The sequence below is a fragment of the Meleagris gallopavo genome, chromosome 1 (genome assembly GCF_905368555.1).
Source record: "Meleagris gallopavo chromosome 1, MGAL_WU_HG_1.1, whole genome shotgun sequence".
In the NCBI taxonomy this organism is placed as follows: Eukaryota; Metazoa; Chordata; class Aves; order Galliformes; family Phasianidae; genus Meleagris; species Meleagris gallopavo.
The window spans coordinates 18,751,548-18,823,636 of NC_139404.1; the positions used below are offsets into that span (position 1 = coordinate 18,751,548).

General features: G+C 38.3%; 1 protein-coding gene and 1 long non-coding RNA gene across 2 annotated transcripts; one reads left to right on the forward strand and one right to left on the reverse strand.

Annotated features, from left to right (window-relative positions):
* Positions 1-15,533: 15,533 nt before the first annotated feature.
* On the reverse strand, positions 15,534-19,935 carry PIM3 (Pim-3 proto-oncogene, serine/threonine kinase). The gene is made up of 6 exons (XM_085217991.1): positions 19,631-19,935; positions 19,335-19,444; positions 19,192-19,242; positions 18,622-18,985; positions 17,361-17,537; positions 15,534-17,128 (listed from the first exon to the last, which is right to left on the reverse strand). The coding sequence occupies exons 1-6, from the start codon at positions 19,713-19,715 to the stop codon at positions 16,944-16,946; spliced, it is 972 nt and encodes a 323-aa protein (XP_085074117.1). The 5' UTR covers positions 19,716-19,935; the 3' UTR covers positions 15,534-16,943.
* Positions 19,936-22,791: 2,856 nt separating this feature from the next.
* Positions 22,792-37,187, forward strand: LOC104917596 (uncharacterized). The gene is made up of 2 exons (XR_014881605.1): positions 22,792-30,655; positions 34,996-37,187. It is a non-coding gene; the product is annotated as an uncharacterized LOC104917596 (long non-coding RNA).
* The last annotated feature ends 34,902 nt before the right edge of the window (positions 37,188-72,089 follow it).

Genomic DNA, 72,089 nt, shown 5'->3' on the forward strand with positions numbered 1-72,089 from the left:
AAACTCTTTTCCTCTTATAATAGCCATTGCTGTATGTTCATTCAGCAAAATATGTGCTCACAGAAGTCATAAATTCTTGCCCTAATGTGGGCATGTGGCAAAGAAAACAAAACACTATCTTTATTGTTGCCTGTGAAATGCCACTGTAATGTTCCTACTTATTCTCAAAGAAGAAGTTTGCCTTCTTGAATGATCTTTCTTTTCCATTCGTGGGCTACTTGTGTGTTTCATGGAACATCAGTATTTTGTCCTTCCAAAGACTTTGACTGTGACCTTCAGCAAAGACAATAAAATGAGGAAGTGGTATTTCTCACATGCTAAAAAGTAAATTAAGCTTTCTTAAGCTTTTTTAATGTGCCTCATGAAGGAACAATTCGTAGTACAAATAAATGTTCCATTTATGTTTTCCAGTTCAGTTTTACATAGAATCTTGCTAGGATGAAAGGCAATTAAGCTGGGCTCAAGCAAATAGTTCACTAAAGGTCAGACTATCCAGACTAACACCACTGGACAACAGTTTGCACCACAGTATTGTGGGGTTAAGTGAAGAAATACGAAGGGATGAGAAAACATATTTTAATTTGCATGCTCTTTTAATATGTACACATTAAAAATGTATTTTAAAAAAAGCCATCTGTACTCATCTGAAACGTTTCCTTTACACATATAAAAGGTGGTATAGAATTAGGTTTTCCAAGTCTTATTGTTTGGTATGTAAGTACTAAGTAGGTTAACCTACTTAAATGTCCTTTATAATTGTCTTTTTATTATTCTAAAAGTGTTCCATTTGGTTCTTACTTCAGTCTCTCTAATATTTCTATAGTTACATAAATAAAAATAAAGTCTTTGGATTTAATTATGTCTCGTACTCACTGTTGAAATGATCAGGGTGTATTTTAAATGAGGAGTTTTACCCAAGAAATATGATGTGGTTTAATTTACCTTTTAAAATATTGCTTGCTACTTCTGGTATAAATCTCAGTTTGCTCTAGGGCAGAATTATGGATTATTCAAAGCATATCTTGTCTTGGAGAAAAAAAAAAAAAAAGAACTAAATTAATGCCAGGAAAAGCAATTCTATGTAAAGATACTAACAGCGAAATACATAATTAATTATTTCTTTATTGTGACACTTCTCCTCAGGGAAAAACAACAACAACAAACCAAAAACAAAAACCCTGTCACACCTAAGATTCTGGGAATTCATATATTTTTAATTGTCTTGCAGATCAAAAGCATGACTAGATTTCGCTATTGAAGTCTCATTTAGTGCGTGCTTACGCACCTTCGCTGTCTAGACAAAGCTCCTTGGGTGAGATGGAAGCCACCTTCCCGAAGTGAGCTGCCTGCGGTGATGCTGTGCCCTTCGGGAGCCGCGACCTTGCTTCCTTTCTGAATGCTCTGTGGTCTTTCAACCTAATTGTACTTGAAGCAGAGAAACTGATGTGTTCCCTGTGACACGTGCAGGGATGTAATTGATTTTTTTTTAAATGAATTTTCTATAAGTACTAGACGAATATGCAGGGATTTGTTTACTTCCTTTTTTTTTCTTTCTTTCTTTTTTTTTTTCCCATTTAATTGTATATAATTTTATATATATATATATATATATATTTTCTGCTTTAAGTATCTAATGATCAAATTCCACTGCAGCCATCTGGCTAACAGCTAAAATGTCTAAAATAAATGCATGACCCTGACATTCAGAGATCTACTGTAAATGCATGCAGGTGAAAGGGCTGAAAGAATATATCCCCGACCTTTTTTTTTTTTTTTTTTTTTTTTAAACAATAAAGAGATTTCTATTGACCAGGAAACATCTTTCCAGATTCCCACAAGAACTTTAAGTACATAAAGACAGCAATGGTACTAAGTGTTACAGTAATAAGAAGAGGCCAAAGGACATCATTTTCCAATCCATTTTAGTTAAAAATTGAGCATGTGGTTTTTGAAATGATGAGAAAAGTAGGCCAACTCTTGTTCATCATACAATTGCACAAGACAATCAAGCTTTGAATGAGAGGACTTATCATAGAGATGGGAAAAATAATCTGTATAAAACTATTGATATAATTTTGGGCCTTATGTTAATGGAAATTAGTATCATTTATAAACATTAGTATCAGGATTTCCGAAGTAAATGTGGAATCAGTGGTAGGCACTGATATTATTGCTGTTATTGTGGCAGCACGATAGTCCCAAGATATAGATAACATTCCAGTAAATGAGTTTTCAGGCTCTTTCAGAAATCATACAGTTTCTTAGTGCTTACTTTTTGCAAACAGTAGGTGTACATCCTACGCACAGTTAGCTAAAAGCATACATCAGATTAAAACAGTGGACATTTAAACATCATCACTTCTGACAGTTTTAGCTGCGGCCCAATCAACTTCGCAGACAAGTTAGGAGACACCAGTGATATTTCAACCACACTCTCTAACTTCAGATGTCCACGGTGGTCAGCAGTTGGATCAGCAGTGAAACTCAGCAGTGCTAGTTGCTAACGATGGTCCAGATGGTATCTCAGAGCTTACGACATTTGTTTCCGGGTAAGGAAGATGAGGTTCCACCAAGATGAATAGAGCCGTTGACACCTCTCAGGCTGCATTGTCTCTCTTTGTACTTATCTCTAAGGATCGTTTTCACTCTTGTGAAACTTCTGTTGAAAGGATTAGGAACATTTTAAGATCTCTGGAGAAATTCTCTTAAAGTATTGGTTTCTTCCAGGCGGGCTAGATACTCTGGAATGGTAGGGAATACTATGATGACCTTAAAATTGGTGTAACTCCTCGTGGTGTTGGAGAGAAGAGGGAGTTACTGAAACCTCCTCTTTTTCTCATGTTTGAGTCTAGTTGATCTTAACAATCTCCTAAGGCTTAAGATCCGATAATGTAAATAAAATTATGTTAACAAAATAATTTGTCACTTAGCACTCAATACAAAGAGACCTCCTTTACTAATCTTTGGCTTTAACAGTTTAAGAAGCAGAGAATTCTTCTGAGGAATAATTACAGCTTTTAGTTGTTGTTTCTATCTGTCTTTACATTTGTACTAGAACAGGAGCTGAATTAATGACATGCTAATGAACCCTTTCATTAGCATCACAAAGAAAAGAAATTACAAGAACTAGGGCTTTTATCTGGTTGTCCTGAAATCTGCCTAATCTGGGACAAACTGGCCTCAGTCTCCAAGTCTAGACAGAAATTTAGATATTTATATTTGTTGCCAGTAGCAATAAAAGTCTTTGTGAGATTGATCCCTAAATTTGTGATAAAGGGACATTTCCACAACATCGACTTTGTACGTTGTTACTTCTTCAGTATTTCTCACTTGATTATCTGTAGCTTAAAATAATGTGATTCTTATTTGCCCTCTGAACTCTTCTGCAATTGGTCCATCATTTTTCTTGGGGGAGTAGAGAGAGCCAGATACAAAATCTTTTTAAACGCCACAAGACAAGAAGGTTATGATCAAATCTCAGGTCACTCTCAAGCTTCAACAGCAGTTCATGAAGCTAAAGCAATTAAGGCAGACCTACATATATGCCCTGACATTTTTCTAATATTTCATTTCATAGGCTTTCCCCAGTCCTCTGTAGATATCTGAGGCATGTTTGGAAAGACTTTCTCATAGATGCTTTTGCTGTATACGACAAATAGTCATTACCACATTCTCTGGGCTTCAATGATTCCAAGCAAAAATAATGTAACTACCTGACTCCAAATCACTGATTTTTCTGAAGGTCAGCCTTACTCTCATTATGTTAACACTTCCCCGATATTATTATAAATTTCTAAAATCAGGAGAGGTGAGATCTGAGATGAGATCTTCTTTCTTGCTGCAACATGACAGTCTAACTGCTGGCAAAATAAAGACACTGATAACAGAAACAGGAGCAAAGAGTAGGGAGAACCTGACAGTATGGTATGGTTTGATTTTCTTTTTAAGAAAATGCAGATCATAGATCATTTAATTGGAAGAGACCTTTAGAGTTCATCCAGTCCAATTCCCCTGCAATGAACAGAGACACCTACAGCTAGATTAGGTGCTCAGAGCCCCATTCAGCCTCACCTTGAATGTATCCAGGGATGGGGCATTCATCACCTCTCTGGGCAACATGTTCCAGTACCTCACCACCCTTACTGTAAAAAAAACCTTCTTTCTTATATCCAATCTAAATCTTCTCTGTTTCAGTTTAAAAATATTTGCTCTTGTTCTATGTGAGAAAAGAATGCAGAATTTATCTGCCTAAAAAGTAGCAGTTTTATTAGCAGTTTTACCAAAATCATTATCTAACGTACCAGCTATAAGGTGCCTAAGAAAAAGTGGGGCCTCAACCAGCACATCAGCTATGGAGGAGGCACATTTCCTGTAAACTTGCTAAATGAGTTATGAGTTATTTTAGTTTCAACAGAAACATGTAGGTATTATAGGCACTTACACATGTGGTAGGCAAGAGATTTTGCTACATATGATACTAAAGTAATGAAGCCACAGGATTCAGAAACATACCAGGAATTGAAAAATCTCTTCCAGCAACTCTCTTTTTCCAGAACTGAATATTTAGATAGCTAGAAACAAAACTCTACTCTATAAGCCTACACATACCACTGCTCTCTCTCGGTGTCTTCTGTTCTAGTAGACCAACAGTGGCTTGTGCAATTTCCTGTTAGAAGTGACATTGTAGTCTAGACTAGATTTATTTTGTTGTTGAAGGGGAGATGAAATCATCTTCTAAGTGTGACCAAGTCTGGTAGCTGTCAAGGGATAAAAATAAAATGATCAAACCTAAAATGTAAAAATAATGTTCTTGTGTATGTGGAAAATGCAGTTCCATTCCAAAGGCTGCTCTTGTCCAAGTTAATCGTATGTTATAAGCTGATATAGATGGTTATTGAACAGACTGGGACATCTAACAACATCAATCCCTCTGTTCACCTAGCAATGTCAGAACAAGGGGGCAGTTTCATCTAAAAGCCACTTATATATTAATCCACTCAAGTGTTTTCTGCTTGTACATCTGGGGTTGAAGCAGGATCAGACTCTAGTCATGACCTCACATAATCCTCCTTCTGCAGTGATACCCTTGCATAATACAGAAGAATATTTATGGCATAAGGGTCATATGTCACAGCAGCACGAGGAGTCATAAGTGCCATGACTGTGTCAAGAAGTTTTTAAACTAGTGTGATTGACATGGGCTGCCTTATGACCTTCTAAGAGGCAGATTTGAATAGCTCTAGACAAAGCTGTTTGCAGACATAAAGTCTGCATCACCATCACATAGCAATGATGCTCTTGTGAAGTGCTCCAATGGGAAATCATCAAATTTCATAGAGTCACAGAATGGCTGAGGATGGAAGGGATCTCTGAGGTTTTCTGGTTCCAATTCTCTACTCAAGAAGGTCCACCTTGAAGACTGTGTCCAAATAGCTTGGGAATATGTCCAAGGAGAGAAATTATCAGCCTCTCTGGATAGTCTGTGCCAATCAATGTTCAGATACCCGCACAATGATGGTAGACGCTCCTGAATTTTGGTCTGTCCCATTGCCTCTTGTTCTGCCCCTGGGCAACTTTATCTGGCTCCATCATCTTTGCACCTCCCTTCAGGTATTTACAGACATTAATGTGATCCCCTGAGTCTTTCTTCTGTAGGCTGAATAGTCCCAGCTCTTTCAGCCTTGACCATTTGATGATTACACTATCAGCATGGATGTTGTAGCAACATCATGTTGAATTTAAAAGGAAATTATTTTCATATCTGAGCCAAGAAAAAATTTCCAGTAACAGCAGGAAGATTCAACTTGGATGCCTACAAACAATTACAAGCTAATAATGGCCAGGCAGAGGGCCAGTGGAAATAGATTATGTTTGCTTTTAAAAAAATATATTAATCCTTCTCCCCTTGCACCTTGCCTGCTGTTTGCCTTTCTAGACTGCAAGTGCAGAAGAGGAAAGCTGTGCTTCTTGCTTGGTATCAGCAATTTTACTTACATAATCAACGGTTACTAATGTAAATAGAAATAATATAAAACACCAATGTCTTTTCACCCGCATCTGATTCTGTCTCTTAGTGAAACACTGCACTTGTTACTGTTGTGTCTGACCATATGTTCATGGTACAATCCCTTTAATGTTATCACAGCAACAATACACCTGGGGTGTTATTGCTGTTAGCAAATCCCTGGTGTTAGGGATTGAAAGACAGAGTAACCAAGAAAGCCAATAGATACACCAAGCTAAAAGTTATGGTGTAAAAATGGCAAAGAAAGTGGTGAAGAGAGCCAAGGGTGAAGACTGGGCCAAGGAACAGGCAGGAAAGGGCCCAAACCTGGCAAGCTAGAGAGTGAGATCCTACAATGCGCAGTGGTAGGATTCTCTTGTCTTACTAATTGGTCTAACAAGCTTTATCGATCTCTGCTTTGGAAAAATGGCTGGCTGCAACTCAGTTATCTTCATGGATACAGTAGTGTCTGTTGCATTCTGGCTAATTCTTGGGGCTGGTAGGACATTACGCCAAGAAAAAAGCAACGAGATACACACCTCCTACATGTTTCTACATAATGATGGTGCAGCAGGACGCCGATATATGTAAACAGTCACTGAAAACAAGCAGCATTTTGCAAGTCTTTGCACCTTGCTCTAATAATAAACAGTAATCAGTCACTGTCATTGTCATTTTTCTGCATTTTTCTTTTGACTCTTTAGAGAAATATTACACCAGAGAAATCTGGTTTCATTAACTTTGAACAAACTACTGTAGATACTTCCTGAGACATGTCAAATATACACAAAATCAGGTATTTTTAATAAGTACTGTAATAAAGCAGGAATAACTGTACAAAATTCTAGTGCTTATGTCACCCACACAACCAGATTATCATAACGAAATTTAAAATCTGTGAAGCAATTTCTCCTCACTCTTCTTCACTTTCTACTTTTCAGCACATTCTATTTCATTAGTATTCCTTCACTGTGTTGTCAGTCTGCATTATGGTGGGGTTTTGGAAGGCCTTCAATAAAAGAATACTTCACTGTGCTACAAGCATCGCCCTTTGCACCTCTGTACAGATCCCAACAGAATGAATTTCAAAATGACTGCATGTTGCAGGAAACATGAATTCTTAATGAATCTTAGGATACAAGTCTAAACAGATGACATTACTTTCCAATCTGCTACGGAAACAATGTTTTAATTAAGTATAAGGTTTGATAAAATTTTCACTCCTTGTACAAAAATGAATGGTGATTAACAGACGACTGACAAGCCAACTCTAATAATTTCTGATTAAATGCTTTTGTTTAGTGTTTTCAGTCACTCTCTACAGGGAATTAATTACTGGAAATGAAAAAAAAAGAAGGTTCATGCCAGTTAATATCCTTGAGAAAGTGGAAGGTAATCAACTGTATAAATTACAGTGGCATATGCAGGCCAGCTTGTGGTCAGAGTTTGTACAACGTACCCCTGCCAGTTCTTATGTTGATCAGATTGAAAAGTGTGTATGTTCAGGAGAGGGAGATCTGTCTCAAGTAGTTACTCTATAGTTTTAAGCAAGTTGAAGAATAAGAAGCTGGTGTGATTTTTCTTCAGTTTATGAAATTTCTTCATGACATTTACTTATTTACTGTGGACACTTCTATTGCAGGTTCTAAGTATATGTTTATGTGATTGGTATAACAGGTATTCCAATAAACATCCCCAAACTGTGTATAAAACTAATAAAGAAAAGAAGAAAAAAAAAGAGAAAACAGGAGTCGCTTTTTATTATCCATTGGTCTCAAAGAGGTGTTAGTTTGAAAATTTACCTAGTCTAACTGGCAATAAGCTTAATAAGGCAATAATAAGTGCTAGACTGTGGAACTGGATTTTTTGCTCCTCTTTTACAGTAAATTGATCGCCAATTAACTGAAGTTAGCTAACACCTCTGTAAATGTTAATCTAGATATTTCATGACCAATTGAACAGAAATGTTTTTGTTTTTCACCAGGTCTCAGCCAATTGGCAGTTAATTAACTTGAATTTTAGTAGCAGCAAATACAGTACTGTAGAAAAAGACTAGACCTCTGTGCAAGAAGGCTGATCTTTCCCTGCAGAATGCCAGTACCAAGCCATCTGATGTTTTCTCAGTGTGTTAGATGAAGAGTCTTCTATTACAGCTTGTCTTCAGTGTCATACAGCTTTGTCTTGGCCATCTGCAAGGGCTGAGAGAATTTCACACACACATCTGATTATCTTTTGTTTGTCCAGGGATTCTTTAAGACATTCTAATATTACCTTGACAATCATAATTTCTGGTGTTCAGTTGTCACAGAGTTTCATCTGAGCAAACCTGTTCATTGGAGAAAGCTTACAAAAGCAGTCTGAAATACTAGCACATTATATAATCATGCATATAGACACTGTCACTCAAAATTGTCAGTAATTAGACTCAAATTTTTTCAATGAAGAACAAAGAATTTCAAATACCTACAGCCAGGGGTAAGAAAATGTGATTAAATAATTAATTTATCCACATGGAGATTCAGTTTATATATTTATTCAACTTTTTATAGTTTATAATTAAGTTTATAATTATATTCAACTTTTAGCTCTTCACCAATAGATTCTATTGGAAGCTGGAACAGCAAAGGCCTAAGAAAGTATGGATTAGAATAAAATGCAGAATAAAATGCAGAGGCCTAAAGTTCTAGAAAATGAAAGTAAGGTTTTTTTTTAAATCTCAGATAAATGTTCAGTGCCATCAGTCATATTATTTGGCTCTGGAATTGGGAAAGGTTTTATGAGGCAGCAGTAAGAGGCAGGCAAAAGGATGCAGGAATACCAGTGAAGTTTCTAAATGCTCTGAAAGTTCCATGGATGAAAAAAATCATTGGTATCTGTGCAGTTTTTACTCTTGTGTAAGCTAGTTGATAAAATAATATAAATTAATAAGAATGCAACTTAGTAAAAAGTATGAAAGAACTCTTTTGGTGTATAAGCAAGACTGACACACATTTGCCTTCCCATCCATATCACTAGGATTTTGTCACTGATCATAATAGAACTTGAATAATGCTCTTGGCACGTGAATTGAAAACTGAAACAGGACAAGTGAGGTGTCAATTATTATCATAGCACTGTTATGAGCACTTTCCCTCAGCAGAGTTCAGCTACGTGGGAAGTAAGACTTCTCATGAGTAAGCATTCTTTATAGTACTAACAAATCTACCATCCAGGGGTTAGTTTTTGAGACACTTTGTATGCTCAACAGTTTTTTTCAAGTTATTTTGCCCTTGTTTTCCAAATATTTCATTTGATATACAACAATAAATAAATAAATACATACATACATACATACATAAAAACGACTTAAAAAAAAAAAAAAAGAGAAAGGTTCCTGTGTCTTCTTTCTATGAATATTAAGCATCGCTCTGGATGGTTTTATTTACAATTTCAGCATTTCTTAGCAGTTTTCTTTTTAGGACAACCTTTCTTTTGTCACAGGCTAAAAGATAATCCTGTGGTCATTATACAGCCAAAATTTCCCTGAAAATTACTAGATTTTTTTTTCACCAAGAACTACAGAGTTGAGTCCTATGATGCCATCAGCATTTAGACAGGAATTGTCAGGGAAATGATGATACTCAGCTGTTAGATCTGCTTGAGTGGATCACCATAATGGACACTAGACTGGTAAAGAGTCTGTCTTTAAAACACACTCTACATTCCCAGTTTACTTAGGGGTTGATTGAGATTTCCAAGATCAGTTTATCTAGTTTTCCTTCAAGTATACTGGAGTATATATTCAAGTATACATACATTATGAGTCTCCATAGAAGTACCCTAGAGATGATAATTGAGCTCATATTTGCTGAAGAAGCTCAAAATGACAGAGAAATAGAGAAATCATGGGTGTCATGACAGAATCATAAATGCAATTTTGATCTCTCAGCTCATCTGCGTTACTCTTATCATTGCAACCTTTTTGTGTTTCCTGTATTTTCTCATTTACAAAAGTATCTATGAAACTGGTTAAAAAGCAGTGCATAGTACTGAGATGTGTAAAAATGGGTTTCATGAATTGCTATTTTTACAAGATTTTGAGTGATCCATGCTCTTCCACTTTATCAGGAGGTGAGGTACACCATACCTCACCTTAGTGAGGTATGCAAGCAAAAAACAGCTTGCAAGTGAAGTTAAAAATAGTAGGATTTGTCAGCACTTCTTGGAAATTATTTGTTGTAGAATTTATAAACTGGAAACCATGTGATCTTTCTGATACTACAGACTGGAGAAGGTTAAGCTCTTTAATACATATATCCTTTCACCTACAATAATGCCTGTCTTTCCCCATGTGCAGTTCCCAAACTGTTGTGCATATTCCCTCGCTTAGTCTGCATCGTTATCACAAAGATCAGTGTATTGATTTGAATGTCAGGGTACCAGCAAAAGGAAGGGGTGGTGTGAGGGAAGACCAGCTCAGCTGATGCTGGCTTTGAGAAAGGGTCACTAGTCCCACAGTCTCACCGTAATGACAAAGTCTCTGCCACTACTTCTATTGATTAGGTCAAATGTATATTCTGATATATTTTGCCAGAAGCAAAAGGGGCACTGTCAATAAATTTTATATTGGTTCAACAAGCAGAATGGGTGTTATGGGCTGAAAACTTTTTTGTTAAGTCCTGAGCATTAGGCTGATGAAATCCCTAATATTTCTAAGTAGGCTGTAATTGAAGCAAGGCAGAAATAGGAATTCTTACATGGTTTATATAAAAAAAATGCTTCTAAAAATGGTGATTTAATACACTTGTCACATGGTCAGTTTACTCCATGTTCTGCTATCCTTACAGACATAAAACTCTTTCTTACATCCTAACCTGCATTTCTGTTGGTTACGTTTGTTAGCTATTGATCTCTGAGGTTACCTTTGGAAAACTGATATTTGTTATGCTTTTCTATGTTAAATCTATATGTTGTAGGGCTTTTGCTATGACAAGTGTATTTAATAAGCAGATAAACATTTATGGAGTCTGTAAACTTGGGAGCATTTGCTCACTATAAAGAAATACCTTTCCATAGAGTGATGTGAAAGAAATGGTTCCTTTCCATGATTCTAGAGGGTCTTGACATTTGTCACAAAAATAAAACCATCTGAAACAAATGAACAAATAAACAAATGAACTAACTTCTTACAGTATGTATATTTTTAACTAGAATAAACTTATTACTGTTGTAAAAGTTTTCCTGATCTAAAAAAAGGGAAAAAGAAAACTAGAGGGATACCAACTGCAATCTTGAAACTAGACCATCTATAACAATCAGAGGAGGTGTTTCAATCAATTTTTTTTTTTTTATTCCAGCAAAGCAACTTCTCCTTTTTTTTTTTTTTTTTCCCCAGTAAAATTTATATGTAAAAATAATCCAACTAGGTATATGATACAGTGTTTCACAGAATGATAAAACATTTTTTAGAATTCTGGAGCAAACTGCCTTTCAATTTTCAGTAAAATTTTCTGTAATCTCTCATTATTCCTGAATGTAGAGCTGAAGTGACTGATGAGTCATTAATAGCAAACAAAGAAGCATACTGATCTTCCTCTGTTGTCTGTGACTTAGCTTCAAGGTTTAAAACAGACATACCTGAGAAAAAAGTGCAAGTTAAAGTATGGGTCTGACTAATTCTCTTACCAGGCTAGTATAAGCAGCTTTTACATAATGGTTTGTATAGTCAATTAGCAGAGTATTAGTAATAATCGATAGTATTCTTACTAAGACCATATTAATTAGAGCTTAAACACAGCTAATCTGAGACCTATATTGAATTTATATTATTATGTAAGCATAATGCTTCCATATGCAAATATTTTCCTTCACTTTGTTTTCAAAGGCATCTGAGGTACAAATATGAAAATTTTAACAGATACTTGGAAACAACATAAAATTTCTTAAAACTCGTGTGGCAGTTCACATTACAAATAATAATAGGATTTTGAACAACAAAGGACAAAAAAGATTGAATACATTCTAAATTTATTGGAACGGAAGGATTGGAATTGCTAGCTGAGGAAATCTCTGCAGGAATGTTATGAATTTGTGTTTCTGCTCCCCCCTTTGCCTTGTGTTACACTTCAGTTCTGAGGTTCTCCAGTGCAACTGATAACAAATAATGACAACTTGTGTGTTTCTGTGCCCATATTTTTTATTGATCCACATGAATTCATCAGTTTTGAGACATTCTCTGAAATTACTTAGGAATTCTGTCTAAACACAGATTTTAATTTATTTCAAGTTGCACGGTTTTCTGACTTCCTATCACTTTATTCATCACTTCTGCAGTACAGCCGAAGCTCAATATGTCTGGTATGGCAGGTGCCTGAAGGAACCCCTTAGGCAAATACATATAATATTTTTAAAGCACAGTTAACCATGAAACTAAACAGTCACAAATTTACAAATTTAAGTTTCAGAAAAGCCATGTGTTGAGATGAAACTAAAATGTCACCATTTTACCCTCTGCCACCAGCAGCGGCATCACTGTTGTTAGCAGGAAGATTACACTGCTAATCAGCTGATAGGGCCACAGTGGCCTGTTGTGTTATCTGGTTACACTGCTGAGAATCACTGCCCATCCGTATGCCAGAGGACAAGTGCTTCTCATCGGGACTGGAATGAAGTTGCGGAACCAGGGCCAATGCACTGGGAAATGCTGCTGCCAGGGGCCATGTGAGCGACCGGGGCTCCTCAGGTTGTGGCCCGATGCAGAGCTGACAGCCTTTATCATTCATGCTCCTTTTGTCCAATAGCTGATTTTTCACCAACCGCTTCTACCTTAGCGTTGCTCTAAGAAGTTAATAAAATGAAAAACTATTTCCATATTCATGGTTGGGTTTTTTTTTTCCTCTTTGGAAATGGTATGCTTTCAAACACGATGGGGCATTTAAGAGCTAGCCATACCTCTCAATATGTAAAAATAATGCTCAGCAATATTTTAAAGTTGCTCTTCTCAATGCATGCGTTATTTTCAGAACGTATACTTTAATTTCACCAACAGAGGTCAGTAAACCACTGAAAGAGAGATATAAGTATGGCGAGAACACACTCTTGTCAATCTTCCTAACATCCTTCTGACAGATTTATTTATTCTTTTTCAAAGAGGTCTTTTTTTGTTTCTTCAATAAATGCAGGCTTAGTTAACTGAAAAGAAAAAAAAAAAACAAAGGAAGTCAGCGGATGCTTATGTGTTCATGCAAGAGAACGGGTTTTACTAAGGAGATGAATTATACAAAACGCTGTATTGTTAAAGACCTTTCAGCACTGGAGTATCTGAAGCACATTATGAAGCAGCGGCATGCTTACAGGCACAGGTGTGATGGCAGCTACATCAGTTTGTCAGGGCTGAAGCCGGCTGCAATTTTTAAGCTGTGTTTTGAATGAGCTGCAGAATTCTGTTTTTCAAGTTTTGTGCTGTGGAAAACCAACCGGTATGCAGAGAGTATAAAGAGGAGGATCCCAGGGAAGCAGCATTTAATGATATTAAAATAACAACAGATAGCAGCACGGGAGGAACCAGGAGCTGTCACAGACCTGCTCATTTTGACAGCAACACTCAGCTAATGGAACTATATTAGCACATCATTTTCCAACCTTCAGCTGTAATGAAAAGCTATTTTTACAAATCATTACTTTCGGTGTAAGGTGTTTCATCCACGTGTCTTCCATTAGCATTCAGGGGAGTTTCACAACTAACGCTGCCTGTGCAATACTGAAAGCACACCTTTTATGTGAGCTAATCCCAGAGGGGAGTCAGCACCAGCGCCTGTGTCCTTTTGACCTTCCTCCTTTTAACACATTTTGCCTCAGTAGCAAAAGGTGAAAACTTGCTTTTTAGATTGCAAAACAGAACTCTTCAGCAGCATTTCTCTACGAGGGCAAGGAAAGTAAAGCAGACTCCTGTGGAAACTTTAAAGTGCCCAGTTCAGCGATCAGCAACAGCTTGACAGATGTATTTTTAGAGCTGCTTTCCTGGTAGCCCTTTGAAGCTCACCCACACTACTACTGCTCTCAACAGCTGTGCGCATGTGAAGCCACTGGAGTGGAAGATGTTAATTACCATCAGCTCCTGGAATTTCTCCAGGGACTACTTGTGGTTGGAAACACGCCTCTCTGAAGAGCTGCGCCAGGCGCTGGGATCATCCCTCCTCTGGTTTATCTGAGTCCCTCCTCTTAGGGAAAAGGTTATCAATTACCCTCTCAATCTTCACTTTTAAGCTTTGCGCTCTTAGGACCCGATGGTGTGGCTGCCCTCAGCAAGAATAACTGCAAAACCTTTTCATTCGCATCTGATATTCAACAAAGGTGTATGCGAGCTCCTCAGGGACTGAGTTTAATATACATAGAGATTTCAATTAAAAACTTAAGAGGAAGTAAAAAAAAAAAAAAGAGAAAAAAATGGCAAATGGATGGATACAACTGCTTCTAAAGCCAAGAGAAAGCTACCTCCTCTCCCCTGTCATCAGAAAACTGCGCACACAGAAATGGCCTGTTCCCCTTTTGCTGTACCCCCTGCTATTCAGTGGCATTTTTAGTCTGAGCTGGTTAGCATCAGGAGCTTGGTATGATGTAATCAAGTGAGATATTTCCCGCAGAGAACCAAAATAATAGTAGATGAGGTGGCAGAAAGATCCCCAGAAAGGGAAATAACACAAACCTAACACAAACCAACAGATTTTAAGCCTTGCCCATTACTATTAATACTACAAAGCACCCTTAATGACAGAACATACCCTTAAGCATACCTCACAGATCCCTCAGTGGTAGTTAAAGCCCATAATCATCTCCACCCCCATAGAAAGACCAAGTCAGGTCAGTCCTCTCTGGCTGCACAGAAACCAGGAGGATGAACACCAAGCTGCAGGACTTGACTCCCAGTGCAGGAAGATGAATGCTGAGGGCACTTTTTTCCTCCTTGCTGTGAATGGTGATTTTCACCTTCATCAACACTTCACAGTGATACAGCAGGCACTTCTGATAACAAGAAGCTGAAGGAAAGCAGGCGCCCCATTCTGAGCACACTGGTTGGCCTTTTCCTGTAAGTGCACAGGAAATTCCCTTCCACCCCCAGGAGGAAGGAAATAGAATGTAATGGAAAGTAAACATGTCAACTATGAAAACAGTCACCATGAGCAAGTACAGAAACACTTCTTTGTTGTGTTTAAGGACAATGAGTACAGTGGTATTTCAGTTATTCAGTGTTTACAGAGTTGAAAAAAATACATAATCACAGCTCCTCCCCCTTCATGTAGGTCATTAGTGCTGCTGCATTGTACACCTATTGCAGTTCAACATCAAATCAGGCAATCAAGTAGATACAGCCAAGATGAGCGATTGCTTAATCCTTCCAGAAGGGACATTGGTGGATAGCATAGGCCTAATAACTATGGGTTGGATGTTGTTGGCATTTACAAGAGAAGTTCTCAACAGCACTTTAGCTCCCCAGCTGGATTCAAGAGCAATGGTGAAGATAAAAGGGACTACACACACACACAAACAGAACTGTTATATACAAAAAAAGTTTAATTGAAATACCTGTATAAAAAATATGATCTCCATACATTTCACACTGTTGAACAGAAGAAAAAAAATCCAAATCCAAGCTGCATAAATGCAACCAGATCACAGAAACACAGCTATTAAAATAAATTAAGGTTTATGACTCTGCCACTCTACCTTCCAGAGCCAATGCACGGAGACTGTACAATGTCAATAATTTAAAACCCTTCCAAACAGCATTACTTTACATTTCTGGTTCAATACCAGACAAAAGGCATACTGACTAACTTTAAAAAGTCATTCTATTTCCCTTAAATTAGACTTTGTACAACAATTTTCCATCTTTCAACAAAAGTTGATAAGGTCAGAAATATTTTTTGTCTTTTTTTTTTTTTTTTTTTTAAACAAAAGTTGACAGGAATGCAGAAAAAAAGTGCCATGGGCAAATCACTAGACTTCCCATGGGGAGGAGGAAGGGAAAGCACAGTGTTGAATAACTCTAACCAAATAAATTAACCAAATAAATAGCCACAGCTGAAACCTGTGGGAGGTCTTTTAAACTTCAAACAATAAATAACTGTATAGTACATGGGAAAACCAAGTTTACATAAACACATTATACAGGTATGGAAAAAAAGTAAAGTCCTTGAATATTGCATTGATTGTGCATTCAACATGCCCATACATACTCTTAAGACTCGCAGGGTGACAAAAGGCCGGGGGGAGTTGAGAAAGGGGCTTCTCATGCCCAGTGGTAGAGATGATAAAAGGAAACATGAATAAATGTTTCCGATAAAAAAAGCTGATATACCTGTTTGTATTTCTGTGCAGGCTATAGGAAATATTTTGAGCAGCAGAGGTGGGTTGGATTTGGAAAGGGGCAGGGGGCAGGAGTGAAATGTCTGTGTTCAAGTATTCCATCACCAGTGGATGGGACTACTTCATTCAATCACCGAACATGTTCTCCAATGCATCATAGGAGCTGCTTCCCCCAGCACTGAGTCTGAAGGGAGCAAATGCCTATGATGAACTGGATCTTCTTTGGACATACACAGCTCAAAAAAGAAAGTCCCACTGAAGCAGCTTTCAAAAAGGCACTCAAAAGCAAATAAAATCTAGTCCAGGCTCTATGAGAGCAAAAAAGTTTACCATGTATTCAAGAGGTCACTGCTTTCTTAATAAGGTCAGTCTTTGACTAAGTACTGGCCTGCAACTCCTAAACATCAGCGTTTCCAAAGGAAATCTCTCATTCCAAAGCAGAAACCAGCAAAAGGGGAAAATAAAATCAAGTCCCTCAGACAAAGATTCAACTACAGAATAATGAATGCATTTTTCTAGCCCCTCCTACGTATTGGCAGCAGCACTGTGGTCTTTCTGCTTGTAGCTCCCCTCCCAGTGCGAGGTCCTTAGCCATTCACAGACTCTCATTACTTGAACTTGTGCTCGATACATCAGTATCAAGGGTCCGTAGCCTTATATCACAGTCCTCAGACTTCACTACTTCTGATTTGTGCATCCATTGATGGTCAAAAATCTGCTCAAGTGTTGGTCTGTCTGAAGGCCTCAGTGAAAGGCACCATTTGATGAGCTGTTGACATTCTGGAAAAAAAAAAAAAAAAGAAACAAAAAAGCAATATTAGACTAGAAAAGAAATAATCTTAAAAGCAAAACAAGAAAAAAAAAAAACCTAAGGTATACAAAATTTAAATTATATAAAAACTAAGAAAATAAAGAAACCTACATCCCCTTGCTTGGGCCCCTCCCCCCCAAAGAACAACAACAAACCACATAATCAAGGCAACCCTCCCAACTCACTCCCTACACAACTCACCAGGTGAAATTCTTCTCCTGAAATACAATCGTCCACGCAAGATCTCCTCATCCTGCTCAAATGGGATGTCCCCACAAACCATGTCATAAAGGAGGACTCCCAGAGACCATACTGTCGCTGACCTCCCATGGTATCTGTGGTATCTGATCCATTCTGGAGGACTGTATACTCTCGTTCCTAAAAGAAGAGCAACAACAACAACAAAATAAATAAAAATCGAGGATTAGAGTACTTTCCCCTTATTCAAGGGCATTTCGCAAGGCTAAATCAGGTTCATGAACGCAGCACTATGGGAGTCAAAAAAAAAAAAAGTCGAAAGCAGTGATTTTGTCTGGCCCCAGCCCAGCAGTGGTGTAACTCCAGGTCAGTGCCGGGTGACACCGGGGCCTGGCAGCGCTGCCGGTTGCAGGGAAGGAGCCGCCGTCAGCTGGCTGTTGACGAAGGCAGCTCCCTTTCACTGACCACGTGGCGTCTGCAGCATCACACCAAAAATAGACACAAAAGGACAAAGGGGGCTGGCGGGGAGGAGGCGGGCGGGCAGCGAGGAGGTGAAGCTCAGGTCCGCCTTATTACATGGGGCTAAGCCGCTTTATCCAATTCCAGCGGGCAGTAAACAAAATAAGGCCGCTCACCCTTTTTTTTTTTTTTTTTTTAAAAAAAAAAAAAAAAGGCCCCGTGCAGCGCTGCGGCAGCCGCCGCCCCCGGAGCGCTCCGTGGATACCAAACAGCGCTGCGGTGATGCGGGGTCACGTGGCGCGGGGTCGGGTTTCACAACAAACAGATGTGGAGTGCGGCGGCTGAGGATGGACTGGGGGGTGGGGGGAGCGGGAGCGCAGCCCCCGCCGGCATTGCTCAGGGGAACAAGCTCCGCTTTGGGGCGCTGAGCCCGGAGCTGCGCGTTTAAGGGGAGCGCAGCGATCCACCGCTTCGCGATCTGCAATGCGGGATTTCCAGGACACCACGAAGGGGAAAAAGAGGGGGGGAGCGGGGGGGGAGGAAGCTAAAAATTGCTCCGCATAGAAAAACAGCGCATCCACCCCGGGAACATACGACACTGCGAAGGCTCCTTGTAAACAGATCGCCCTCTAGGAAAAAAAACGCGCTTTTTCCAAGGCAGGGAAATAGAAACTGCTGCGTCACCGCCCGGAATCGCTCCTTTCCTACGCAACCAAACACCCCGAGCCGCGTCTGGTCCAAAGGTTTCCGTTACCGATGGCCCCGACAGGAGGGAGCGCAGCGGGCGGGAGGGGCACGCACGTACCATCGAAATCGGTGTAGACCGTGTCCTTGAGGAGGGCCCCCGAGCCGAAGTCGATGAGCTTCAGCTCGCCCGTGCGCAGGTCCACCAGCAGGTTCTCGTCCTTGATGTCGCGGTGCACCACGCCGCAGCCGTAGCAGTGCCGCACGGCCTCCAGCACCTGCCGGAAGAACCCGCGCGCCGTGTCCTCGTCCAGCGCGCCCTTCTCCGTGATGAAGTCGAAGAGATCCTTCACCAGCTCGGGCCGTTCCATGACGATGAGGAAGCCGTCGGGCCGCTCGTACCAGTCCAGCAGCTTGATGACGCCACGGAAGCCGGAGCCCACCTTCTTCAACAGGACGATCTCCAGGGGCACCATGACGCCGCCCTGCGCGCGGGGCCGCGGTCAGCGCCGTGCCGCAGTCCGAGGGGCGGGCGCGGCGCTGCGGCGACACCCGACAGCCCCCCAACCCCCCCAGCCCGCGTCCACTCCATCCCCGAGACCTACCACCCTCCCTCCCTCCCCCCCCCCCCCCCATTCCCCCGCCCCACCAACGCGCACACACATACACACAAAGGCCCCCGCGGACTTACGATCGTGCCCCACTCGGTCACCCGCTCCTTCACCACATGCTTCACGGCGACCTGCGCGGTGCGGGAAAAGAGAGGCGCCGTCAGCGGGCACGGCCACAGCCCCGCAGCCCCGCGCCGCCCCGCAGCCCGCACCCCGCGCTCACCGGCAGCCCGTCGGCCGTCCTGCTGCCCGCGTAAACCGTGCCGAAGCCGCCGCTGCCCAGCACCGAGCCCACTTGGTACACTTTGTCGAAGGGCTCTTTCTCCACTTTCACTGGGGGAGAAACACAGCGTTAGTGGCGGCTCCAACAGAAATAACGATAAAAAAAATCATGGAAAAAAAAAAAATCCCAGAAGGGCGCTACGTCCGTGCGGCACAGGGCGTTTGGCTTTTTTTTTCCCCTAAAAGCCGTCTTCTCCGGTTATATAAAAGTGCAGCGCAGGTCCCAGCGCTCCGTACCTGGCGGCAGGATCTTGACGGGCAGGTGGTCCATGCTGGCGGGGCTGCAGATGTGCGCCAGCGAGCCGAACTTGGAGAGCAGCATCTTGCGGCGGGGGTCCTCCCGACCCCTCCTCGTATCTCCGGGATCCCGGCGGCTCCGAGCCCTCCTCCTCGCTCTGCCGAGCCGTTCAGAGCCGGGCGGCGCCGGGGCCGCGCGTTCTGCCCGCCCCTGGGCAACGCCGCAGTGGAGCCGTGGCGGGCGCAGGAGCCGCGCCGCCGCCGTGCCTGCCCGCACGCTTCTGAGCCGGCGGCGCCGCGGAGCCGCCTCTTAACTCCCAATATTTTGGTGCGAGCGCCGAGGATATCCCTCCGCGGGGGAGGGGGAAACACCTCTCACCGCCACCGCCCAGCCGGCCCCCTCCCCTCCGCACCGGGGCGCCCGCGGTGCGGCGGCCGCGGCTGCAGCGCTTCGTCCCGCCCCGCGGAGCGGGCGGACGGGAGGAGGGCGGGGGCCGGGGACTACTTGTTTGTAGTAACCGGCGCACAGCGTTACGGCCGTCTGAGACACTCCGCGCATTAGCTGCCAAAAAAAAAAAAAAAAAAAAAAGCGGGCGGGGGGGGGAGGGAAATTCTCCCTATTTGCGTTAACATTTCCGGGCGGCCAATCAGGGAGCGCCTTTTCAAAGGGCTCCCGGCGCGGCCAATGAGGAGGGGCCTCATCTGCATGTGGCGGGCGGGGCGGGAATGCCGCGGCGCGCCGGGAGCGGCTCCGCCCCGGGCTGCGGGAAGGGCTCTCGCGGCCTCGGCGCCGCGGTGGGGCCGCGCGGGGGCGAGGTGCCGCCATCATCGCCGCCTGAACGGGGGCATATGGGGCCATGCAGCCGTCTTCCCCCATCCCCCTCCTGCGGCGTGGCGTGGCTCGTCGCGGATCCGGGTGGGCGAGAGTGGAGCGTTCGCGCTTAGCCTGCCTTTCGCGGCGCTTTCCCGCTCCCCGCTTTCAGCCACGCTCCCCGATGCGGGGCCTCTGAGGGCTTCCCGGCCTCCCCGCCCAGGCGCCGGCTGGGCGCTGGCAGGGAGCGGCTCCGGGCGCAACGCCCGGCCGGCAGGGGGCGCTGCTTCAGCAGGAATGGTGGTTGCGGCGGGCCGGCGGCCTCCAGGCGGCTGCGCGGTGTCCTCCGGTGCCTCCGGGCTCCTCCGAGGGCCCTTCGCGATGTGCCTGAGGGGTTTGGCCCTCGTGCCCAAAGCGGTACCCTTAACGGCTGCTTCCGGCGCGGCCTTCAGCATCGGTGTGGGGAGACTGCGCAGCTCAGGGGGATCGCTGGCATGGGTCAGCATGTTGCCCAGTTTGGACCCAGCAGCAGCAGTTAGTGGGAACAACTGGCGTGCCCCCGTTGGAAATAGTGAGGCCAGAGGCACTGTGTTGCACGGGGATCCCTAAAGTGAGGATATTTTTGGACAATCACTTCAGGACCTGACGGTTCTTCCATTCCGGGCACGGGGACAGCCTGGCAGTTGGCGTTCCCTGATAACAGTGCCCCATCTCTATAAACAAAGTGAAGGTTTCTAGGGAGAGGTAATGTCTGTTATTAGATCAGACCAGCTGATGGAAAGGTCATGTTTTGTGGCATATTTTCAGCCCTTTGTGTCCCAGACTGTTTGTTGGAGCTAGATCAGCGGGACTGTAACAGTACCTTTCACACAGAATGTAGTGGTTGCAGAGGAAACCCATTCAATTTACTGGGCAGATTAAGGAATTAGGAAGATTGTGTTTTTTTCTTTTAATTGTTAATTAAAAAAAAATAGCAGTTACAGCAAAAAATACCTTTTTTCTTTTTTTTGTTAGAAAACTTGCCTTTTGGCTATCTCTAGTCACGTGAAAGAAATTTTTAGGTTTCTTCAGATAGTGTTATATGCACCAAAAAATATGCAAAACTAGTCTCCAAATGTAAAATGCAAGGCCTTTTTCACTCTAATTGCTTTTGCAATTTTGTTCATCCATCTTTGCATTATCAGGCTATTGTAGGTCAGTGATTTCTTTGCCTTGCGACGTTCAAGAAAATAATTTGGAGTTTCCTCAAAATCCTCTTGTGTTTAAGCTTCATCTTCTTCAGCTCTATATAACATACCTTTACACATCTGTTTGAATAAAATTGTTAAATAAGACCATGATTGATATCTGGTATTGGTATAACTCCTAATCTGATCTGTGCTTTCACAACGATATAACTGTGTTATGTTAACATTAAAGAAAACAAGGTAGTTACTGTAAAAATAAAATAAATAAATAAAAAAGATAAGGGGGTATTTGTTCTTTGTTCACGTAATTTTTGGCAGACAGACATTTAATTTGTATACAGTTACAAGGACTCTTGGTTTGACAGAATTACAGATGGATCCCAGACTTGGAATTTACCCTGTCTTTTCACATAAGCTTTTTATGGGTTTGTGGTGCTCCTTTTGATCTGGCTTGGAACATGCAGTTCAGTGGTCCTAAACAATTATGGCTGCAGAAATATTTTACAAACTCTTTTTGGCCTCTTGAGCAGTGGCTTTGCAACTATATATGGAAAATGTTCATGGGTAGGATGCCAGTTAGCTCTTTGATGTGCAAATCATTTTTTTTCTGTGCAAGGGTCCCTGAACTCATATGAGTTCCTCAAACATAGAAGTATGGAAATTCCACCAGAGTTTCTGCTTGCAGCACAGAGACAGTACCATCTGTAGCTATCTTCTAATATCTGTGGAACCCAGATCAAAGTTTGCTGCGGCACATTGTGGCACATCTGATATTTCACTGGTGATGTTAACATGCTCTTATGTATGCCTGTAACTATTGTAGATTCTCAAGATGGGCCTACCAAAATGTGTCTGTTTGCATAATGTAACCACAAGGAATGCTGTAGTAGTAAAAGTCCACTAAAGTTAATAATATTGACATCTTCAGGTCCCTCAGCCTCTGAGTATCTGAATACACGAGATACTCAAAGCTTTTAGTCATCTTCGTGACCCTTCCTTGACTCTTTTCAATCTCTCTTTTATTTCAGGCGAAAGTAAGCTGAACACAGTGCTCCAGATGTGGCTTTATACGTGCTGAACAGAGTGCAGTAATCATGTCCCTCGACCTGCTGGCTATGGTCTTGCTAATGCAGTCCAAGATGTGGTTAGTATTCATTGCTGCAAGGACACACTGCTGACTTTGTTCATTTTGTTGTCCACTGGGTTCTGTCCTGTAGAACCGTTAGTCTCAGCCTGCACTAATATTCATATTTTTACAATTTCAGGACAGATTTATCTCCTTCAGTCTGTGGAAGTCTTCTAGAATAGGAGCTCTTCTCTACAATATTCTCACAGCCTCCCCTTGATTTGATTTTACCCTGTACTTCCTAAAGATCTTATCATTCAGGTCATACTATCCCCAGTCTTCCTCCCAGGGATTGCCACTGGGAATCACCTGCTAATTGGACTTCAAACAGTTGTTAACTACTCTTTGAGTCAGTGAACTGCTCAGTTTTTAACTAACCTTGTAGTCCACCTATCGAGCCTATATCTCCCAGTCTGGTTGCAAGAACACTTTCAAAAGTCTTTCTGAAGACAAGAAAGACAACACTAACTTCTCCATCTCTCTCAGACAGCATGTAATTTAATTGTAGAAGGCAATCAGTGTGATAAAACACAGTTTGCTCTTGGTAAATTCAAGATGACCATTCTCAGTCACATTGTCATTGTATGAATGAGAATGGTTTCTCTGAGTACTTGCTCCATAATTTTCCCACAGATTGCGGTAAGGTTGTTCAGACTGTAGTCACCTAGATCATCCTTGCCATTTTCTATGACAGACACTACATTTTTATAATTATCAGGAACCTCCGCTGACCGCTGTGGCCTGAAAAATGGATATAGAGCAGCCTTGCATGACATTTGCTGGCAGTCTATTTATTTAGCCACTAGCTTGAACTTTGCTACTTGTTATGGAGGTCTGGAAGGCCTGGGAGCAGATCTTGCCAGTAGAAATAGCCTTTCAATATTCAGTACTGTGGTGAAGTGTGATAAGGATGGACAACTCTATTGGAATCCTTTCAGAAATAAACACTTGCGTGCAAGTATTTGATGAAGACTCTATGGGGATGAATATTGACCTTTTATCAGCAGAGCACTAATTTAAGAGTACACAAATATAACCCATTTGTTACAGCATTATTTAGAACTGGGGAACAGTCAAAAGAATGTTGAAAAACTGGTAGGACTTTCAAGCAGAACACAAGATCTAGAAACCAGGTGTTAAAATGTGAGGCTTTATTTATTTTGGTTTTTGTTTATTCGGGAAAATGTTAAGAGATAACCTTGTACCATCACAGTCTAGAAACTTAATTAATTAATTAATTTCTCTCTCATATGTGATAGCTGTTTCACACAGGAAGAGCTTCCTAGATTAGGAACTGGAATAAACCAACTATAGAAGCAAAGTGAAGGGGGATAACAGAAGGTAAACTTAGTCCTCTATAAATTAAGTCAAGAAGATATGTTCATATGTGAAAACAATTTATAGATTTGATGCAGAATTTGTGTCATTTACCATGGAAATTTGTCAAGGGAAGTCTGGCTGGAAAGTCTCTCCAGCATTTGTACTTATGGCTGAAGGAGCTAGGGTCTCCATAGAACTGAGTTTTCAGGATCTCATCTTTCACGATTACACACGTGGCACGTTGTGTTCCGTACAGAGACTGCACAAGCTCAGCAGCTGTTTTCCTCATTTCACAAAGTGTATGGAAGAACTAAAGGGAGATCAAGAAAGAGTAATGAGGATGATTAAGGATATGAAAAAAAAAAATCTGTTTTCAAAGATTAGGGTTTTTTTTTTCTAACCTCAGAGGATGTTAAAAAAGGGTATGCAGTAGAATAATTGTCTAGGTACAGTAGATTAGATGACTGTGTTCTCTGTCATCTAACGTAAGCACAGGAACATCAAGGAAAATTAAAAAGTAACATTCAAAACTGATAAAATACAAGCTATAATTACCTCTACTTATAAAACTTGTAATTAGAGTATGGAATTCACTGCCAAATCACAAAGGCCAAGAATGCAACAAGATTAAAAAGAGTATTGCATTTTTAGGGATAACAAGAATATTCAAGAGATATGGTTGAATGATAAAAATAAAAGAAGGGCTATTAGGTCTCAGGTTTCAAGGTGGAAACCAAATTTCTGTTGATTAGAGTGAATTGGTACTGATACTGGGAAATTAGTGAATAAGTAATATTAGTAAGGAGGAGATAGTCCACCTCTGCCTGCCCTCGAGCCTTTGTATAGAGAGATCCAGTGTGCTGGATTACACAGTTTGTATAGTAAGGCAGTTCTTAACAAAGTCCTACATTTGGCTGATTTAATTCTCCTTGTTTCAGTAGTGTTATAATTAAAATGCTATAATAATGTGAAAAATTGATGCCAATGTTTTGTTCAGTTGAATAAAAACATGGGATGATTATTTTTCAACCTGCAACCTATGTACCAGTGAAAATAACAAATCCTATGTACGTAATAAGTAGCAAGTAGGTCAATAGGGAATCCTTCAATTAAAGTTAGAGAAACACTGGAACAGATGATCTCTTAAGATTCTCAGTATGAGCTGAAGAAAAAGAACATTGCTTCTGCATCTGTCTTTAGTTTTAAATCAGTGTTAAAGATCGAACTGGGTTTTGTTCTACCTTCTTCTTTCAAAATTATTGTATGAAAATTTTGGAATGTGAAATGTAAATATACAAAAACCTTAGCTGAACTATGAACATCTTAGCTATATATAATTCTATTGGATCTGTGACCTGATCCAAAAGTCACATTGCTGTGTTTGCAATAAAATAATTCAGGATTTTTTTACCATAAACTAATTCCAAGTCAGTGGCAGCCACTAATGTGGCTTTTTATACTTGAGAACAGGCAGAAGAATTTAAATGATTTTCAGTGATGATGATTATATATATCAGTGGCAACTTGCAAAAAGAGTTGTTTTCAGAGGGAATCAATGGTTGGAAATGTCTTCACTTGATGCCTTGAGTTTTGACACTAAATTTAAATCAAAATTATAATACCACCTCGTAAGGTCTTTTGCTACTAACTTCTAAAAATAGGCTTAGAGTGGATAGTGATGTGCTGTGATGTGGGTGGGAGATTTCATTGTATAATTGTTAAAAACGATTGTGGTTGCTATGTGGACATGATGAATTTCGCCTCCTTAAGTGTAATAGGTGGATGCACTTTGGAACTTAAATTTTGAAGCATTTTTATGGCAAAAATGCTCCTGGATGAGGAGTGCATGAACAGTGTAGAAGAATTCATACTTTTCCTGCTGTTTTTACATTGCTCTAAAGTTACTCTAAAGTTAACTCTACTGTAATTACATAAATAAAATCTGTACTTTGAACCACGTACAGGAGGGAACCATCAGATTACTTTGAGTGTGTCTCAGCTTTCTGATGGACAAGCTTTCAGCATTCCTGATCTTGGCTAAGCTAAAGGAATGTAATTATTAACTAGTGAAACCACAGTCCTACACGTGCTTTTCACATGCAGTCTCTTCTAGAACTGTCACAAGTCACTGCTGCTTTCATTAGGAATATCCATAGATATTTTTACAAAAGATCTTGATTACTATGCTAATGCATGTAATTGACACCAGAAGTTCATATGGAAAAGAAGGTTATGTATATTTTTCTGTAAGAATAATTACTCTTGTCAGCATAGGCCACACTTTTTATTTTTCAAGTGCAGATCAAGCCTATGAGAAGAAAAAAATCCATTTAACATATACATAAGGTTGATACCTGGTTGGTTAATACACTCATAAAATCAGAATTCATGAAGTTAAAAAATGGGAAGGTATGGGTATCATTAAATGATTTTTGATCAAAGCTCAGCTGAAGGCACTGCAACATTTATGCTATAATTAGAAACTTACTGACTGTCCTTGCTCAGTGTTTTATTCATAGATAACTAAGGTATGTACCATAAACCACATATGACTCTGTGATCAAAGGACATTTTTCTGTATATCTTATCAGTAGCCATATACTAATTTTATGATCTTATTTTTTTCCCTTTCTATTGTGTTTCCATGAACTTTGTAAAGTTTGCTTTGGCTTATGTTATGTTAATCAGTGTATCTAGTTTTTATTTATTTATTTAACTCTTTATTTATTTAATTGCTTCCTAAATGTTAAAAATTAACAAAAAAATACTCTACAATTTAACTTTTATGTTATCTGAAAGGATGAAATGATTCATATTTCAAGCTGGCAAGTCTCCCATGTCTGATCGGTACACAGGAGAAGTAAGAAAAGATAGCAAAACTGAACAACAGAAGCCATCCAAGATGATAGGTCCATTTTGAGTATTTTAGCCATTTTATCTTTTGTTATGTTTCTGTGTATGCTTTATTTGTGAGACTGGACATGGAATTTACTAGTATTGAATATAAGTGGGGAGGGGCCTAAATATTCTGTTAGTAGCTGTGGGCAATTAGGAGATAATTCCAATATATGTTATTATTTTGGATGTCAATGTCTGTCTACGTATCTATTGGCTTTCTACTGCTGTTCAAGAATGATGTGAATGTTATGTGAGTCCTTTGTCATTTGTTATTATCTACTTTGTCATCTTCTTGTGTAAAAGTCTTTGGTATGTTGTTTTCTGAAATATTAGATGCATGAGCCACAGGAGAAAACACAAGAAGGCAGCCTGTACTCTCTCACTTTCAGGCTGAAGGCAGGAACTCAAAGTAAAGGAGTGAATAGAAGCAAATCCATGCTCAGGGCTGTAAATAAAGCCTCACCTAATCCCCCCAGATGCTTGTGTACAAAAGGTATAAAATATTTATGAGAGTCTGGGTGTAGAATGCTTTATCTGTGGGTGATAACAGCCCATTTACACTAGAGCAATCTAGGATGTATCTTGACATTGTTCTCAGGACTGTTTATGTTACTGAGCCAGAATAAGTCCATCACAATGAAGTTGTATTAACTGGTTAGCTCTGCTGGACTTCCAGGATATTCAACTGAAAACTTAGCATTCTTCAGCCCTTCCCCTTTTGCTTAGAAATGTCTGTGATCATGTCCTGCATGCCTGCTTAAGAGTGATGCAGGTATACTTATTATTCCTTGTATCTTATTATTCCTTGTATCTAATTACATATTTTCTATCTTTCTATATTACTTTCATTATGTGCCACCAGCAACCAAAGAAGAGGTATTTGTGTAACTGGTAAAATGCTGCTATCCAAATACAGTGCAGAGGGGCAAAATGGCCCTTGACATGAAAGTGCGTATGAAGCAATGTCTGCCATCAGACTCCTCTATACACTATTGACATTCATTGACACTTGTTTGGAAGAGTCAAAGTGGATGTGATAACAGTGAGGTGATGGGTGATGTGTGGTGTCTTTCATCAGTGACGACAGTGACAGTGGATCACCTCCGCTAGTGCGGAGAGTTTTATGAGCATGGCATGTAGGTCCTTGTTCATCACTGGTGAGAGTGCATAGCTAATCGTGGTGACTATGCTGAAAAATAGTGTTTGGAGCTGAGAATTTCTTCTAGCATGTAGAGTTACTGTATTCTTTGTTGTAGTTTCCATGGAAATATAGGAGGCATTACTTTCAGAGCAACCTACTGTCTATATTACTATAAAGAAAGTCAAATGTGAGAAACTTAATGATAAATTCATGCATTTTGAAAATGTGTGCAGTAGATGGGCTGAAGATAGTGTATCTGTAATTGAAATCTAAATACTAATACTTCATAATCTGACTGTAGTCAAAAAGAACAAGCAGTGAGACAGTGCTGTATTGCATACCATGCCATTTATTTCCATATCATGTCATGGCAGGTCAAGTTTCTTGTGAAATAGAAGATCTAAATTACTTTTGTAAAGTACAATTCCTTAAACTAAACTGTGTAAAAGGTATATGTTTGAGGATATTTACCTAGGCCACCAGACTAATATTGCATGCATCTGCTACTTTGTGTACAGAGGCGGGAGGCTTACCGCTTCTTTCTTAAAGAAACAACATGCCAGGAGTCTTTGTTTTCTGAATCCTCTAGATACATGCCTACAGTATGTCTTCATATCCTAAAGCATTGTATTCTAATGGACCAAGAAGCCACTACAGACCATGGCTAGTACTTCAGGATTTTTATTGTAAATGTAAAATCTTATATTGTTTTTGATTCTGATGGTTCCTGGTATGCCTGCTTTTATAGTGAATTGCTGCATGAACTGCTGCATCAGCAAACAGGATATCTCTAACCTGTGGAGATAGTGGGACAGATGAACATCCCAGAGATGTAACTATTTTGCAAGAACAACAAACAACCAAACAAACAAAAACACAACAAACAAAAACAAACAAAACAGATCTCCTGGATCACTTTGTGTCACAGTAAGGTGGCATTTCCCCACAGTTTTTGGTCTTGCTGAAAGAGTCATTTGGTTCTGTCAAAAGCATGAACTTACTTTTATTCTGTCTGAAAGCAGAAGGATAAAAGATAGTATATTGAAACTTCCTGAGATAGTTCTGTCTACAGATGCATGGAAACACGACTCATCCTAATTGTACTATTGTAATGAAGAAGAGAGTTGTGTTACTTTCAGATTCTGTGGAGTTTGTGAAAAAAATGCAGAATGTGTGAAAGCAAAAGAACATGGACATGGTGTGAAGACAGTTTTCTGCACAGACTTTGGGGTATTTACTGGCTTGAGCTCTCCAAGTGAAGCCTAAGATAGCTAGACTGTTTACAGATATGCCCTGAAGTCTTGTGCTCTGAGAAACTGAGTATCTGTCAAGCACCAAAACTGATCAGGAGCAGCCAAGTAAAGGCAGAAAGTCAATGATTAGGTTTACTTGAGTTGCTATAGAACCAAATCTTTAAGTATTATTTAGTGAAAGCAAGAGATTAAATCAGAGCTACTGTGGTTCAGCCCTCCATTGTTGGCAGTATGTTTTTCTTTTCACCTTTGAGCTGACACTCATGCTTGCCTAAGAAGGAGATGATCTCAGAAACACATCTCTTTACCCTTTGTTGAAATCTCTTGTTGAGCCACTATTCCTTTAGGTCACTCCTACCTATTTGTATCTCTTCCACTTCCTGCCGTGGTTCTAAACATCTCTAATTCATCAAGCCTTTTCTTTTGGAAGACAGAATCTTCAATGACTTGGCCTGTTGACATGACTGATATCACTGAGACATGGTGGAACATCTCTCACAACTGAAATGTAGGAATAGGTGGGTATAAACTCTTCAGGAAAGATGGGCAAGGAAGAAGGGGAGCAAGTGTTGCCCTCTGCATCAGTGACCACTCGGAGTCCATGGAGCTTTGCCTGGGGATAGATGGGAAGCTGACGTAGAGCTTATAGGTTAGGGTTAAAGGGGAGGGAGAGGAAGGAGACGTTGTAGTGGAGGTCTGCTACAGTTTGCCTGATCAGAAAGGCCAAGTGGATGAGGCCCTCTACAGATAGGAGCAGCTTCACATTCATAAAACATAGTCCTCATGGGGGACTTCAACCACCCTGATATGTGTTGGAGGGACAACACAGCAGTGCGCCAGAATTCAAAGAGATTCCTGGAATGTGTTGATGATAACTTCATCCTCCAAGTAGTACAGGAACCCATGAGGAAAGGTGCTATGCTGGACCTTGTCCTCACCAATGAGGAGGGGCTGGTGAGTAATGTGAAGCTCAAGGCCAGCTTGGCTGTAGTGACCAGGAAATTGTGGAGTTCAAAATCCTTAGGATTTCAAAAAGGGTGTGCAGCAAGCCTGCTACTCTGGACTTCAGGAGTACAGATGTTGAACTCTTCAGGGAACCGCTTGGCAGGTTGACATGGGAGAAAGCGCTGGAGGGAACAGGGGCCCAAGACAGCTCATCAGTATTCAAGGACCATCTTCTTCAAGCCCAGAAGCAGATTTTAAGAAAAAGTTGAGATCATAATTTTCAAAGCTTTCATTTTTGAAAATTTTCAACTGTTCAGCAAATAAATACATAAAGATACATTTTGGTAAGTATTGCAAATTCTTATTCAAAGGACAGTATTTTTTCTGCTGCAGTAATTCACCTGTTTCAGTCATCAAATCATGGAATTTAGAACAGCACTGTTTGTATGCATGTGTGTGTGGATGTGTGTATTTGTGGTTTGGCTGAAACTGGTATTTTTTAATTTGAATCAGACAAAGGTGGAGTCAGGGTGTTTTCTTTCAGGCATTTATTTATCATAGCTTGAAGTTTGCTTTGTTGTTCAAATAGTATGTGACTCCACCCTTTCTCATTATTACTGAGCTGGGATATAAAGCAGCTTTGGAGAGTTTCTAAGTTAGCACTAATGAGGTTTGATATCAGGTTGCTTTCTAATACCTTTAGAAGAAAGACTAAGGAGGAAAAATGGTAAACATTGTATCATGTCTGCAAAAATCTATTTCCTTAAGAGGAAACATGATGTTAAAGGAAAATTCTTATATTAACCTGTCCCTTGTTTATTTAGAAATAAACTGTCACCTTTCACTTTATTCCAGATTTTCTGTGTAGTTTGCCTTTGACAATCCAGGATTTCAACTGCTGTTTTCAAGAATGTGCAGGTTCCATCTCCTGGAGGTGTTTCAAAGGCATAGGCATACAAAAACTGTAACCAAACCTGCATCTCCCCTACAGACAAGTTACCAGATGTGACTGCTCATGCTAGAAAGAAATATGCTTTATGCTTAGAGTGTCATAAATTGCACCCAGTGCATCCAATGCAAATGAAGATCTTCAGGAAACAATGTGTTTCCTTCTGTCCTAAGAAATCCCTGCAGGGTGAGACAGCTCTTTACTGTCTTTATTGTACAACATTAGCTAAAACCAAAGGCTAGTTTCTGAAAACTGTGGGTGAAAAGGAAAATCAACTCTGTAAATACCCTTGTACATGAAACTGGGTCATGAGCCCATACAAATTTGTTTTGCTTGGACCTTGTCTGTTATAGCACTTCCAGATTTTCAGAATCCCTAAAATAGCAGAGTAGGGAGAGTGGGTGGATGAAAACAAATGCAAATTGTCACTCTCCTTGGGAATGCTGTCAGTATACTTCTATGCTTCCTGCTACCAGAATATATGACTTTTTTTTTTTTTCTTTTAGGAAAAAACACAGTTGTAAAACTAATAAATACGTAAATAAATAAATCATGCTACTGGTTTCAGTGGTAGCTGATGGAAATTAGTTTATTGCAGGATATAGTTATGTTCCCATGTAGCACATAGAGAAGATTGTGTTCTCCATTCTCCATTTCTCCTCAGTAGTGAAGTCACCTGTTCTTTTGGCAGAAATGTGTTCACTCAGAATTAGAACAAAGATTCTCAAAATCAGTTTGTATAGCGGCTTGGCAGAGAGCACAGTATCCAAAAGCAGAGGGAGAAATTTTACAGCTGAGAAGATTTATCAGAGGTCAAGGCAGAACATTTCTCATAGATGACTAATGGTAAGGGATAGGCAAACCTTGTGTTGTTTTGTTTTGAGGTTTTGTGAACCTTGTGAACTGTACTTTTGGTTTCTTCTTCCATGTTTTCCTTCTCCTCATGCTATTCCTCAGAATGAAGGTTCTGCTATTCTTTTTCTCTGATTTCTCCGTATATTAATGCTGCAATGATCTTTCCACTTCAGCAGGTTCTTAGCACAATGTTGTATGTGAGCAGTCTCTGTCTGTATCTTCTTTTTCTCAGTACTTACATTTTAATTATATTTTCTTCTCAGTATTAAAGCATAATATGGGAAAGAGACCTGAGTCATTCTCAAAAGCATCAACAACTTATTATTTATACAGTTCTCTGGTTTAGAACTCATCACTTCCTTCCGTTAATAGTCATTTAATCTATATAATCTGATTTTTTATAATTCAGTAGTATGAGGGCTGCTCCAAAGGTAATACCTCCCATTTTATGATGTTGGCCCATGACATCAGAGGTGGATTTTGGTGGTACAGCAGTAGAGGTTGAACCTTCCTGCCAATATTCCATTACATGTCATTGCCGTGTGACAGATGGCAGCAGAAGAACAGTCTGACAAAGTGGCATCTGACACAGAAGTATATATGAAGCAAAGTTGTGGCACTGAATTCCTTTATGTGGAAAAAATGGCACCCCATGACATAAATCAATGCTTGCTGGAGTTATTAAGTCCTTGGACCATTAAGTCAGACTCTTGCATTCCATGAAGTTTGGATTTTGGAACAGAAAAAACATATTCCTTCATTGTTATATTTTGAAATGGATATCCCCCTACTGATTTCCAAAGATGCAGTTTTACACTGCTGTGTTCTCATGCAAATCTCTGTTATAGCATACAAGACTGTTTCACATTTAAAACAGATTAATTACTGTGTACACTGCTATGTATGGTAGTTTGCATTTGATAAATTTGAGAAACCTCCTCAGACATTGCACTGGGATGACCTACCAGTTGACCTGCAAGGAAACAGTCAATAATTTGGAAAATTTGTTTAATGAATTGTAGTTAGAATATCTTTGTCTTCTATATAAATTTATTTATTTATTTATTTGTTTGTTTGTTTGTTTCCCCTCAGAACAGTATTTTAGTAGATCATTTCTCTATTCTAAATTTTACCTTTAATGTATATAAGTTATGTTAATGCATTCTAGCTGGACAATCAAAGAGAAGTAAAAACTATTTTCTGTCTATAGTATCACTATATGCAGTTTAATTGTTTAGGTAAATAATCTTTCATTTCTAAGCAGTTCATCTTTCAATGGAGGTGAAGGAGTAGGGGATTTAGTAATTTGCTGGAATTGAAGACAGATTTTCTAATTACGCAGATTTATTATTAGCATCAGTTCTTACAAATAATCCCCTAAGGCACAAACCTATATATAAATTTTGAAAAGGAAGTAAAGCTTTTCTCTGAAATAGAATTTGAAATAGAAATTGAAGCCAACTTTGATGAAAGCTTTATATATTTTAAGCTGACTCTAGGGTGCACAACAAATAGATATGGAGCGTTGCAAAACTCAAGTATTAAAGCAACAGAGCATAGTTTGTATACTGCCAAGACATAGGAGAAGAGCTGTCCAAAAGCCCTTGTTGTAATTATAATGAATTAAATATGCAGACTAAGTTTTGTAGACTTTTTGTGCTGTTTACTATTCTTCCATGGAAAGACTTCTCAATGGAAAGAATGAATTTTACCAGAATCGAATATTTGTAATAAAAGCAGGTATCTTGGAATATGTAGCCTGAGAAAAATCAAGGGGTTTTAGTTCAACTCAGCTCGTTAGGCAAGAATATCCCTTCCATTTGCATTACTGCAACAAAATAAATATTAGGGCCACAGACAGAGATGTGATTTACTGCAAGTAAAATGATAGATTGGCAGATTTATATTCCCTAAGCACTTTCCCACAACAGCTCTTCTGATGACATGCCAACCTAGCAAGTTTTGGCTTGCAGTTTCGGTGGTTTGCAAACTGTTTCGATTTGAAAGCATGGGAGTTACTCAACACCAGAGGCCAAACTATGATCTAAATTGTACTGAAGTTACACTCTTGTTTCTCCGGTTACTATTTTGGAACAACTAATTTACACTGCTGTTCAGATCATTATTCAGTCTAGTTTCCTATAGATCTTAGAACACGATTGAAAGAAGTCAAGCTCGTCACATTTGTGGAAGATGTGGACTTTTAGAAGTGTCTTTCTCTCTCTCTCTTTTTTTTCTTTTTTTTTGCATAAACTTAGGGAAAGCCTAGGGCACATATTTTATACGCCTACGAATTACCCTGTAAAGATGTATATCTCTGCACTGACTGTAGGAGCAGTCTAGCTACCTACCTTAGACCAAAATCTTAATGTTTATGCAGTTACAGTGAGGCAAAAATTGTCCTATTCTAGGAAAATAGTCTGGAAAAGGGGTTATGTATGCTTCAGCATTACCTTTGAAAGACAATAGTCCTTTACATTAGTAGTATTTTTTCTTCTATGGCTTTGATGCTTCCTTTTGTGGCCCAATTCAGTGTTGAAGATTGCTAAGTATCGCAAGTTCAGGTAACATCATCCTGCAAAGAAAAATTTTTGAGAATGATTTTTAGGAATAAAAAAAAAGTGGAAGAACATGAAATCTAATATAAATACTGCCCTCTGCTTTATACTGTTTCTTCCTAGTCAAGAGCAGTAATTGAGTTACATCATGGAAAGTACTTCTGTGGATACTAGAAATCAATAAGCTTTTTTCTTTTTTCTTTTTTTTTTTTTAATTAGGTGATTGTAATTGATTAACTGTGCTGTTACAGAAGTGTAAGCTTTGACTGAGCCTTTTTTTTCTTTTTTTTTTTTTTTTTTCCACTAATGAAACATTTGTAAGGACTTTTTACTGTTCTCAATGTCTAACGTAGAATAACATCATGCTACAGTCATTTCTTCAGAGAGTTTCAAACACAGCCTATTGGGGTAAGTGTTACCTTAGGAAAACCTACAAAAATATGTGAAAAGACCTAAGGGAGGCTGGAACGGTTCTTATGTAAATGTCCATTGATTAATTAGCAGTAGGTGGGAAAGGAGAAGGGATATGATGACCAAAGGTAAGACATGATCATAAATCAATTAAGACTGCAAATCGGGAAGTTTTCAAGAAAAGAAGTGATTCTCTGTAGCAGTCTTCTAGGGGAGAAAAAAAATGAACTGCTGTCAAAATGTGCATGATTATTTATGAATATATATATACGCATATAATAGTAGGTAACAAGGGAATGCTCTTGCTAGGCCAAGAATACACATAGCACTTCTTCATTCTCTGTTCCTTGTCAAAGCAGTTGGTACATATTGATAGAAGGCTTGGGACACTTGATGATAAAATGTCATCTGAAAGCACTGAAAATTGCTGATGATCTTCCTGGGATTCTGTAAGTGAGGAAATGTTCTATGGTTTCATGGAGAAAATAATAAGAACAAAGGAAAATTATGGTCTTATTTATATTGGGAATTATTATCTAATTTTGGAGTTGCTCAGATGTAGGAGTAGTATTGATTACATAAATGGTAGTCAAAAGAGTATTCCCAATTTTAAGCTAACTCATAATATATTCCTGTTCATTTTTTAGGTATTTTAAATGCTTTTTGAACATTCACATTACCTCATTATTAAGTTCTGACTGTATTTAAAATGTTTTTTCAAAGTAAAGATTTTGAAACATAATAAGAAACTAAACTGTAGTTTAAAATGATAAAATTTGGACTAGTAAAATACACTTTAACTTCTAATTATCCTGGACAATTTGTGTATTTTTTCTGAAAGTCTCTGACACATAAGAACACATACTTAGAGATAGCCTATCAAAGCACTGTCCATTAAGATTAAGAGTCTGACCTCAAAGTACAGGTGCAAGGACATTTTGAGAGTATAACTTATCCTTAACTCAACCTGTTGTTAACAAGTGGCTTAATCCAAAACATATCAAAGCTTTCAGATAAGTCTAGATAGTAAGCAGAGGTCTTGACAAAGGTCCTGTATATTTGAAATTATTTCAAGGTATGCATATGATTGTATCACAAGATGTTATGTATATACTTTGAAAGCAGACATTTAGAAAGATTGCTAGAATACTTTTGCCAGAGGTTCTAGCAGTGTCCTGGCAAGCTAGACTACATAGCATTGTCAATCTAAACTCCTACCAAAAAAATCCCTGGAACTGGATGTTGAGTGGTACTGTAATGGGTATCAAACAGGAAGAAAGGCACATTGAATCAGAATGTCAATTCCCATGGATTTATGGTTGCCATAGCCTTCATTGGACTCTAAGCTTTTTGAATTTACCAGAATTCACTCATGAAATTTACTGAAAGACAGAAGTTGTTTCTTTCAGCTCTTGACCTGTCAAATATCTTTTGAAACCACAGAACATATAGCTGCAACCTCACTTGTTGTTTTTCTTATTGTCTATCATAATTTCTGCTATACTAAAGCTACTCCTGTTAATCTGTTTTTCACTCTGACTATTCTGTTTTAGGCACAGAAGAACAGGTTGAGAAGTGGTGTTAGAGATGGGACTCAAAATAAGAAGGCATGAGTTACAGCCTACATGTGGAGCAAGGGTTTGGGGAGGGCACTAAATGTGTGGATTTAGTGGGACAGAAATAACCTCTGTAATAATTTAAATGTCCTCTCTGAAATACATACTACAGAGTGTCACTTGATAATTTATGACTTGTACCTGTTTTCCAGCACAGTTTAAAATGTGGCCTTTGGAGTTAGAAGGAAGAAGACTATCATTAGACTCACTTAAAAAAAAAGTAATAAAAGGTGGGATTTAAACGGCTGTATTGACAAATCTAGCCACCTTAAGGATTTTCTCTCTTATATTCTGTAGCCAGTCTCCAAGATTAAACATCGACTGACAACAAGAGTGATGTGGAGCTCAGTGTTACCTTCAACTCCAAGAACAAATGCAGTAGAATCTTTTTGTTAACCCTGAAGTTAAATGCTTGCCATTTAATAAATACTTATTTTGCAATATAAGAAGATGGCTTAAAGCAAATAAAACCACTTCTGATAAATTCAGAGCTTGAATGTTTTCTTAAGCAACAACTTTGGAACCTTGTCAGGGTTCCCTGCTGGGAAGTGCATGAGGTGCATGTGATTTAGGGTAAGCTCTTAAAAACAATATTTCTATGAATTGATAAAGTACTGCAAATTTATCCTGTTTAGAAATTATTTACTTTAAAATTATGTCTTTTGACAGTGCTCTGTAGGAAGTGTCTCAGCAAGAAACAGATACATGGCCTTGAAAAAAAAGAATTTAGAGCTAAAGGCAGAAGCTGTAGTAGATATTAAACATTTTTTGTGAGCAGAACGTATCAATTTGTGCAATACCCAGTTACTCTCATGGCTATGTAATAAGAACCTACCTACAGTAGTCAGTAAGGACGTACCTTGTTTACTGACTGCTGTAGGTATGTTAGTATTGCATAGATCCTGTAGCTTGAATACCAAAATGTATTAAAGCTGGGACAGTCTTTCTGATCCATGCATTTGATGGAATCAAGAAGAATGACTGGAACAAAAGGTGTTCTTGTATGTCTTCATGAAGAGTTAAAATAGGTTATTTTCACACAGCCAACTCTGTCCACTAGGCCTAAAATCTCAAATCTCGCTCATCCATCCCTAATGCAGATAGATGTGAGCAAAGGGACATCAAGATCATAGTCTTGTAGGGGTTGGAAGGGTCCTCTAGAGATCACCTAGTCCAACCCTCCTGCTAATGCAGGTCTCCTACAGTTGGTTACACAGGACAGTGTGCAGGTAGTTTTTGAGTATCTCCAGAAAAGGAGACTCCAAAGCCTGGGGTCCTGATGCTGCTAAACAATAAGTCAAGGTTTGGTCTTAGTAGCCTAGACAAGGAGGAACAAAGTAGTAAGATACTATGGCATTTAGGAAATCATAGACTAAATAACTGTGTAAAAGCCTTTAGGTGGTCACCTAATGGATCTTCATTTCTAGTAGCAAAAGCAATCTTAACATGTTGTATAAGGAAAGGATTTTTACCACTCTTCAGCTGTTTTGTTTTGTTTTGTTTTTTCCAAATAACTTCCTCATCTGAAGAAAGAAATAGGGGCAAAAGCTAAGAGCGAAGACTAAAAAGAGGACCTAAATCTCCTGACCTCTGGGCTGCTGCCTTATCCCCAGTGCTGCCTGATGTTGTCCTTTCACTCTTTGCAACAAGTTACTATTAGCTGCATGCTTTTGTATTACTGATACAGGAAAATATAAGGGTGAAATACTGAGCTAGTTTGTTTATGAGCTGTCAAAACACAACACTTGGAGACATAAAATGCCTTGCATATGCACCATCTAAAAAAGATGAAAACTGAGCTACCAGAGACTTATCTGAAGTCTTCAGAATAGTAAGCTTCTACTTATAAAAATTCTGCTCCCTAAACCCAATTTAATTATCCAGACTATCCATATGTCCCTGAGCTTGGTGGAAATACTCTTGGGTGATGATGCTGCTGTAGTCAGAAATGATCAACTTATCCAATATGTCAGTTAGAGCAGTAGCAGATGTTTTTGACTTTCAAAGGGTGAGGAAATTGCTGACTAGTAAACCTGATTTTCTTTGTTGTTATTTGGTTAATTTTGGTGGGGTTTTTTGTTTGTTTATTTTATATTTTTAATTTTCCTCATTTTCTTGTGGAGTTTTTTTTTTTTTTCTCAGATATGTATTGTTTGATGTTTTAATTTATTTGACTTCCTTAGGAACGTTCTTTCCAGTATAGTATCAAGGGTTATTGGTTCTTCATACAGATATCTTATTTAATCTAGAGGTAAAACAGAGGAAAGATGCATTAAACTGCCCTCTTCACAATCTTTGATGCAGTTGTGAACCTTGTGATTCTCAGAGCTGAGATTATGATCGCACAGAGTGTCTTTTGCATTCAAGCTGACACAATAAGACATAATTCTGTGGAGAAGAACCTGGGGGTCTTGATAGATGAAAAACTTAACATGAGAGCCAGCAATGTGCCCTTGCAGCTCGGAAGGCAAATGGTATCCTGGGCTCCATCAAAAGAGGGGTGACCAGCAGAGACAAGCAGATGATTGTCCCCATCTACTCTGCTCTTGTGAGGCCCCAGCTGGAGTACTGTGTCCAGGTCTGGAGCCCTCAGTACAAGAAAGACAGAGAGCTGTTGGAGAGGGTTTAGAGGAAGGCCAGAAAGATGATCAGGGGACTGGAGCACCTCCCCTACGAAGACAGGCTGGGGGAGCTGGGCTTGTTCAGCCTGGAGAAAAGAAGGCTGCGGGTGACCTCACTGCAGTTTTTCAGTACCTAAAGGGAGCCTACAAACAGGAGGGGAGTCAACTCTTTGAAAGGGTAGATAACAGCAGGAAAAGGGGAAATGGTTTTAAGTTGAGAGAGAGGAGATATAGGTTGGATATCAGAGGGAAATTCTTTCCAGAGAGAGTGGTGAGGTGCTGGAACAGGCTACCCAGAGAGGTTGTGGATGCCCAGTCCCTGGAGGTGTTCAAGGCCAGGTTGAATGAGGTCCTGGGCAGCCTGGTCTAGTATTGAATGGGGAGGTTGGTGGTCCTGCTGTGGCAGAGGGGTTGGAGATTCCTGATCCTTGAGGTCCCTTCCAACCCTGGCCATTCTGTGATTCTGTGATTCTGTGAATTGTGCAAAGTTTCTGCTACCATCTGAATGGGGATACTTTTCAGTATATAGTTAACACACACTGTGGTCCTCTCTCCCATGGAAGAGAGGGGCTGTGATGCCATAGTTCTTACGTGATATACTTTGCTGCATTTCCCTTATGTTGTTCTGTCTGAGTTAGATAAAAATTTGATACCTGAAATATGCTATTCAATATTGGAGCACATGATATTCTTCTATAGAAGTACTTATAGAGGCTTGAATACAGTGGGACCAGGAAGATACTTCAGATTGTTTAATGTGATAGTATTTGCCTCATTTAGGATTTGTGGAAAGAAGAAAGGCTTTGAGCTTTTCTTCTCGAGACTCAGGACAAGATGGCACTAGGAAGTTAGAATCACTCCTCATCAATCTCTGTACCACAGGCAGCCTCCAATCTTTCCCAGGAGCTCTAATAATCTTTTTAAAGTCAGAATGTTCAGAGTTTCTGACCTTCTACATGGCTAGGGATGGGATCTGGTGAGCACTATGTTTCCATGGGGTTTTCTTCCCATATCTTTCCAGGCAGGGAACTGAGGAAGCTAATTTATTGTGGGGTCTTGTTTCATTATACTTCAAGGTGCAACAGGCATGAATTGGTCAAGGACACACACAAGCTCTACTGCATTCATTAACTTTTGCAAAGCTTCCGATACTTGATGACTTTGACTTTCCAATTTTTTTATGTTTAAATGTTCTTTGGGATATTATTTCTAAAAATCTTTGCAAGCTTTACTTTTTCCTCTCTATTCTTTTCCTCTTCTTACCTTTCCCTTTGCTCCTCCTCTCTTCTAAAATTATACATGTTCTTATACTGTATTTGTGCCCAGTCACTCACTTTTTCAGGGCAAAGATAATAGAATATCTGAAAAGTGGTATTTCATAAAATGTTTGCTGATTGCATCTACATTGTTTCTTGTTTTCTGACAATGCAATTTGTTTATGTGAGAAAAGAAATGAGTAGGCTGTCATGCCTATCTTAGCACCTTCCCCAAAGTCTTTCTGTCATCTCCTCAGGGCACAAGTTATAAAAGGAACTGTAAATAATTTTTAGATGTTATGTAGGGAGCACCTGTGTCTCTAATTATATATTGGGTAAAGCCTTCACTTTAGTATTACCAGCATGACAGAGTGAATTGGCAGTGGTAATGTTATTTTTTTTTTTCCCAGTAGGAACAAGGTGGAGATAAACAGAACCTTTGAAAGAATTCCTTGGGAAAAGCTAGGATCAGATAGGGGAACAGGGAGAGCTTCATTTTCAACTACACTAGTTGCATACTGTCACTCATGGGATGCTTGAGTGTGTGCAGCAAAAGACAAGATGCTTAGATGATGCACGTAGGGATATTGCAGTCAACATTTTCTCCTTCTCCTCAAGTACAGAAATGGTACAGAAAAAATTGCAATTTTAACGCTTAAGAGACTATAGGAAGTGCTTAATACCCCCTCTCCTTCTGCGAGGGCTCATTGCCTTGGAGGCAGGAAGCACAGAAGTTTGTCCTGCTTGCTCCTCAGCAAGAAAATTAGATTAATTGACAGAGGACAGACAGATAGATACATAAATGATCAGACAGACAGTTTAGGATATATTTCTGCTTTTCTTTAGATAATCTTCTCAGGTCTGTAAGGATATTGGGAAAACATTCAGTTTTCCATTCATCAGACTCAAGCATGCTACTCCACATTTACTCAGGGCTATAATCTTGGAGCACATAGCACAACAGGTTGTAATGGAGTGCAGAGAGAGCTGTAAATGTGGGAGTTTGGCTGTTGGAAGTTGCTGATCAGTAGCTTGCAACGCAGCATAGTGGAGTGTAAATTGATTGCTGAGTAAAATGGTTCTAGCAGTGCTTCATGCTGGCTCTGGCCAGAACAGCTTTCAGTAATCCAAATACACCATTTAAAACTTACTAGATTACTCTGCGTTCCTTGCAGTCTGCAAGGTACCATCAAATGTTTTTTGATGTAGACACTGAGGTATCCATTTGTACACTGTCTACTGTGCAGAGAATATTTATGTACCCATTTATTGTAGGGTTTCAATCTAATTATTATTGGCTCCTCTTTATGCACTTTCATTAAAAACTCACCATGAACTAACAGTTTGTTTCCAAATTCCTCCCAAATTAACTCTAACTGAGGATAAGGATTTCCTTGGTATTGTTCAAGTAATGACACTTATTCTGAATGCAGGATTCCTGTTTTATTATTTGATGAAAAGTAATTCCACTGATGACATTGTAACATAAATGAATACATGTGAGTGAAAAAAAGAATCAGGTGATAATATGTAAAGAGACCTAACGACATACATATTTTTTAATTCTGGGCAGAGGAGTATGAATCCATGTAAATACTACAAGAAATAAAAGTGTTCTATTTTGTCAAGCACTTTGTTTTTTCCTGTTTTTCCTTTGTTTTTTTTTGCATTAAGGTATATTGCTGATGCTATGTAAGTCATCAGTTCAATTTCTCTGTTTATGTGAATCCTTAGATATTAAAATAAAATCTCACAGCTGTCCATTTGACAGCAGGAAGCATATGGTTACAGAAATGTAGTTATATTTTGATAACTCTATTTTTTAAAGAGGCTGAAATTTAAACAATTCTGTTAGATGTATTCCCATATTCTGCACATATATTTTACTTTGCTTGAAGTGCCTGTACAGTAAAATATTCCTGTTACAACATCCTGAATTTTGTGAACCAAGTTGACAGTGTCAAGAAAATTTCCATGTAATGACTACACAGCTTCCATCCATTCTGATTTATTTCTGAAATGTGAGGGAAACATCACAGATTCATTCTACATTGTTCAGAGAACATATATATGCATTTAAGAAACTTACATTATACATTTTAGTGATGTAATTGTGGAATACGTTACTTTTACATTCCTAATTATGGAGTAGAACAGATGGCAAAGACTTAGTTAAAAGTAGTATATATCTATTAAAATAAATGATGTCAACCATCCTTGGGTGATAGAAGAGGTTACTACTTCCTTGGAATGTAATTAGGCACAACTTTGGACTTAAAAATATATTTATTTCAAAGCTTAATTTCTATAGTAATTACAGTCAGAATTAGTTAGAAAACTGTTTCAAAGATTGTATTATCATATGTAATACATTTAACAGGGGTTTGTCTTTTGACAGCAGGAGATTTGCAATGAATGTAACTTATAAAGACTAGAAATGATGTTTATTTTGACTCTGAGTGTGACTCATGTTTATAACATGATAAGTTACAGAAGACTAAGCTCTTCCTTTGGGTAATAGGTTGCGGGAAGAATGGGCACAGAGACGGGCCATCAGAAAAGGACTCTGAGCAGTCTGATCCTAAGACAACCCTGGGAAAGATCACTGCTGTACCTACTGGAAGGGCAAGGTTCCCAGTACCCACAGGCTCAGGTGCTGTGTGCCAGACTGCAAGTCTTCCACATCACAGCTTATGCAGCCTTTCTGGCTGATCAGTGTTCACAGTCCCTGGTCAAAGTGCTTCACTGCTGTAGCATTCATATTTAAGGGAGGAAAGATCATTTCAGGCGCTGTGCTATGCAGGAATGCCAAATCCCTTCTCCTTGTACAGACAACGGCAGTAAGTTGGTACCTCTGAAAAGTGATCCAGAAGCCCTGAGAAAAATGCTAATCACTTAAAATAACTTTGCTGCGTTTTAGCAGTTCAGTAAAAATAATCTCGTTCCTTCATTTCTTGTCACTAGATGCTGTAGCAAATATTTAAACCAAAGTGTCATATATCTCAATGTTTCCTTCAAGTGCACAAAATAAAGAATTTTACCTGGCTCTTCCAATGCAGGAAAAGGCTAAAAGAGAGCCCCTACTCCTGAGGCTACAACACAAATAAATTAAGCAGTGCCAGGGAAGGTTACCAGGCACTAGAACTCAAATTTTCTACACCATTAAACTGCTCGTATAGTACCCAGCATGGTTTTGGCTTGAGCTGAATAGCATTATCCTAAGCAGTTCGTGGGCAGAGGGCAGAAATGTGCATGGGCTGGCTGGACTGTTCGCAGCAGGTAATTTGTGTGCAGCCATCTTCTTGGGAGAGCCAGTAGAATCTGCTTGTCTCTTGGCTGTTTTCTGCTGGCTGCCTTCTGTGCCAAAGAAACATTTTCTCTTTATTTACTTTACTTGTACAGATAACTAAATTAGGTTAATTAGCCTTAGTTACTAAATTACATGGGGCAAAAAAGAAGAATTTTGAACCTTAGATAAATAACGTAACAACCTGTTGGCATTTATAATAAACAGTGATCTATGAGAGCTTCTGTCAGAAGCTCTATTCATGGCAGCACACCAACCTATCAATTTTCATTGTATCCAAAATGCAGAGTACTCAGCTTGCACATTTACTTGCATGCCAAAAGCTTTCAAAACAAATTGTAGTTTGCACTCACACCCTTATTTGATATAAATGCTCTTTACTTAAGTGTATATATGAAATAATCTGTAGATAAAAAATATTTTTTCCAAGCTGGCTGCCTGTAGGCATGGCTGGAATTAATGAACGTGATTGAATGCAAGACTGTCTATGATGAGGTTACAAACAGAGCCTTCTATATTTAAAATACAACCTGAGCATAAATAATGTTTTCCATACTCTAGGAACAATTTATACACTGTGCATCACTAGGTCCCCAAACTTTACATAATTATTGTTTTGTAGCATGATGGCTGGAACACTTTCTCAGTTTATGCTATTTTCTGGTCACCCCACGATGACCAACAATATTTGCTCTGACTTAATAATATGAAGGCATCTTTTCTTTGTAAAAGTATGATTGTCTGATTTATAAATCTTGTAAGTGGAAGAACTTACTGAAATGAATCAAAGTCTTTTCTGCTAATGTGGTGCTACTGTAAATCCTCCACCAACTGCAGTCAGGAAGAGTTTTGCTATGTATTTCAAGGGACTGAAGAATCAGGCCTTAAGTAAAATACAATAATAATAAGCTACAGTTTTGCTTCTTCAATTGCTTATACATTATAGACAAGAAGAGTAATAGACGTGAGGCAATGTCATTGTATTTAATGTGACAGCTAGTCATTATTGAGAGATCTGTTCTCTCAATATTATGCTTGCTCAGAGTCCCAGGGAAGCCCATGGAGAGTTCTGAAAAAAGTTCCCACAGCTTTAAGGGTTGCTTGTTATTAGTAAGCAATGTACTGCAATACAATGCAATACAATATGATTCAATACAATACAATACAAATGTTAGGCCACGGAAACTTGTACTTGATTACTCTGCTGATATTTCTGAATTGATGGGAATGATTTCTGCTCTGTCTTAGTGTTTCTCTTCAGTCAAACTGGCTTGAGAAATTCTTAAAAGAACTAATTCTCACCACAGGAAACTTAATGCCCTCTGAAGGCATATATGCATATCAGTTTTCCACCCTATATCGTGCAAAATCGAACTCAGCTGTCTCCAAAAAGCTTCTTTCTTCCTATTTCCAGTCTCTGCATACACGTCCAGGTGAATAGTTCAGGTCTTTTAAGTAGGTGGATGATCCATGTTATGCAGGCATCCTGTGTATGTAACTAAGATACATGGAATTTCCCATGTGAAAAATATATTTATTAAACCTTATCATCAAGGTTCAGGGAAGTGAATATACTCCTCAAAAAGCTGGTAATATTTTGTTCATCTTTTGGGCAGATTGTCATTGAAGAAGATTAACAGATCTGTATTGTGAAAAGTTTACACTTATCCAGACCTGAAATTTGAGAAAAGACTTTTCCTGCAAATGAATAGGCCGTATTCCTACCAAACAAACAAGCAAACAAAACCTCAACAAGATAATTTACATTATAGAATCGTTCTTTGATTCTTCTTCCACTGTTTTTGTTTGTTTGTTTGTTTGGTTTGTTTTGTTTTAATTCAGGATGGATGATGGAACAAAATTAAGCATGAATCATACAGCACACGTTATATATCCAGAAGTCTCATTTGCAGGTATCTCTAATACTTATACATATATATGCATCACATACCCCACAGCTGACGATTATGTTGCACTTCTAGAACAGCTATTGGTTTTGATTAGATGCATCTGTTCATTTCTCCACCACCTTTAGTACTTCTTTTCATATTTCAAAAATGCCAAAGGATTTTACAATTTTGGTCACTCTTTTTTCAATGGATTATGCCCTCTGGAAAGCTGATTTATCGTTTTTACAGACAGAAGTCTACTGCAGAGTGCAAAAAGGAAATTTATAGCACTGCCTGCATGACAACAGCCACTGTTTTGAGCAATGCTTCCTCAGAAAATTCTTTGGAAGAAGAATTGCAGAAATTAATGTTTCTTGTTCTATTGTCGTATCTGGACTGTTCTGTATTATCTGTTAAATCCAACAAACTTCTGAGATCTCTCCTGACCAAAGGGTGTGGGTTCTCAACCAATAACCCTCATGTGGACTGCAGCTGTTTCATACTTAACATACAACTTGTGTGATTTATGACCTTTGTCTTTATGTTTTGTATCAGAATCCCTAAATTTAATGGGAGAAATCTTAGCATTCAATTGCTGTTCCCAGAAATCTCCCAAATTGAGATTTTTTATCAAGCCAGCCAAAAAAAAAAAAAAAATCAGATGGATTTGTGCTAAAAAGATCTAAATTATAGAAACAGATCATTAAAAGTCCATGATGGTGAACAGTATCACCAAGAAATGCAGTACACAAGTAAAATTAATTGGAGCTGATATAGATTACAATGGAAGAGAAGGTTTATTAACAAACAGGAAGAGAACACTTTCCTGCAATGTGTTGTTCAAATATTACTGTGAAATACAGCACGGTGAAGATAATACAAGATTAACTTTGGCAGCTCTTTAAGTTCAAACTGCAACAAGTTGTAACCTACTAGGTAGAGATACAGTATGGAACTCTGTTTCAATAAAAGACCATGGTGACTTTTATTTCTACCTGTAAGAGAAGTATTCAAGATACTGCCACAGTTCTTTGGCTCAGATATAATTTGGTGATTTCAAGTTGTTTCTTGTGGAAGAGAGCTTATATGTGGCCAGAATCTCATCATAGCTGCACTTCACAGGAAAGACATTTCAGGTGTGTTGAGTAAAATTAAACCTTTCCACAGAAAAAGATCTTTCCTAAGTATCACCTTCTTTAATCTCATGTATTATCCTCAGGAGAAGTGAGATTTTTGACATAATTTCTTCCATGTTCTCAGGAGAAATTCAGCTTTTTAGAATCCAAGTCAAAATGACTCTTAGAAGAAACAGTACCCTCTTGTTTAAGTAGCTCACATTGACAGCTCCATTGTACTTCTGTACAGAAAAAGTAGATTGCCCAGGACCATGTCCTGGTTGTTTTTGAAGATCTCTGGGGGTGGAAGCTCTACAATATCTTTGGGCAACTTGTGACACATACTTGTAGGGAGTACTAAGCTACTGCTTGGTTGTATGCAGATAAAGAAGATAAGAAGAACATAACAGGCTGCTGTGCAAGAAGCCAAAGGAGCAGACACTGGCTCCATTTGAACACTTTACCATGGAGTCCATTGAACGTAGACTGCCAGACATGAAGGTAAATCTCATAGCTCCCAAAGAGGCTAGTAATCACCATTTCAGTCCTTTCCGTCTGAGTCAAGCTAGAAGCTGAAGTAATTTGGGAGTGTGGATGTAGCACAGCCGCACAAAGGAATCTTCATCCTGTACTCAGTGCAGGAAGATTCAAAATCAACAAGTGTGGTTCTCTATAGCCATACTCTCCCAGGGTCACCAGCTGCATAAAGGTGTCATGTATGAGATTTTACTCGTGTGAATAATTGCACAGAATTTGGTATAATGTCAGAGAGAGAGAGAAAGAGCGAGAGAGATTATCATATCTGTGTTATATATGGATAGGGGTTATTTAGAGTTTTGCTCCAGTACCATTTTGGTATTACGATCTATGCCTGATTTAGTGGTAGTTTGTTACATTCTGTAATTTTCTTCCCTTCTTCCTCCTGCTTTTTCTCAGGCATCAGTTTTGAAGGGTAGCATTTTCTTTTTCTTTGTGTTTTGAGGAATTCTGCCCCTCCTTTATGGTTCATTCACATATTTGATGAGTGCGAGGATTACACTTAATTTATTGCTCTCATTTTTTCATATATTGATGTTATCTGATACACTAATTATTTTGTAATTTCATAAAGGATAGTTTGCTACTCTCCCCTAAGAAAAGGGAGATGTTGAGCCAACATTTGGTACCAACTACAAACTAAACTGGATTTCATGTTCAGTCCTCTGGTTTTTCAGCAAATAATACAGTAGCTGTTTTGCTTAAGTTGGCACTGAAAATATGTTTTCTACTATCTTGATTAATAGAAACACTTTGTAGGTTTTTAATATGTTGTCAATATGAACTATATTGCTAAAATGAAACATTTTGCTTTCTAAAATATCTTTTTTTATTGTAGTATAATAACCAGTTTTAGAAATATATATGTATGTTTTCAACTCTCCTGTAATCATTTAGAGTAGATCAAATACTGTACCTGTGAAATATTCATTAAATCTATTAAGAAATATTTTTAAATGGCTATTAAACTAACACAGTGTGTATATATATATATATATCTCCATGAACTGAGTGTACATGATGTTATTAAATTCTTCAGTGCCCTTTACATGTAGTTAAACTTAGCCTTGCATAATTGAGCTGATTCATGCACAGTGCACTATGAATGGAGGTACTAAAATTTTCAAGTAAGTGGACTATGGAGGTGAGCAAACTAAGCTCAGTATAAGAAAAGCTGCTTAGTAAATGAAAACAAGTTATTACAATTTAGGATAAAATATTTCTATTCAAAGAGATTATTTTCATATTGACTCAATATGAATGATCTGCACTAGCACAAGTTTTTTTTTTTTTTTTTTTTTTTTTTTGTAAATGTCAAATCTCTTGCCCTAAATAGCTCAGAAATGACAAAAGACCTGACAAGTGTTTGGTGAAAAAAACTCAGCTACTCACAATCTTTTTCTCCCACCTTGTTTTACACATATCTGTAGATATCACTGAGTGCTGATCCTATTAGACTGTGTGCTGTCTTAGTTTGCAGTAGAAATACTGGCAGGTAGCACCATATCAACAGTGTGAAATTACATACTATAAAAATTAATGCCTACTTTTAGTGCAAGCTCCTTTATTATGAGGAGGGTATATAACCTTCTGGATAAATTCAGTTCAGTTTTGTTTCCTTTATGTGTGCTTTGACTTGCACTATATTTAAAAGGGAGATTGGAGGCAAATTCGGCAATGAATGGTGATAGTAATGATTCACTTTATATAAGACATCTGATCCAACTCAGAGAAGACTTGTATTTTGGTTAATCTAGCATGAAAAAAAGATCAGGTTCTCACGTAGTGTGTACAGTATTTAGCTAGGAATAAACAAAACTAGATATTAACACATTTCTGAGAATTTATCTATCTATCTAAACAAAAACAACAAAAAACCTTGCTAAAATACCATGAGTCTTCTTAAGTACCTGAGGCCTGCCTAACAACCTATTGAATTTCATGGAAAGATAGTATTTGTTTTCAGTGTGTTTGAAAACAGTTCCTCGAAATCACTAAGCCAAGTATGACTGTTCTATTTCCTCTGCTAAATTACTAGGCTAGATCATATTCTTCTATATCTAACAATGTTATTGGAGAATCTGCTTATGCAAGGTCCTGTGTCTAAAAACTGTTATGGTGCAAAGAAGACAGAGCCAGACTATTTCCAGTGGTGTTCAGAGACAGGGAAAAAGGCAATGGGCATAAACTGAAAGAAAGGAGATGCAGTCTGAATATCAGGAAGCACTTTTTTGCTGGAGCACTTCCACGTTTTGCCCTGAGAGGTTGTGGAGTCTACTCCCTGGTGATTTTCAGATGTCACCTGGACATGGGCCTAGGCAACGTGCTTTGAGTGTCCCTGCTTGAGAAGGGGTTGGACGAGATGACCTTTGGAAGTCCCTGCCAACCTCAGCCATGCTGTGGTTTTGTAATTTGTAAAAAAATAAAAATAAAAAATACAAGGCCTGATTATGCTCATACTTAAATTACATACTTAGTTGGAAACAGGGAAATATGACTTCATAGTCTTCTCCTCCTCCTGTCCTTTAAATGCACATTAAACAAAAAAAAAAAAAAAAAAAAGAAAAAAAGAAAAACAAAAAAAAGAAAAAAACATTATTTAACAGTTTTTGCTCCAAAATTTAAGTTTTAATTTCCAGAGGAAACAGAAAGCAGAACAGAAGGATTATAAATGAATCAACTCAGTTATCTTGTTCTTCATCTGTATTCACGTCTTTGGAAGAATCTTTTTCTGCCCTTGTTTCACTGCTTCAATGTTTAATTTATCTCATTTGTTCCTATCCCATTTGGAAGTATAGTGAGAACAGTGGATTACTCGATTTGTTGACAGTGGGGATGAAGCTTGCCTTTTATTTACTTCTGCTGTATTTCTAAATTTTCATGTGCCTTGTCAGATTCTTTTGAATTATATTTTTCAGAAAAACGTTATATTAAAATGATTAAATTTCACAAGACAGTAAACTGAATGATTGAACTGTATGAAAAAGAAGCAAATTATATAGTAGGTTAATGACACTCCCAAAAACTTAGGTGAAAAGCTAAAGCAGGAGTGGAATACTAATCAGAAGCTGCTCTCTAACCAACAATTATATTTGGTTGTGAAAAATATTACTTTCGCATTAAATGCCTTCTTTTTTTCAGTAGCACCAATGCTTTTTTAATGTTTAATTCCTGCTACACAAGAAAAATCTTTAATTAATAATAGATCTATTAAGCAGGAAGGAAATAAATACAGAATGCATTTCATGTAACAAGCACTACTTTATCTAAGAGGCTTTGAATACAAATCCATGCTTACACAAAGGTGTGGCTATATAAGGCAATTTGAGGCAAGCTGGCATTTCCCTCCATGTCAATATAGTGTACTGCTTGTTTCTGGTAGACAAGCGTCTGCACTGCTGAAACCACCATAACGTCTTGTAGTAACTGACCTCGTTGTTGGCAGTCACAGCAGAATACAAGAAAGGAGTGAACATGGAGATAATTACTTTGGCTCCACAGAGGTTGGGTCTGGGAAATGTTTGTGGGGTAACCTTTGCTGAAGCTGAGTAGGCTTTAGCTAAAATAAAGTTTTTATACAGAAGACTTCTGCCACTTTCTGCCAGAAAGAAGTTATCTTTCTGGTCCTTTTCAAGAGTTCTGAAATAACCTGTTTATTTTCCAACCATGAACTAGCCACAGATATTACAGTGCTGGTGCTATGCAGGGAGATACGGGTGTTCTTATTAAAAATGTGTATTACAAATCAGCTGCAAGATATGATAGCACTTATTGAGATAACAGAGCAAACCTATAAGGAAACATACAATGTTTCATTCAATGCCTTTTATTGACAAAGCCTCAAAAAGCTCCTGTGGCTGGCAAAGCACACACGAAGAGCAAGAGGCAGTGTTTCCTCTGATGTATAAGACAAGGAAAGGGACGGAGGGGTCAGGGTGGAAAGAAATAAGGCAATGGGAAGCGATCTGCTGCAGTACACTTAATAAAGAATGGAGAAGAATTCATTGGTGTACTTTTGTATATCCACTGAAATACTGGATTTTCTTGCACTTTCCATAGTGGCATCATGTTAACGCACTGCATATTCCTTCTCTGTGAATTACTAGTCCTAACATATTACATATATATCATGTTTAGTGAACACAGGACAAGGCTAACAGGTTACAGATTAGATCTAATGTCCACCAATGTCTATATGTCCCATCATACCTTGGATGGAGCCTATTTAAAGGGACACACACTGCAACTCTGTGTCAGTTTGAATAGCTAAGAGGAAATAGGATTTTTTTATTGAGAAGCAATAAATAGAGTTTGTCCTTCCTTAATGGAAAATAAAATCAGATATTATGTATAACAGTAATGAAATTTCAAACACCCTTGCCTTGTTCCCCTAGTTATGGGGTCCTTGGGAACTCATGGGGACTGCAATCCTCTTCTTATAAAATAAATTTCTGAGGACTTTGTACAGAGAGCCCTTGGGAACAAGGCCTAGATTGTTACAGGCATGCAGTTTTTCAAGTCATTTCAGTTTGCCAGTTGATTTGTGATTTCAGAAACTTCAAACTTACTGGTAAGAAGGTAAGTGGATGAGCAAAAACTGGGCAAGAAATCTGAAGAATGTTTTTATTTCAATGAATTGGCATCTTCCAATGGGAAAGAAAATTGTTCCATAGGAACAGTTCTGATCAGCTAGATTATTCTTTATACTAATGCAAAGAGCTCTGGATTCCTGTTTTATAGCATTACATTCCTAGAGGCTGATTTTTTGTGTGTGTGTATGTGCTTTATGTAGAGGATCAATATATGCCTTTTTAGTATGTCATGTTTACAAATACAATGTTAAGTCTTCTATAGCAGCAAGATTGCTTGAAGGGTGAGATGATTATAATGTGATCAGTCCCCGAAATACTCCACACGAGTGGACCAGTACAACGAGATACTTTTGCTGCTCATTTGTTATTAGCATGACCTGTACATTACCAATCATTGCAAACATACACATCAACTCTCATAAAAGAGTCATGACTACACTAAACTAATTAATAAATAAATGGTATTACAAGAAAAGGAAATGGTAAATGTTGACTTCCTTTTGATTTATATTAGTAATAGCACAGCTGATTATTATAATAGATTATGTTAATGGAAAATTTCTACAATTTATAAGCATGCATCTGACTAGTTCAGTATGAAAGAGATAAATATGTCAAGAAATGGTACTAATTCCCTTCCCTAAACATAAGAAAGTGCAAAGACATTATTTTAAATGTCATACTTGCAATCAGAAGAAAAACCCTACAATCAGGAATCTGCAATAAATATTTACATCATGCTTTTTGAAGACTGAGACAGTGTAAACATATTTCTAGCAGACTAAACATGTCTGGAATAAATTCTAAAAATAATTTCCTCTGAAGATAGGTTAATTGTTGTTTTATAGTGCAGAGTTACTGCTAACAAAGTCTTTCCTGACTGCAAGCTTCTAATGTAGAGTTTTCAGATAATCAAGTGGTTTACTGTAACAGACACATATCTGAAAACTAAGAAGGCAAAAGAGTAAAACCCAGATGCTGTGGGATATATATTTTAGTGCAAATAAGAGAGACGTATCACAGAGATTGTGTGTAAGAGGAGAAGTGTCATTACATTTTTTCCAGTTTTAGACATCACAGAGATGCCACAGAGCCAAAAATCAACCATGAGGCTCCACAGCACTGCCAACGTCAGGGAGACCCAGAGGCCTTCTTCTCTTCCTTGGATATTGCTTGTGGGTGACAAGGAAATATGTGTGGAAACTCAGCACGATGCTGATGTGGTGGGAATTCTTCACTGCCCTGAGGACTTATTATATCTTATGTATGTCACAGGAGATTTCTTATTCGCTTAAAGACCATGTTACTAATCTATTTAATCATAGAATCACAGAATTGCAGAGTTTGGAAGAGAACTCAAGAGATCAAGAGAAGTCCAACACCTCTGCTGAAGCAGGTACTCTACAATGGGTCACACTGGTATGAGTTCAGATGGGTCTTGAATATCTTCACAGAAGGAGACTCCACAAACTCTCTAGACAGCCTGTTTCAGTGCTCCATCATCCCTACTGTAAATAAGTTTTTCTGCATGTTTGTATGGAGCTTCCTATGTTCAGGATTTAGGTTGTTACTCCTTGTACTATTGCTACACACCACTGAGAAGAGCCTGGCCCCATTCATTTGCCTCCCACCTCCCTTTAGATATTTATAAACATTGACCAATCCCTTTTTCAGTCTTCTTTTCCCCAGGCTGAACAGACCCAGGTCACTTAACATATCCACATAAGGGAGATGCCTCAGACCCTTTATCATCTTTGTGGCCCTTTGCTGGACTCCTTCTAGGAGATCCCTGTTTGTTTGTTTTTTTTTAACTGGAGAACCCAGAACTGGATACAGCATTCCTGAGGTGGCCTCACCAGTGCAGAGCAGAGAGGGAGCATCACCTCCCTCAGCCTGCTGTCCATGCTCTTTTTAATGCATCCCAGGATACCATTGGCCTTCTTGGCCATCAGGGCACACTGCTGGCTCATTCCCATCTCCCTGCCTTGGTTTTATTCCTTTTCTAGAAGTTTTGCTTTGTAGCACTCATGTGAGTGAGTCTGATCTGAGCAGTGCTGGAAAAAATGAAGCACTGTCAATAAGTTTTCTGCTATTAAATTAATGGCTTCCTTCTTAAGTGCATCCACAGCTAAAGCCAAAGAAGCAGACTGTATTGGCAGAGCTGAAGCAGAAGAACAAATTGTTAGTACAGAAAGTCTGTCAAATCAAGGATCTTGCCCTGAAGCTGTTTGGGAATTTGGGGAGTGTAAACAATAGGTTTATCCTTTAGAGCATCACACTAGTTATGCTGATGGGGAAAGATGTTTCACCTGGAGAGCAGACAAGTCAAGAGTAATGATTCCAGAGGTACATGGGAAGATCAGTATTTTGAGAGATACAATGAGGAAAGGGAAATGAAATCTTTGTCTATTGGCCTTTGAAATGAGGGAAGATCTTGCTTTAGACTTCAGTGGACCAGTGTCCTCGCAGCCAGTGGAAAAAAGTCAAGGTTACGGATGCAGAGATTCTGCATGTTTGCAGTAGTGTTGTGAAGTGTGATCTGTATTTTGGATCAGATAGATGATGCTAAAGGAAATGAGGTTTTGGGCTGAAGATTGGGATGGGAGAGATGTAAGATGAAAGATAAGTATTTATTTCTCTATTTTGCTTTTACTTTTTAATAGATCATTGTATACTTCTAAAGTGCTGTATTAAGAAATAAGGAAAAATGGAATTTGAGTAAAATAACACAGTTTTTGCTAAGATCTGTAATGCATTTATAATAAGATTTTTTCTTATACCTATTATTTTTCTAAACCCTGTGAAAAACACACGATGAAGCAAAAATCATGAAATAAGTTAAAAAATCATTTGGATCTCTCAGAATTTTTAAAATTGTTTTAACTAAGAATATACTCTGGAAAATATCTCCTTGACAAGTTAAAAATAGCAGAAGCCCCATATATTGATCATATTATGTACATATAAATTGACCAAACCAGTACATAAAATCCACTGTTTGTCATTTGGTTTTCTTTTATAGAGAGAAATTCATCTGTATATATGAATTCAGAAGTTATTTTGGAAAGCAAATTGAAATAATTTTCCACAGACAGTCATTGCTGATATAATTTTTGATTATTTATATTGATATAAGATCATAATATAGCATAACAATTGTTGTTATTTGTGATTTTGTAATAAAACATTAATATTTTTATTATTCCTGTCTATAAAATGTTGCATTTTTAATATATATGTTTATTTTTATGTACTTGCTTATGATAAGAACATTCATTTAGAGTTCATTTTGAAAAAGATTAAAACATAATTTTTCTTCTCTATTTCAAAGCCAAACAGAATCTTCTTTGTTTTTTCTGCTTTATATTTGTAGCTTTTTCCATTACTGTTTTTAATTTGTAATGAGCAATATTTGCACAGAGACATTTTGTTATGAAGACAGCTGAGCTCTGCCAAACATTGTCCTTCTAGCTTAAGCTAGAATTGTAAGAAAACATTCCAGTCTGTGCCCTTTTGAGTGGCCATTTATTCCAAGTAGTGATAAAATAACTTCTTTCTAGGTGGTGTTGCATAACTTAACACTATTTTTTAGTTGGACCTTTTTTCTAAGAATGAAGGAATACTAATGTGTTTCTCTTTTATAGTTTATGTTATCTTCAGAAAATATAATAAGATTATGAAAAAAATATTTTATCACTAATGATAAATGGTCATTGGAGAATGATTTAGTAAATGCAAGATACACAAGTGACACAATAAAGGCATTTTTTATCTATCATCTTCCCTTAGAACATCAATATTGAGTTCCTCATTGAATATAATGGAAATTTTGACCTGACTGAGAAATTTTGGAACTTGACAGCATCTACATGGCAGTCTGAGTCAAAGTCCAGGCTTCATAGATTTGGTTTAATACAAAGGCAGTCTTACTGTTCTGCTCTTTTTTAAATACACCCAGTTGAAGTGACAGTGGCAAGATAGCATTGTTTTGCATAATAGCAGTCTGGCAGACCATTAAAAAGCTTTGACTCTGGATGCAGTTCTATTAGGAAAAAAAAAAAAATCTAAATCCAGAGCATTCATAATTTCTAAAAGTACTGAAAAATATATGTTTCTCTCATAACACTGATCTACTTGCAGCTGATTTACTATTAAAGACATGAGCATCAACAATTCAGGACTTTCTGTTGCACATAACTGATTGATTTATAGTAGCAGTAGACTGGATTGACCAATAAGACATGAGTCTGTTTTCATGAGACTGACTTCCCACTCATCTTGTTACGGTGCCAACACAGTGGTGAGTTGAAAGGATCTGCAGGGAGAACCCATGCTCTTCAAAAAGTCACTCATTACAAAGGAAGCAATTGCAATAGCTGAAATTGCATATCTTTGAAATTGTTCAGTTAACAAAATTGTCATCACAACTAAATGAAGCATTTTTAACTTTGATCTTGTAGTTTTACTACTGAAGCATTCCTTGTGTTAAGCTTGTTATGCTTTACACAGAAATATCCACTAAGTAGTTGTATCAACTCTTCTTACTGACCATTAGATTGAGAACATAAGAGCAAACCAACCAACCAAACAAACAAAATAATGTCCATAAGATCTTAACTTCTAAATAAAATTTTTTTTTACTAAATGGACTGTTAATAAGTAGTGTTTGAGATCCTTTCAAGCAAACATTTGAACACTGGCAGAAATTTGTGGAACATAAGATACGGTACTGCCTTACTGCTTATGGAGACATTATTAAGATTTTGGAAATATTGACATGCCAGTCCAATCAGAGAACAGATTACCTGCCTATTGAATTTGGAAACAAAGCTTAACAACTTCTGCTATACATAGTTTAAAAAGTTTATATGCAGTCTATCTGTAGGACTAAGAAATTTCAGCAAATTTGACAGACTTACATTTCATAAAATCTGAAGTGTCTCTCAAATGTGTACAGAAATGAAAGGCAACAATTTTTTCCAATGTATTACATGTTGCTGTTCTAGACTTTATTGCCGTCATCATGAATGGAATGGGTCTTCACACACTTCCTACAATATTTAAAGACTTGAAGAGTTCTCTTCAGCTCAAAAGTATTCACAGTGTAATACATTGCAGAAGCAAATTCAGGTTTATGTAGAATCACAGCCAATAGCCAGGAGATGGGAGAGCCTGAAGAGAAGACCTGGAGGTCCTAGAAGTCAGAACTGGGAGCTCTGAAAGACCAAAATTCTCAGAGCAGGCATGTAGTAGAAATAGTAGTTTTATTCCAGGCTGCTCCCAGTAAGTGCCAGAGGATGGAGTTATTTCCTGTGTACTCTACAGGAATTTGTATGTCATAGAAAGCTCATTGTTCACATTACCATATTCTGAGCCCAAATTATCCTAGTGGCTGAAAGAACAGAGAAGTTCCATGTGCTCCCTTGATAAATCAAGAAAGTATCAGTCATAGAGTACTTCATGCAACATTATGGAAATTTCTTGAGTAGGATGACCAGACCAACAGTAGACTTTTTTTTTTGTCTGATAGTCCGAGGTAGGAAGAAAGTTTATGAAGTCCTATAGGCATAAAAGACCTCCCTACTTCGTGGGGAAGGTTCTTCTCAACATGTAGTATACAGCTTTTCATATAAAATATTCAGAAAAGGTGCAATTACAAAGTTTTAAAATTCCTATTCTTTTTTCCTGGAGACAAGTACCTTATCATAAGACATTCCTTAAATAAACTTTTGTCAGTTTCAGTTTTAGCTCAGTAAATTATGAGCAGACTTATGAATGGGTTTTTGAATTGGGATTATAAGAATTACATTTGTAAGAATAACCTAAGTCAGGAGATCCATAGACAAAGTCAAAAATGTCTTAAAAATGAATAATTTTGGAGACATTTTTTTCTTATTAAGACAAAACTGAGCGTACATTTAAACAATCGAAGTCATATTTTGTATCAAGTCAGAAACTGTATACATTAAAAAGAATGCTTTCACTATTCCCTGATCTGATACAGATCCTCGGTTCCACCGACACGGCAACCCTGTCTTATGCCAGCACAAACATTAATGCATCTGTTCAAAGAACAGAACTGGGGTTGCAAAGGATTTTCATCATGCTGTTTTGTTTGCTTGTTTGTTTGTTTGTTTGTTTGACTCCTTGATAGTTTTGAGTTCAGCTACACAAATGCTCACCACATCCCAAGGGATACATCTTGTGAGGCTGAGAAGGCTGGTAGTAACAACAGGGTGGGACAATCGTTTTCAATCACTGCTCTCTGTCTTACTATCATGAAACTGGACTGTAAGCGACATTTCTCTCTGTACAAGGACATGCTGTGGGATGAGAAAATCCAGGCTCCTGGTGTTTAAATGATCTGAAAAAGCACATGTATCTTCTGCTGGACTGAGACCAATGTTGTAAGATTAAAGTTGCAGATTCTGTTTCCTCCAGTTGAATTATGCCAGTTGAAACACATGAAATATAATCTCTTGCTTTTTTACTAAGTCAGTTGATGTCTGACAGAGATTAACCAGACTGCGTATGTGAAGATTCTTGATAGTGTTTTAATAATGTTTTAATAATGTGTTTTATGTCTCACAAGGCAAAATAATAAAAACTTGCTTTAAGTGTGTCAAATTCATATTTTGTTTACTATATGAAAATACCCATTCAGATTCGGGAGTAGCTTTGTCTAGACAGAATGGTACACCCCCTGGTAAAACCTTCTTATAATCTAGGTTTTGACAATGTGATGTATATTTTTGTTTAGAACTAAGTACTAAATTTTGATATGTAGGCCTTGTATAACCACAATCATTCAATAAGAATAATATGTTGGCTATGTATACATTTGCAAATGAATCTTTATATGTTTCTAATTGTTTTTATCAAGTATATTATGTAAGTTCTGCATATTAAGAAAAGATAATTAGTGTACAGTGGTGGTGAATTATTTTCAGGTGATGACACACTAACCTGGCTTATGGTCTCGGTTTTGCTCTGCAGATAAATTGCATGCATCTCTTGTTATTTTTCCTATGCCTTGCTTGCAGACTCCTCAGTACAGATGCAGTTTTGTGATTATGTGTACATAGCAGTTAGTGAAATGCAGTCTGGCTTGTAGTTGGAGAATCCAGACATGAATAAATAATGCTAATACTGTATAGTCTACATTGTTTTCTATGGGCAGAAGAATAATAACAGCTCCACAGGAGTCCCCCAGCTTTTTATTTTATTTTATTTTTTTATTTTTTAAACACAGGTTGCGTGTGCAAGTGGGATTTGTAGAGACCTGGCATAGGTGGCTGCAGCTGTCAAGTCAATCCCTAATCAACCCCATATAGCCCAATATCATGTTTACATCATTCCTGTGACTCAGAAATAGGACACAGAGAACTGCTCAGGATCCTCTTGAAGTTTGGGCCTGCAGTTTAGAGACCGAGGTCTAAAAATGCTGGTTTACTAATTCAGTGCACAGTGAGTAGTGTACGTATATGGTGGGAGCAACAGATTATGGGAAAATTACAGCTTCGAAATTAACAAGCTGGCTTCAGGGAAACTGTCAGTGAACTAGTCTGAAAAAATGAAAGCATTAAGTCAACGGGAAGGAGGATGAAAAGGTAGTACAGTTGTAAAAACACTTTTTTTTCATTTAACAAATGGATCTCAGCAGGTATGCCACAAGTAATGCACAAAACAGAAACAGAAGTGATTCCTATACTAAAATAACTATGAAAACAAAAATAAATACTGACAATGGTGTAAACACTCATAAATATATAGTATTTTTAATTCCTTCAGAGTAAAGTTAACATTTTCTGTAGAAATGTGTGTCTTGTATGTTTTCAAAGCTTTTCAATGCAGAAAACTTGAAGAATATATCACCTTCTCTATTTAATTACAAAATCTAGAATTTATTTTATTGGAATTCTTATTTTATACAGAATACCTTTTAGAACAGAATTCTTCCCGTAGCAGAACTGGAGAGTCTAACAGGCATAAAACTCAGAGGCAGGGAAAGCAGCTGTTGTTCCCTCCCATTGAACTGGCTGCTTTTCACAGTTTCAGGCTTTCTGCAGGAAACTCCTCAGGGCTTGATATGCCGTTCTGTTACTGGGAGTGGCATAATAGTGTCAGTGATTCAGTTCCTAAAATCCTACAGAGCAGTGGATTAGTCTTCCCATTTCCTTTCCTGACATGGATTCATTTTATTCCTTTTGTTAATTTTATACATTAAATCCTAAATAATATATTTCTACTCAGTATACTAAGTCTGCTACAATGCCTCAATTACACTGCTGCTGGGTCAGGCTACACTTTTTCAATCTTTCTTAGTAAATTAGTACGTAATCTTGTTGCTCTTTTCTGAACATTGTCTGTTTTGTCAGAATTTTGCTGGTAACATGGATGTGGGAACTGAACATGCTGTTTCTCTTTACACTATAGCTAACGGGAAAGGAATTCTGTTCTTTCCCTGCATTTGTGCTGTGTACATGCATAGGTAATCTTTCTATTGGTTTACAGTTTCATATGCTATAAAACATAAATAACTAGGCAATCCTCTCACAGTGAAGCAATGTTTAACCTTCTCAGAACTTCAAGATCAGAGAAGGGAAAAAACATGCAATGTGTTTTAAGAAGTCATTTTTTCCCATAATTTATACTTTCAACCAAATGGTTCCTGACCTTTGCCTGTGTTGCTGATGATAATTTGTGATCCAATAGCATCCACAATGTGCTCATGATTTTGAAATGCAGAGATAGAAATAGGAGCTGTCTAAGTCAGAGATTGGATAATAAAAGATGGATAATTAATCTCACGGTTCAGATCAAATTTTGTGAAGTGCTGGTTCAGCCTGCCTCTTTCATTTAGTAGGAGCAGTAAGAGCTCAGGTTACCATGACTCTGACTTGCAAAGCAGAGATAGCAACTAGGTCTATGCCACCAAACCTCTTCTGATTATGTAAATGGACAACTGGTTGCTTGATGGCTCCTATGGAGGCCTTTCCACTGATCCACTACCATTGCGAATGCAACTTCTTTTTCCTTTTCACTGCTGTCAAACAGGATGTGGCAAAGCTCATCAAAACCATAGAATAAAAGCATCCTTCATCCTCAATGTAAGGAATAATCATTACCATTCCAAAAACTGAGGAGTCTCAAGTAAGTGCTGAGGCTCTCTTATGCATTGTAAGCAGGAAATGTAGTTGCCCTCTTCAACTGGCAAATTGAGGTCCCTTCATAGTGTAGATGCATTTATATCATTTTATGGTGATGGATACTGAACAGAGCAATTTTTTTCCTGCCAACCCCCTTAATACAAGAAGCAACTTATTCTTAATGCCAACTTCTTTGATATACTGCAATATCTCAGAAATCTTTCTCTGTAGGGATTTAACTGTTCAGTGGTTAAAGTATTTTCTCAATTCTGAACTCTTACATGAAATACAACCTCTATCACTTCCCCAAATCTGGCAAATCCTAACATGCATTAAGAATGAAAAATAGACAAGCTATTTTAATTGAAGAGATACATAATAATATATTTTCATTTATGAGTTTCTCCAGAAGATAGATATTTTTTTCAGTCCTTCAAATTATCTTTTGTTGCAAGTTGGTTGAATGGACATTGAATTAATGTTGATAAAATGTTACACCAGTCCTCCGACACTAGTATTTTCTAACATAATTGAAATTTGAATTGTATCTAGCGTGAAGTCTATCACTGTAGATAATTGCAGTGATCTTACATTTTTGGCATAAAGCAAGGATGCTAAAATAGCCTCAGATGATTTAGAGTGATGCTCAGTTGACCCTACTGCGTGATTTTCTGAAGTGTGACAGCAGAGTACCACTTTCACATAAGCACAGCAGATAGTAAACAGCAAGGAATGAAAATGACTGTACCAGCAACAAATCTGACTCTCAGTATTGTACAGTGAAAGCCATTAATGATAATGTATATTATTTCAGCCAAGATATAAAGTAGGTCTTGAAACTGTGCAACATAATTTACTTGATTTATCTCAGTTTACTCTTATTTTATTTGAACACTTAAGAATTGATGTCTGTTATACAATAGAGAAGCAGGAGGATATATTGTTTCCCTCTCTTTCTTTGTCTGAAAAGCAATTTATTATTATTTTTTTTCCCATGATTTGAATTACTTTTTAAAACAACAAAGCTGGAAAATGATTTGCATTTTTGTTGTGTTGAGCATAGCTCAGATAAAACTACTGTGATTCAAAAAGCCTTATGGCCTGTCTATTAGTAAAGCCATAGATGTACAAGGAATTGACATTTTCTCAGAAACAGTGGAACATTTCTCACAATAACTGCATTCTGAGGGCTAAAGTCACTAGACAGTTTTTTATCCAAAGAAGAGAGAAGGAATTTCTAAGAATTTTATATTTCTGTATTTTTTTTTTCAAGTTACTCAGTAGGGCTCATCCAGTCTAAGGATTATTGTCACTATTGGAAGAAACTGTTCTCATATACAAACGCTAAGGGCCCTGGCACACACTCTCAGTGAACTCTCCTTGGTGAGACTGCAGGTGTTACAGCTTCTCTCAGGCTTGGCCTTGTCTCCCTGACAGAAGTTATCATCTGAGCAGCTGAGGCAGCAGGATGCTGTGTGGCACTGTCAATCAGCCATAACTTGGTTTTCTACCTGGTATTTCAAAGTAAACTTGCCACAGCTTGTTACAGTTAGAATGAGCTGGGTTAAGCAAAGATTAAGCACTAAGATTTAGAAGGGTTAAGATAAACTCCTTCATTGCTTCATTTTGGCTGAAATGGATTAAGCAATATTTGTAGGCACATCTTTCTCATCTTTCTCAGAACACGAAATAAGATCCAGGGCTGGGGTGATGAAGAGCAGGTGGGAACAGTAACCAGCTCCAGTGGCACAAGAGACCATGTCTGTCCACAGCCACAGCATCCTTGGGTCATATCTCTTTGGTCATTAACACTACATCCATCCAGTCCTCAATCATGTAGCAGCACAGATTTGATCCACTTAATGTCTAGGTGTATAACTGCATTTCAGGCGGGCACTGCTGATTCAGCCTCCCATTGCAGATTGCATTCTATCAGCTATGACAAAGCAACAAATCTGGCCTACTATCTGTGGGCAGCAAATCCTGCTGCTTCGTGGGGGACTTTGCATGGGACTTCTCTAGAGGGCCTAGTTTTCTATTTCTGAAATCAGTCAGTCTCTCCTAAATAGCACCAAATCATTGCCAGGATACCATGTACATCTTGCTTCAAGCATAGTACACCATTTTCTTTTCCTCAATAAGCTGCAACAGCTGCATGAATCTAGAGTTACTCAACAGTGGATGTACTACTCTTGTACACAGTTGGGATAAGACCCTTTGCTCTAGGGCTAAGTCTCCCTCATCCCATGATGAGGGCAGCAGAGGAGGGCACATGGAGACAGCCTTCTTGAAGATCTTATAATCTGTTCTCTCAACTGTACTCCACAGATGTCATTTACCTCTAAAACAATTACAGTAATGTCTGGATTGTTGAACTGTTCCTTTTCCTCTCAGAATGACATCTGCACTCTATGCATATCTGAAAAATAGTCTTTCTATCCTGAGAAGCAGCATCTGGAGGATAGTACTGTAACACTTCAAGCTAAAGATCAGTTCCAATTTTTCAGCTTTTCCAGTATTTGCAGAAATCTCATGCACGATTGATGATTCTTTCACGATGTAGTAGACAGGCATAAGCTGCAACCCAGTCCAACATACTTCATGATAATGTTTTATTGCATTGTTGTTGTTTTCATTTTACTACAACCAATTCTGATTAGTAAACATAGTGCTTGTTTCTCTTTCTGTGAGTGTGTGTACATGTTTTCTAAAATGCTCGCCTTTCTGTTCTAGAATGGCAAGCTGGAGGTGTGAAGGGAGGTGATAGAAGACGACAGAATGAATCTTCAGGTTATTTTGTACCCAGGGCATAGTTTGCGGCACAGCCCAGCCAAACTGGTTTAGTCAGGGCAGAGCACAGAGATCCAGGCTTTCAGGATGAGACAGATCTGGAGCATGGCTCACAATGCTGACTTATCTTTTTGGAAGAGTATCCAAACTCTGACTGTCGTTTCAGGAAAAAAAACGTGGAAAAATGAAACAAAGGCAACAGCTAAAAATAAACAACAGCCCTGAAACAGAATTCCTTGCCTGAGGTATTACACTGGGATTCATTCTCTGGCTATGATTTCAAAACCAGTTTTGCTACTAGTAGTTCATTGCTACTCAGGGACCTTATCTCACCTTATCTCCCACAACAGCTTGATCTGCCTCACAGTCACCTGCTTGCTCTGAGGCAGCAAACTACTCCTGAATCTCAAATCCTATTGTAGTCCACAACTACCTTTGTATCCCAATTCACAGTCATGCTTCATGTAAAATAGAGTGGTAATCACAGAGTCTGTGGCTATAAGGGTAAATTAAACATGTCTGGGAATGTTCTAGGTACTAAGGCCAAATGCAAACAAATAGCCTTCACCTCTAGAAGAAGGTGGCTACAGGCAAATAGTTGTCACTGAATAGCTACAGGTGCTAAGTGGTATCAGAGAATTTGGGGGGGTTGTGGTAGCCAGAACATGCCAAGCTGGTGCCAGGGAATATTCTAATAGTTTACTATCACATGAGGCCAAATTCACAAAGACACTTTAGTTTATTAGTACAGACTCAGCCGGAGAGTTGTGTCATATCATCTCTGTCTCTTCTGTGTTTCCATGTACAGCCTTATTTTCATTTTTACATTGGTCCAACTTCCTTCAGTGTTCACATTAAAGCATTTATGTAAGAACAATTAAACAAATTGAGTTATTCTGCATACTGTCTTGTCAAGTAAATCTGCATACTGGATTTGTTTGGCCAGCCTGTCCTGTACTTTTTCCAGGGAACATTTTGAATGACAGAAAATGGTTCCACATAAATTCCATAAACGCAGCAAATATGACTGTTTTGGAGCCTGTCTGAGTCTGGGCAGGAGTAAAATGCACAATTACTATTGGATTCACTGGGTCTGAGGCAAAAAACTGTCAGCAAAACAAGGAAAATGTCTAATACTGGTGCTATATTAACCTCTGTATATTTTGTCCAAAGAACTCCAGTATGTCTTTGTATGTTGGATATGAGTGAATGCTTGACTGTGCTTTCATTTGGGACGTTCTGTCCTTATCTAATCGCATTATATAAGTAGTCAAGTAGAGTCTTGGCATGGAGCCTAACTGTGAAGCATTTGAGAGTGTAAAACGTAGAAATAATATAATTTACTTTGCATTATTGGGAACAACTTTTTCACCTTAAAGAGCTTTTACTGACTTGTAGCTGAAAGAGAAGGAAACCCCTATACAGCAGATTCACGTACACTGTCTAACCCTCTTCCTGACACTGAGTAACCCAGTTCCACAGTTTTCGGTGGAATCACTCACTGAAGAGATTGCTTTCTCTTTTTTTCTCAGTAAGGATGGCAATATTAAATTGATATAAAAATATATTTACAAATATATTTTTAAAATGTAAAAAAGGTAACTTGCAAATTTTAAATATTTCTATGCAGCTAGTATTTTACTTGGAATGATCATTCGATGTTCTCACAATACCCTCTAATATATTTATTTTGAAGGATTTATTTATCCCTGAATAGAATTGAATTTCATTGCAATAGAGCTGTCTATTTGTTTGTAATCGTGCTTGTTCCTGCTACTCAAAAGCAATTTACCACTCAAATCTAGTTCCAGCTTTTCAGACTTAAATCCTTACTCTGAGCCCAGCACTGGAACCTTGTTTCTTGGCTTGTGGTGGTGAAAGAGCACACTCAGCTACCAGCTAGCACATCTGCCTTCTCTGCATGTTTGGTGTTACAACTATGAAGCTGGGCTCTGGAAGGAACTATTTTTAACCCTCATCACTAGATAGGAAACTACTGTGGACTGGAGAGATTGAAAGAAGGTAGTAATAAATCTAATCCAGAGGGATCATTATATTGGATGGGAAAACTGAATTGAGGTGGCCTATGACAGTTCTTGCAGCATAATTCAGTAGGAGGGATATAATGTCTCATCTATTTTAAAACAAAGAAACAAGCCCTAAGACTAAAATTGTTTCACTCTCCTAGTAGTAAATTGTGCCTTTGTACTCTGAGCTGCATTTGCTGGGAAGTCATAAATATGAGATATTTAACTGCCAGCTACCATAATTTAAACTAATTTCCTGGTTGAACAGTATTAATGTAAGAGGTAGTGAAGTCATTTGCATTGCTGCAATACTAATTATTGGAGTTTATTCAGATTAAAGTTAAAAATGTGAATTGTCTTGCTTGTGGTAGCAATATTCTGAGCAAATATTCTGTTTATAATGTTTAAAAATGGTGTAAGTAGTAAATATGTCTCAGCTTGTTATGACTCAGCTCATAAAAGACAGAATATTTTTATACAATAAAAGGATGCTGATGCCTTTTTTCCAAATGTCTCCAGTAATGATTTTAATAGCACTAGACCAGAGTGTTTCTGATTGCTACTTGTCATCAACCCATCTGGCAGAAAAAAATAGTGGTTGGAATTTTCAAAGGGGCTTAGGGGGTGAGGCATACCACTTCCTTTTAACTTGTGTTAATTGGGTCCATTTTTATTGAATGCAGATGGAGTCACTCTTCTCTATATTGAATATAGTTTACTCTTGCCATGTACTCACTATGGGTAGTTACCCATTTCCAGATTAGACACTAATAACAGAATGTTCTCTTTAAAGACTGATATCTTTACTAATTTCATATGTTGATGGAATTGACTACAAAACCGCCGCTGGATTCTTCACTATTTACTGCCTTGCTAATATTTTTTCCTTGTGAAAAGTCTCACTGTAACTGCTTTTGAAAAAAATTTTTGTATCTAGATAAAATACTACTAATCAGGTGAAGAACTAAGAAAGCTGGGTCGTGTTTTTTACACATTGTCCTGACTGTCTTTACCATGTGGAACCCAACTTTGATATGAAAGAAAGCTGTTTATATCATCTTGGATGTTAATGACAGGGCACACAGACAAATAGTGCATATTTGAGAAGTGGACAGACAAGACTGTCTGCTGTGCTAAACTGTATTAATAGGCAGTTGTAGCTTTCCCCATCACAGCTTCTATTAAACAAATGTAACTAATTGCTTATACAAGTACTCAGTGTCTATCCAAAAAGTGTTATTATTTGTTATTATTCTGTCTCCGTACCTCTTATTTTCCCTCCTGAAAGCTTTCCCTACATCTCTTTCTCCCCTTGGGAACCTCGACTAATACTTCACATTGTGATGTTATTAGGCTCAGGCTCATCAGAAAGTCTGGAGTTGGAGAGTAAGTTCCAAAGTCTAGTTCAGAATTCTCCAGTTATCTCTTTCTGTCTTGCTTTCTTTGCTGATTGTGCCCTATAAACATGTACCATTTGGATGAAATAGAGAACAAAGTAAGAACTGTGAAAATCTGGCTGATGCCTATGACAGTGGTATGATGAAATAATGGAAATCATTAGACAGCACTCAGAAAAGCTGGTGTTGTTAAGAACTTCTGCTATATCCTTGCAGGTTCTTGGAACATTGTTATAACAGGTCATGGGGACAGAAATGGCTGTATCTCCATTCATCTCACTCTAACTGGTAATGTGTTGCTATGAAGAGACTAGAACGAACTGAATGTTCCGTTGAAGAACTGGCATAAACCCCTCAGTGAGCATCCTGCCAGACTTAGTGTTATTACTGTGAAAGTGCATACTCATAAAAACTGTACACTGGATGGAACTAAGAGTTTTAATAATTAATAGCCTGTTGTTCGGTCTCTACTAAAGGCAAAGTGATTTTCCAGCAACTCTGCTTCAATTGTCTAAACATGCTACAGTTGTATTCCTTCCTTCTGAGAAAAGGCTTAAAAAAGGATGTGATGATAGTATAAGTAAGTCATTGAGTAAAACAAAATGCTGATCATACAACAAAAATAAATGTTTCAGGTCCTAATCTTGCATATATGATTGTCAGGAATTGGGGATAAGGAAGAAGAAACCTAAGAAATTTATACTACTCTCCTCTTGTGAGAAGAAAATGGCTTACTCTCCCAGCTTCCATCAAGAACTTCCAGACATTCTGCACGGTCATGGTAACCCACTGAGGACCTCATCTGTTTCTCAGTTCTAAGAATAACATTACTCTGGTGGATCCAGTTGGCAGTACTTTAAAGCATACAGTACACATTTAGATTATGCCATGTACTAAGAGATCAGTTGCACCTTACATTTTCATAATACCACTATATATCCACATATACATATAGAGATCTCTCAGTACCCTTATATATGCTGAATGTTATGGGAAAACCTTCTTGATGGATTATGTATTTGAATATTTTGCTGATGAGATAGTCTTTAGATTTCTTATTCTAAAGGTAGCAAATGTCCTTGCATATGTTCAACAGAAAGCCCAACCAAATTAGCCAAAACAAAACAAACCAGAAATATCATGAATTTCAGCCACAATGATCATCAGCTGAAAGTTTATTTGGAAGGCTTATGAGTGTTTATTTTCTCTTTGAAAATTTACTAGCATTCAATCAAGGAGAAACCCAAGTGCAAGTCAGCTGGTAAGCACTCAGACCAATAGTGGAAGAACAAAATCTGCTTTTGAGCAAGTCTAGAGAGACTTTATTTCCCTTTATAACTCTGTAATTATAGCAGTGTAAGGCAGTGCAGCAATCTGAAGCTTATTCATCAAAACTGTGTTCTTTGCAGTATGTACTGTTGAGAAAAGTCATGAGTGATTCCCCTATCAGAACAGACTGCAGATGTTATGAACAGTTAAGAACAAGCAGCCCCCAAAAGATAAAAGCTCTGAATCCAAAGTAAAAATTCAAATTTAGATATTGTAAGAGATTAGACCCAGGTCTCTTCAGTATTAGACTAAGATGATTACAGTGCACCAGATTCTGTAGCTTAAGAGTTTGGGTGCACAGCAGTATAGATACAGAGTAGAATGCTGCTAGTGTAGCACCTGGCTCCATTTACCATCTAGTACAAACGGCCAAGTAGAAATTGACTGAGGCTCTACTAAGGCCTTTTGGAAGTGAGGGTTCAAATAAGACAGAGGCATAGAAAAATGCCTTATCAATTTTGCTACTTCTTTCATTTTGGAATGAGTCTTGTTTGCAACATAGCCTTATGGTCCTTTGGGACTAAGGACTGTAAAATTTGATCAGTGGCTCTACAGCAATTAAAGAAAAAGAAAATAAATAATTGTGCAAGTCTTCATTAAATATTTTTTTCTTATTATGAAACTTGAAGAATATGACTTCTGTGCAGAATGGCAAATCTACTAATGATTATGAAGGGGAGCAGGGAGCCAGTGAAATAATGTCGGTGTTCAGGTTGTTATTAGAGGCCATTTGCCATGCTCCTATCAAGGACTCTATATTTTTCACAGAATCTTTTTTTGCAAAGCACTATGAAATATAGTCTAGCTCCCATTCCAGATATAAAATTAAGGTCAGGCTGTGTTCCCAGACTTAACAAAAACAAGTTTAAGTCTGTTTGTGTCTCCTTAGGAATTAAAATTTAAATAGGTGCCTTCTTCTGTTAAACACAAACTCCTTCGTTCCAGCCTCCAGCCACCAGTCTTATAACTGATGATTTAATACAGAAAGCTTGGACACAGCAGTTGTTCTGCCAAAGTGTTATGCAGTTGAATTGTAATTGTGCAGTCATATGTAGGTTTAGAAAAGAAAAAAAAGATAGGAACATTAAAAAATATATAGAGGTGATAGAAAGGGTGCTAAATAGTCAGATAGCTCTGGATTAAAATAAGGAGAGGAACATTACAACGAAGGGACAAATTTAAAGAAGCGCTGGAATGAATAAGCTTCCATTTCTTCAAGTGTGGCTGCGTAAAATTAAGGAAAGTTACATAGGTTATTGTTTCTGATCTGGACAGTGATTTTGAAGTGAACCTCTCAAATGCTCCTGCTTACATGTGCCTCATGCAGAATGGAACTGAAATCAGAAGTGCCCTGGGAGTGGATGTACTGAACTTCAGCAACTAATGGGCATTCTTTATAAAAGACAAGTCCACGATTAATTTGAAGTGCAATTCTTCAGAATATACATAGTGGAAAACTCATATTCCCAGCACCATCTGTTTTCTGTTGCTGATCTGCTTATATTGTGCTATATTCTTTATACATTACATACTTATTACAAAGTTGCACAAGTATTTCCATTCATCTTGCCTATCTGTAAGTGTTTACTTGAGGTGACATTGTTAAAAGCATAGTCAGAGGAGACATGCTGAGTTCTAGAAAGCAACGGAGAGAACCTCAGCTCTGCTAAGATCCACATCGGTAACGGAGATAACTACTCTTGTATGTAGTGATTGTAGGATGAACATGGATTTGATTTGGCAAACTGCATCATGCTAGTGCTTATGTGGAAAAATATTGACAAAACCGCCAGAAATTCTAGATGCTTTTGGTAAATCTTGCTGGTATCTGTACCACTCTCCAGTTTTTAATGCCATAACACTCAATTATTTACCTAAGTTTTGAAGATAACACAAGGGCTCTGATATGGATGCTCACATGCAAGATCATTAGTGAACCTGACATGAGTTATTCTAACATATAGTGATATAAAGAAACTGCATTTTTTGCAAAGTTATTATTTTTTTAATATGTACTTCAAAGACTAAGTCTGTAACAGTATTCCCTTTCTTGTCTCTGAATGTGGAATGTCGACTCCTAATATTTCAAGGAATCCAGATTGAGGGTATTAATTTTTAATATTTTTAATATCTTTTTTTAGTCAGTAGTTTTTTAGAAACTCGTCTGAATTTTCATCTTTTTTTTGTGGGGGGGGGCTGGAGCTGGGGGAGGCTTCAATTCAACCTGAGAAAATTTATTTAACCAACACTTGGCTGAATAATTAATCCTACATTTCAAAAGATTTTCACAGGATTCACTATGCAAAGAAAAGTTACAACTACATATATCTGTCAGTGATATGCATTAACTATAACATAAACAAGTTCAGTTCAATTCAGTTCAATTATCTGATGGTAGTTAACTTTGATTCCAATTAATGCAATCATATTTCAATAGACTTCTGAGTCTATTCCTGAGTAAAATTAGATGGACAGTTATTAGCAGAGACAGAAGGTCTTTATTGTCTTCCTCCATAAATTATGAAATGTGCTTTTTTATATACTTGTAGAGTAAGAAAAACCTGGTGTCTAAGCCCTGTGAGCACTCCCAGACTGTAACCACACTGACCAGGTGATTGGAGTCTAGTTGGAGACCAGTAACTGATGATGTACCACAGGGGTCAACACTAGATTCAGTCCTGTTTAAAATAATATTTTGGATGATGGACAGAGTGTACCCTCAGCAAAACTAAGGATTAACAAAATTTGAAGGAATGACTGATGCACCAAAAGGATGTACTGCCATCCAGAGGGACCCTGACAGTCTGAAAAATGAGTTGACAAGAATCTCATGAGGTTCAATGAAGAAAAATGCAAAGCCCTGCACTTGAGAAGTAATAACTCCAGGCACCAGTACATGCAGTGATCTTCCCAGCTGAAAAGCGGCTGGGCAGAAAAGGATCTGGGCATCGTTTCTATCATGAGCCAGCAATGTGCCCTGACAATAAGGAAGAATAATAGCATACTAGGCTGCACTAGACAAACTCTGGCTATCAGATTAAGGGAGGTAATCCTTCTTCTCTTTTCAGCTCTGGTGAGGCTGCACATGTAGTGCTGTGTCTAATTCTGGGCTCTTTAGGACAAGAGACACTTGGTCTTAGTGGAAAAAGTCCAATGAAGGGCCGTGAAGATGATGAAGGAACTGGAGAACTCTCCTGTGAGGAGAGACTGAGGGAGTTGGAACTGTGCAGCTGGGAGAAGAGGAGGTCCAAGGTTTTTTTATTGCAGTGTACAAACACGTGAAGGAAAGCTGCAAAGAAGATGGATCCAGGTTCTTTCCAACAATGCTCATCAACAGGGCAAGAAGCAACAGGAACAAACTGGAACACAGGATGTGCCAT

Coding starts and splice junctions, on each gene's coding strand:
- PIM3 (XM_085217991.1), bottom strand. CDS start 19,715: ATGCTGCTCTCCAAGTTCGGCTCGCTGGCGCACATCTGCAGCCCCGCC. Junction 19,243..19,334: donor GGACGGCCGACGGGCTGCCG/GTGAGCGCGGGG, acceptor CGCACCGCGCAG/GTCGCCGTGAAGCATGTGGT. Junction 17,129..17,360: donor CAGGAGAAGAATTTCACCTG/GTGAGTTGTGTA, acceptor TTTTTTTTCCAG/AATGTCAACAGCTCATCAAA.